This window comes from Lissotriton helveticus, chromosome 6 (assembly GCF_964261635.1).
Source record: "Lissotriton helveticus chromosome 6, aLisHel1.1, whole genome shotgun sequence".
Lineage (NCBI taxonomy): Eukaryota > Metazoa > Chordata > Amphibia > Caudata > Salamandridae > Lissotriton > Lissotriton helveticus.
The window spans coordinates 231,716,851-231,788,939 of NC_136067.1; positions in this window are offsets into that span (position 1 = coordinate 231,716,851).

Sequence of the window (72,089 nt, forward strand, 5' to 3'; positions counted from 1 at the left end):
GTTTCCTTCCCAGTATAAGAATTGGCTTGGTAGTTTGGTTTGCCCTGTTCCCATCATGCACTGGGACAGGAACAGACTAATTTGCATATAGCCAAGTTCTGAGCTGGGATGGTGCAGTGAGCTAAAAAACGGTGATGGATCAAGCCCTGATCTGTGGACTGGGTAAGAGTGGTCTGCTTAATTCAGGCACTCTGTTCATCACCACCCCCTTTTCTGAATCATTTTGTCCACCATAAGCGTGGAAGGGTATACTCAGATGTGAGTCCCTTGCTCATTGCACCATCAGGATTCAAGCAAGCCGGGCCGACGACGCCTGAAATGGCAGAAACCGGTCCCCGGAAGCTTGTTTCCTTCCCAGTATAAGAATTGGCTTGGTAGTTTGGTTTGCCCTGTTCCCATCATGCACTGGGACAGGAACAGACTAATTTGCATATAGCCAAGTTCTGAGCTGGGATGGTGCAGTGAGCTAAAAAACGGTGATGGATCAAGCCCTGATCTGTGGACTGGGTAAGAGTGGTCTGCTTAATTCAGGCACTCTGTTCATCACCACCCCCTTTTCTGAATCATTTTGTCCACCATAAGCGTGGAAGGGTATACTCAGATGTGAGTCCCTTGCTCATTGCACCATCAGGATTCAAGCAAGCCGGGCCGACGACGCCTGAAATGGCAGAAACCGGTCCCCGGAAGCTTGTTTCCTTCCCAGTATAAGAATTGGCTTGGTAGTTTGGTTTGCCCTGTTCCCATCATGCACTGGGACAGGAACAGACTAATTTGCATATAGCCAAGTTCTGAGCTGGGATGGTGCAGTGAGCTAAAAAACGGTGATGGATCAAGCCCTGATCTGTGGACTGGGTAAGAGTGGTCTGCTTAATTCAGGCACTCTGTTCATCACCACCCCCTTTTCTGAATCATTTTGTCCACCATAAGCGTGGAAGGGTATACTCAGATGTGAGTCCCTTGCTCATTGCACCATCAGGATTCAAGCAAGCCGGGCCGACGACGCCTGAAATGGCAGAAACCGGTCCCCGGAAGCTTGTTTCCTTCCCAGTATAAGAATTGGCTTGGTAGTTTGGTTTGCCCTGTTCCCATCATGCACTGGGACAGGAACAGACTAATTTGCATATAGCCAAGTTCTGAGCTGGGATGGTGCAGTGAGCTAAAAAACGGTGATGGATCAAGCCCTGATCTGTGGACTGGGTAAGAGTGGTCTGCTTAATTCAGGCACTCTGTTCATCACCACCCCCTTTTCTGAATCATTTTGTCCACCATAAGCGTGGAAGGGTATACTCAGATGTGAGTCCCTTGCTCATTGCACCATCAGGATTCAAGCAAGCCGGGCCAAAGACGCCTGAAATGGCAGAAAGCGGTCCCCGGAAGCTTGTTTCCTTCCCAGTATAAGAATTGGCTTGGTAGTTTGGTTTGCCCTGTTCCCATCATGCACTGGGACAGGAACAGACTAATTTGCATATAGCCAAGTTCTGAGCTGGGATGGTGCAGTGAGCTAAAAAACGGTGATGGATCAAGCTCTGATCTGTGGACTGGGTAAGAGTGGTCTGCTTAATTCAGGCACTCTGTTCATCACCACCCCCTTTTCTGAATCATTTTGTCCACCATAAGCGTGGAAGGGTATACTCAGATGTGAGTCCCTTGCTCATTGCACCATCAGGATTCAAGCAAGCCGGGCCGACGACGCCTGAAATGGCAGAAACCGGTCCCCGGAAGCTTGTTTCCTTCCCAGTATAAGAATTGGCTTGGTAGTTTGGTTTGCCCTGTTCCCATCATGCACTGGGACAGGAACAGACTAATTTGCATATAGCCAAGTTCTGAGCTGGGATGGTGCAGTGAGCTAAAAAACGGTGATGGATCAAGCCCTGATCTGTGGACTGGGTAAGAGTGGTCTGCTTAATTCAGGCACTCTGTTCATCACCACCCCCTTTTCTGAATCATTTTGTCCACCATAAGCGTGGAAGGGTATACTCAGATGTGAGTCCCTTGCTCATTGCACCATCAGGATTCAAGCAAGCCGGGCCGACGACGCCTGAAATGGCAGAAACCGGTCCCCGGAAGCTTGTTTCCTTCCCAGTATAAGAATTGGCTTGGTAGTTTGGTTTGCCCTGTTCCCATCATGCACTGGGACAGGAACAGACTAATTTGCATATAGCCAATTTCTGAGCTGGGATGGTGCAGTGAGCTAAAAAACGGTGATGGATCAAGCCCTGATCTGTGGACTGGGTAAGAGTGGTCTGCTTAATTCAGGCACTCTGTTCATCACCACCCCCTTTTCTGAATCATTTTGTCCACCATAAGCGTGGAAGGGTATACTCAGATGTGAGTCCCTTGCTCATTGCACCATCAGGATTCAAGCAAGCCGGGCCGACGACGCCTGAAATGGCAGAAACCGGTCCCCGGAAGCTTGTTTCCTTCCCAGTATAAGAATTGGCTTGGTAGTTTGGTTTGCCCTGTTCCCATCATGCACTGGGACAGGAACAGACTAATTTGCATATAGCCAAGTTCTGAGCTGGGATGGTGCAGTGAGCTAAAAAACGGTGATGGATCAAGCCCTGATCTGTGGACTGGGTAAGAGTGGTCTGCTTAATTCAGGCACTCTGTTCATCACCACCCCCTTTTCTGAATCATTTTGTCCACCATAAGCGTGGAAGGGTATACTCAGATGTGAGTCCCTTGCTCATTGCACCATCAGGATTCAAGCAAGCCGGGCCGACGACGCCTGAAATGGCAGAAACCGGTCCCCGGAAGCTTGTTTCCTTCCCAGTATAAGAATTGGCTTGGTAGTTTGGTTTGCCCTGTTCCCATCATGCACTGGGACAGGAACAGACTAATTTGCATATAGCCAAGTTCTGAGCTGGGATGGTGCAGTGAGCTAAAAAACGGTGATGGATCAAGCCCTGATCTGTGGACTGGGTAAGAGTGGTCTGCTTAATTCAGGCACTCTGTTCATCACCACCCCCTTTTCTGAATCATTTTGTCCACCATAAGCGTGGAAGGGTATACTCAGATGTGAGTCCCTTGCTCATTGCACCATCAGGATTCAAGCAAGCCGGGCCGACGACGCCTGAAATGGCAGAAACCGGTCCCCGGAAGCTTGTTTCCTTCCCAGTATAAGAATTGGCTTGGTAGTTTGGTTTGCCCTGTTCCCATCATGCACTGGGACAGGAACAGACTAATTTGCATATAGCCAAGTTCTGAGCTGGGATGGTGCAGTGAGCTAAAAAACGGTGATGGATCAAGCCCTGATCTGTGGACTGGGTAAGAGTGGTCTGCTTAATTCAGGCACTCTGTTCATCACCACCCCCTTTTCTGAATCATTTTGTCCACCATAAGCGTGGAAGGGTATACTCAGATGTGAGTCCCTTGCTCATTGCACCATCAGGATTCAAGCAAGCCGGGCCAAAGACGCCTGAAATGGCAGAAAGCGGTCCCCGGAAGCTTGTTTCCTTCCCAGTATAAGAATTGGCTTGGTAGTTTGGTTTGCCCTGTTCCCATCATGCACTGGGACAGGAACAGACTAATTTGCATATAGCCAAGTTCTGAGCTGGGATGGTGCAGTGAGCTAAAAAACGGTGATGGATCAAGCTCTGATCTGTGGACTGGGTAAGAGTGGTCTGCTTAATTCAGGCACTCTGTTCATCACCACCCCCTTTTCTGAATCATTTTGTCCACCATAAGCGTGGAAGGGTATACTCAGATGTGAGTCCCTTGCTCATTGCACCATCAGGATTCAAGCAAGCCGGGCCGACGACGCCTGAAATGGCAGAAACCGGTCCCCGGAAGCTTGTTTCCTTCCCAGTATAAGAATTGGCTTGGTAGTTTGGTTTGCCCTGTTCCCATCATGCACTGGGACAGGAACAGACTAATTTGCATATAGCCAAGTTCTGAGCTGGGATGGTGCAGTGAGCTAAAAAACGGTGATGGATCAAGCCCTGATCTGTGGACTGGGTAAGAGTGGTCTGCTTAATTCAGGCACTCTGTTCATCACCACCCCCTTTTCTGAATCATTTTGTCCACCATAAGCGTGGAAGGGTATACTCAGATGTGAGTCCCTTGCTCATTGCACCATCAGGATTCAAGCAAGCCGGGCCGACGACGCCTGAAATGGCAGAAACCGGTCCCCGGAAGCTTGTTTCCTTCCCAGTATAAGAATTGGCTTGGTAGTTTGGTTTGCCCTGTTCCCATCATGCACTGGGACAGGAACAGACTAATTTGCATATAGCCAATTTCTGAGCTGGGATGGTGCAGTGAGCTAAAAAACGGTGATGGATCAAGCCCTGATCTGTGGACTGGGTAAGAGTGGTCTGCTTAATTCAGGCACTCTGTTCATCACCACCCCCTTTTCTGAATCATTTTGTCCACCATAAGCGTGGAAGGGTATACTCAGATGTGAGTCCCTTGCTCATTGCACCATCAGGATTCAAGCAAGCCGGGCCGACGATGCCTGAAATGGCAGAAACCAGTCCCCGGAAGCTTGTTTCCTTCCCAGTATAAGAATTGGCTTGGTAGTTTGGTTTGCCCTGTTCCCATCATGCACTGGGACAGGAACAGACTAATTTGCATATAGCCAAGTTCTGAGCTGGGATGGTGCAGTGAGCTAAAAAACGGTGATGGATCAAGCCCTGATCTGTGGACTGGGTAAGAGTGGTCTGCTTAATTCAGGCACTCTGTTCATCACCACCCCCTTTTCTGAATCATTTTGTCCACCATAAGCGTGGAAGGGTATACTCAGATGTGAGTCCCTTGCTCATTGCACCATCAGGATTCAAGCAAGCCGGGCCGACGACGCCTGAAATGGCAGAAACCGGTCCCCGGAAGCTTGTTTCCTTCCCAGTATAAGAATTGGCTTGGGAGTTTGGTTTGCCCTGTTCCCATCATGCACTGGGACAGGAACAGACTAATTTGCATATAGCCAAGTTCTGAGCTGGGATGGTGCAGTGAGCTAAAAAACGGTGATGGATCAAGCCCTGATCTGTGGACTGGGTAAGAGTGGTCTGCTTAATTCAGGCACTCTGTTCATCACCACCCCCTTTTCTGAATCATTTTGTCCACCATAAGCGTGGAAGGGTATACTCAGATGTGAGTCCCTTGCTCATTGCACCATCAGGATTCAAGCAAGCCGGTCCGACGACGCCTGAAATGGCAGAAACCGGTCCCCGGAAGCTTGTTTCCTTCCCAGTATAAGAATTGGCTTGGTAGTTTGGTTTGCCCTGTTCCCATCATGCACTGGGACAGGAACAGACTAATTTGCATATAGCCAAGTTCTGAGCTGGGATGGTGCAGTGAGCTAAAAAACGGTGATGGATCAAGCCCTGATCTGTGGACTGGGTAAGAGTGGTCTGCTTAATTCAGGCACTCTGTTCATCACCACCCCCTTTTCTGAATCATTTTGTCCACAATAAGCGTGGAAGGGTATACTCAGATGTGAGTCCCTTGCTCATTGCACCATCAGGATTCAAGCAAGCCGGGCCGACGACGCCTGAAATGGCAGAAACCGGTCCCCGGAAGCTTGTTTCCTTCCCAGTATAAGAATTGGCTTGGTAGTTTGGTTTGCCCTGTTCCCATCATGCACTGGGACAGGAACAGACTAATTTGCATATAGCCAAGTTCTGAGCTGGGATGGTGCAGTGAGCTAAAAAACGGTGATGGATCAAGCCCTGATCTGTGGACTGGGTAAGAGTGGTCTGCTTAATTCAGGCACTCTGTTCATCACCACCCCCTTTTCTGAATCATTTTGTCCACCATAAGCGTGGAAGGGTATACTCAGATGTGAGTCCCTTGCTCATTGCACCATCAGGATTCAAGCAAGCCGGGCCGACGACGCCTGAAATGGCAGAAACCGGTCCCCGGAAGCTTGTTTCCTTCCCAGTATAAGAATTGGCTTGGTAGTTTGGTTTGCCCTGTTCCCATCATGCACTGGGACAGGAACAGACTAATTTGCATATAGCCAAGTTCTGAGCTGGGATGGTGCAGTGAGCTAAAAAACGGTGATGGATCAAGCCCTGATCTGTGGACTGGGTAAGAGTGGTCTACTTAATTCAGGCACTCTGTTCATCACCACCCCCTTTTCTGAATCATTTTGTCCACCATAAGCGTGGAAGGGTATACTCAGATGTGAGTCCCTTGCTCATTGCACCATCAGGATTCAAGCAAGCCGGGCCGACGACGCCTGAAATGGCAGAAACCGGTCCCCGGAAGCTTGTTTCCTTCCCAGTATAAGAATTGGCTTGGTAGTTTGGTTTGCCCTGTTCCCATCATGCACTGGGACAGGAACAGACTAATTTGCATATAGCCAAGTTCTGAGCTGGGATGGTGCAGTGAGCTAAAAAATGGTGATGGATCAAGCTCTGATCTTTGGACTGGGTAAGAGTGGTCTGCTTAATTCAGGCACTCTGTTCATCACCACCCCCTTTTCTGAATCATTTTGTCCACCATAAGCGTGGAAGGGTATACTTAGATGTGAGTCCCTTGCTCATTGCACCATCAGGATTCAAGCAAGCCGGGCCGACGACGCCTGAAATGGCAGAAACCGGTCCCCGGAAGCTTGTTTCCTTCCCAGTATAAGAATTGGCTTGGTAGTTTGGTTTGCCCTGTTCCCATCATGCACTGGGACAGGAACAGACTAATTTGCATATAGCCAAGTTCTGGGCTGGGATGGTGCAGTGAGCTAAAAAACGGTGATGGATCAAGCCCTGATATGTGGACTGGGTAAGAGTGGTCTGCTTAATTCAGGCACTCTGTTCATCACCACCCCCTTTTCTGAATCATTTTGTCCACCATAAGCGTGGAAGGGTATACTCAGATGTGAGTCCCTTGCTCATTGCACCATCAGGATTCAAGCAAGCCGGGCCGACGACGCCTGAAATGGCAGAAACCGGTCCCCGGAAGCTTGTTTCCTTCCCAGTATAAGAATTGGCTTGGTAGTTTGGTTTGCCCTGTTCCCATCATGCACTGGGACAGGAACAGACTAATTTGCATATAGCCAAGTTCTGAGCTGGGAGGGTGCAGTGAGCTAAAAAACGGTGATGGATCAAGCCCTGATCTGTGGACTGGGTAAGAGTGGTCTGCTTAATTCAGGCACTCTGTTCATCACCACCCCCTTTTCTGAATCATTTTGTCCACCATAAGCGTGGAAGGGTATACTGAGATTTGAGTCCCTTGCTCATTGCACCATCAGGATTCAAGCAAGCCGGGCCGACGACGCCTGAAATGGCAGAAACCGGTCCCCGGAAGCTTGTTTCCTTCCCAGTATAAGAATTGGCTTGGTAGTTTGGTTTGCCCTGTTCCCATCATGCACTGGGACAGGAACAGACTAATTTGCATATAGCCAAGTTCTGGGCTGGGATGGTGCAGTGAGCTAAAAAACGGTGATGGATCAAGCCCTGATATGTGGACTGGGTAAGAGTGGTCTGCTTAATTCAGGCACTCTGTTCATCACCACCCCCTTTTCTGAATCATTTTGTCCACCATAAGCGTGGAAGGGTATACTCAGATGTGAGTCCCTTGCTCATTGCACCATCAGGATTCAAGCAAGCCGGGCCGACGACGCCTGAAATGGCAGAAACCGGTCCCCGGAAGCTTGTTTCCTTCCCAGTATAAGAATTGGCTTGGTAGTTTGGTTTGCCCTGTTCCCATCATGCACTGGGACAGGAACAGACTAATTTGCATATAGCCAAGTTCTGAGCTGGGAGGGTGCAGTGAGCTAAAAAACGGTGATGGATCAAGCCCTGATCTGTGGACTGGGTAAGAGTGGTCTGCTTAATTCAGGCACTCTGTTCATCACCACCCCCTTTTCTGAATCATTTTGTCCACCATAAGCGTGGAAGGGTATACTGAGATTTGAGTCCCTTGCTCATTGCACCATCAGGATTCAAGCAAGCCGGGCCGACGACGCCTGAAATGGCAGAGACCGGTCCCCGGAAGCTTGTTTCCTTCCCAGTATAAGAATTGGCTTGGTAGTTTGGTTTGCCCTGTTCCCATCATGCACTGGGACAGGAACAGACTAATTTGCATATAGCCAAGTTCTGAGCTGGGATGGTTCAGTGAGCTAAAAAACGGTGATGGATCAAGCCCTGATCTGTGGACTGGGTAAGAGTGGTCTGCTTAATTCAGGCACTCTGTTCATCACCACCCCCTTTTCTGAATCATTTTGTCCACCATAAGCGTGGAAGGGTATACTCAGATGTGAGTCCCTTGCTCATTGCACCATCAGGATTCAAGCAAGCCGGGCCGACGACGCCTGAAATGGCAGAAACCGGTCCCCAGAAGCTTGTTTCCTTCCCAGTATAAGAATTGGCTTGGTAGTTTGGTTTGCCCTGTTCCCATCATGCACTGGGACAGGAACAGACTAATTTGCATATAGCCAAGTTCTGAGCTGGGATGGTGCAGTGAGCTAAAAAACGGTGATGGATCAAGCCCTGATCTGTGGACTGGGTAAGAGTGGTCTGCTTAATTCAGGCACTCTGTTCATCACCACCCCCTTTTCTGAATCATTTTGTCCACCATAAGCGTGGAAGGGTATACTCAGATGTGAGTCCCTTGCTCATTGCACCATCAGGATTCAAGCAAGCCGGGCCGACGACGCCTGAAATGGCAGAAACCGGTCCCCGGAAGCTTGTTTCCTTCCCAGTATAAGAATTGGCTTGGTAGTTTGGTTTGCCCTGTTCCCATCATGCACTGGGACAGGAACAGACTAATTTGCATATAGCCAAGTTCTGAGCTGGGATGGTGCAGTGAGCTAAAAAACGGTGATGGATCAAGCCCTGATCTGTGGACTGGGTAAGAGTGGTCTACTTAATTCAGGCACTCTGTTCATCACCACCGCCTTTTCTGAATCATTTTGTCCACCATAAGCGTGGAAGGTTATACTCAAATGTGAGTCCCTTGCTCATTGCACCATCAGGATTCAAGCAAGCCGGGCCGACGACGCCTGAAATGGCAGAAAGCGGTCCCCGGAAGCTTGTTTCCTTCCCAGTATAAGAATTGGCTTGGTAGTTTGGTTTGCCCAGTTCCCATCATGCACTGGGACAGGAACAGACTAATTTGCATATAGCCAAGTTCTGAGCTGGGATGGTGCAGTGAGCTAAAAAACGGTGATGGATCAAGCCCTGATCTGTGGACTGGGTAAGAGTGGTCTGCTTAATTCAGGCACTCTGTTCATCACCACCCCCTTTTCTGAATCATTTTGTCCACCATAAGCGTGGAAGGGTATACTCAGATGTGAGTCCCTTGCTCATTGCACCATCAGGATTCAAGCAAGCCGGGCCGACGACGCCTGAAATGGCAGAAACCGGTCCCCGGAAGCTTGTTTCCTTCCCAGTATAAGAATTGGCTTGGTAGTTTGGTTTGCCCTGTTCCCATCATGCACTGGGACAGGAACAGACTAATTTGCATATAGCCAAGTTCTGAGCTGGGATGGTGCAGTGAGCTAAAAAACGGTGATGGATCAAGCCCTGATCTGTGGACTGGGTAAGAGTGGTCTGCTTAATTCAGGCACTCTGTTCATCACCACCCCCTTTTCTGAATCATTTTGTCCACCATAAGCGTGGAAGGGTATACTCAGATGTGAGTCCCTTGCTCATTGCACCATCAGGATTCAAGCAAGCCGGGCCGACGACGCCTGAAATGGCAGAAACCGGTCCCCGGAAGCTTGTTTCCTTCCCAGTATAAGAATTGGCTTGGTAGTTTGGTTTGCCCTGTTCCCATCATGCACTGGGACAGGAACAGACTAATTTGCATATAGCCAAGTTCTGAGCTGGGATGGTGCAGTGAGCTAAAAAACGGTGATGGATCAAGCCCTGATATGTGGACTGGGTAAGAGTGGTCTGCTTAATTCAGGCACTCTGTTCATCACCACCCCCTTTTCTGAATCATTTTGTCCACCATAAGTGTGGAAGGGTATACTCAGATGTGAGTCCCTTGCTCATTGCACCATCAGGATTCAAGCAAGCCGGGCCGACGATGCCTGAAATGGCAGAAACCGGTCCCCGGAAGCTTGTTTCCTTCCCAGTATAAGAATTGGCTTGGAAGTTTGATTTGCCCTGTTCCCATCATGCACTGGGACAGGAACAGACTAATGTGCATATAGCCAAGTTCTGAGCTGGGATGGTGCAGTGAGCTAAAAAACGGTGATGGATCAAGCCCTGATCTGTGGACTGGGTAAGAGTGGTCTGCTTAATTCAGGCACTCTGTTAATCACCACCCCCTTTTCTGAATCATTTTGTCCACCATAAGCGTGGAAGGGTATACTCAGATGTGAGTCCCTTGCTCATTGCACCATCAGGATTCAAGCAAGCCGGGCCGACGACGCCTGAAATGGCAGAAACCGGTCCCCGGAAGCTTGTTTCCTTCCCAGTATAAGAATTGGCTTGGTAGTTTGGTTTGCCCTGTTCCCATCATGCACTGGGACAGGAACAGACTAATTTGCATATAGCCAAGTTCTGAGCTGGGATGGTGCAGTGAGCTAAAAAACGGTGATGGATCAAGCCCTGATCTGTGGACTGGGTAAGAGTGGTCTGCTTAATTCAGGCACTCTGTTCATCACCACCCCCTTTTCTGAATCATTTTGTCCACCATAAGCGTGGAAGGGTATACTCAGATGTGAGTCCCTTGCTCATTACACCATCAGGATTCAAGCAAGTCGGGCCGACGACGCCTGAAATGGCAGAAACCGGTCCCCGGAAGCTTGTTCCCTTCCCAGTATAAGAATTGGCTTGGTAGTTTGGTTTGCCCTGTTCCCATCATGCACTGGGACAGGAACAGACTAATTTGCATATAGCCAAGTTCTGAGCTGGGATGGTGCAGTGAGCTAAAAAACGGTGATGGATCAAGCCCTGATCTGTGGACTGGGTAAGAGTGGTCTGCCTAATTCAGGCACTCTGTTCATCACCACCCCCTTTTCTGAATCATTTTGTCCACCATAAGCGTGGAAGGGTATACTCAGATGTGAGTCCCTTGCTCATTGCACCATCAGGATTCAAGCAAGCCGGGCCGACGACGCCTGAAATGGCAGAAACTGGTCCCCGGAAGCTTGTTTCCTTCCCAGTATAAGAATTGGCTTGGTAGTTTGGTTTGCCCTGTTCCCATCATGCACTGGGACAGGAACAGACTAATTTGCATATAGCCAAGTTCTGAGCTGGGATGGTGCAGTGAGCTAAAAAACGGTGATGGATCAAGCCCTGATCTGTGTACTGGGTAAGAGTGGTCTGCTTAATTCAGGCACTCTGTTCATCACCACCCCCTTTTCTGAATCATTTTGTCCACCATAAGCGTGGAAGGGTATACTCAGATGTGAGTCCCTTGCTCATTGCACCATCAGGATTCAAGCAAGCCGGGCCGACGACGCCTGAAATGGCAGAAACCGGTCCCCGGAAGCTTGTTTCCTTCCCAGTATAAGAATTGGCTTGGTAGTTTGGTTTGCCCTGTTCCCATCATGCACTGGGACAGGAACAGACTAATTTGCATATAGCCAAGTTCTGAGCTGGGATGGTGCAGTGAGCTAAAAAACGGTGATGGATCAAGCCCTGATCTGTGGACTGGGTAAGAGTGGTCTACTTAATTCAGGCACTCTGTTCATCACCACCGCCTTTTCTGAATCATTTTGTCCACCATAAGCGTGGAAGGTTATACTCAGATGTGAGTCCCTTGCTCATTGCACCATCAGGATTCAAGCAAGCCGGGCCGACGACGCCTGAAATGGCAGAAAGCGGTCCCCGGAAGCTTGTTTCCTTCCCAGTATAAGAATTGGCTTGGTAGTTTGGTTTGCCCTGTTCCCATCATGCACTGGGACAGGAACAGACTAATTTGCATATAGCCAAGTTCTGAGCTGGGTTGGTGCAGTGAGCTAAAAAACGGTGATGGATCAAGCCCTGATATGTGGACTGGGTAAGAGTGGTCTGCTTAATTCAGGCACTCTGTTCATCACCACCCCCTTTTCTGAATCATTTTGTCCACCATAAGTGTGGAAGGGTATACTCAGATGTGAGTCCCTTGCTCATTGCACCATCAGGATTCAAGCAAGCCGGGCCGAGGATGCCTGAAATGGCAGAAACCGGTCCCCGGAAGCTTGTTTCCTTCCCAGTATAAGAATTGGCTTGGTAGTTTGGTTTGCCCTGTTCCCATCATGCACTGGGACAGGAACAGACTAATGTGCATATAGCCAAGTTCTGAGCTGGGATGGTGCAGTGAGCTAAAAAACGGTGATGGATCAAGCCCTGATCTGTGGACTGGGTAAGAGTGGTCTGCTTAATTCAGGCACTCTGTTAATCACCACCCCCTTTTCTGAATCATTTTGTCCACCATAAGCGTGGAAGGGTATACTCAGATGTGAGTCCCTTGCTCATTGCACCATCAGGATTCAAGCAAGCCGGGCCGACGACGCCTGAAATGGCAGAAACCGGTCCCCGGAAGCTTGTTTCCTTCCCAGTATAAGAATTGGCTTGGTAGTTTGGTTTGCCCTGTTCCCATCATGCACTGGGACAGGAACAGACTAATTTGCATATAGCCAAGTTCTGAGCTGGGATGGTGCAGTGAGCTAAAAAACGGTGATGGATCAAGCCCTGATCTGTGGACTGGGTAAGAGTGGTCTGCTTAATTCAGGCACTCTGTTCATCACCACCCCCTTTTCTGAATCATTTTGTCCACCATAAGCGTGGAAGGGTATACTCAGATGTGAGTCCCTTGCTCATTACACCATCAGGATTCAAGCAAGTCGGGCCGACGACGCCTGAAATGGCAGAAACCGGTCCCCGGAAGCTTGTTTCCTTCCCAGTATAAGAATTGGCTTGGTAGTTTGGTTTGCCCTGTTCCCATCATGCACTGGGACAGGAACAGACTAATTTGCATATAGCCAAGTTCTGAGCTGGGATGGTGCAGTGAGCTAAAAAACGGTAATGGATCAAGCCCTGATCTGTGGACTGGGTAAGAGTGGTCTGCTTAATTCAGGCACTCTGTTCATCACCACCCCCTTTTCTGAATCATTTTGTCCACCATAAGCGTGAAAGGGTATACTCAGATGTGAGTCCCTTGCTCATTGCACCATCAGGATTCAAGCAAGCCGGGCCGACGACGCCTGAAATGGCAGAAACCGGTCCCCGGAAGCTTGTTTCCTTCCCAGTATAAGAATTGGCTTGGTAGTTTGGTTTGCCCTGTTCCCATCATGCACTGGGACAGGAACAGACTAATTTGCATATAGCCAAGTTCTGAGCTGGGATGGTGCAGTGAGCTAAAAAACGGTGATGGATCAAGCCCTGATCTGTGGACTGGGTAAGAGTGGTCTGCTTAATTCAGGCACTCTGTTCATCACCACCCCCTTTTCTGAATCATTTTGTCCACCATAAGCGTGGAAGGGTATACTCAGATGTGAGTCCCTTGCTCATTGCACCATCAGGATTCAAGCAAGCCAGGCCGACGACGCCTGAAATGGCAGAAACTGGTCCCCGGAAGCTTGTTTCCTTCCCAGTATAAGAATTGGCTTGGTAGTTTGGTTTGCCCTGTTCCCATCATGCACTGGGACAGGAACAGACTAATTTGCATATAGCCAAGTTCTGAGCTGGGATGGTGCAGTGAGCTAAAAAACGGTGATGGATCAAGCCCTGATCTGTGGACTGGGTAAGAGTGGTCTGCTTAATTCAGGCACTCTGTTCATCACCACCCCCTTTTCTGAATCATTTTGTCCACCATAAGCGTGGAAGGGTATACTCAGATGTGAGTCCCTTGCTCATTGCACCATCAGGATTCAAGCAAGCCGGGCCGACGACGCCTGAAATGGCAGAAACCGGTCCCCGGAAGCTTGTTTCCTTCCCAGTATAAGAATTGGCTTGGTAGTTTGGTTTGCCCTGTTCCCATCATGCACTGGGACAGGAACAGACTAATTTGCATATAGCCAAGTTCTGAGCTGGGATGGTGCAGTGAGCTAAAAAACGGTGATGGATCAAGCCCTGATCTGTGGACTGGGTAAGAGTGGTCTACTTAATTCAGGCACTCTGTTCATCACCACCGCCTTTTCTGAATCATTTTGTCCACCATAAGCGTGGAAGGTTATACTCAGATGTGAGTCCCTTGCTCATTGCACCATCAGGATTCAAGCAAGCCGGGCCGACGACGCCTGAAATGGCAGAAAGCGGTCCCCGGAAGCTTGTTTCCTTCCCAGTATAAGAATTGGCTTGGTAGTTTGGTTTGCCCTGTTCCCATCATGCACTGGGACAGGAACAGACTAATTTGCATATAGCCAAGTTCTGAGCTGGGATGGTGCAGTGAGCTAAAAAACGGTGATGGATCAAGCCCTGATCTGTGGACTGGGTAAGAGTGGTCTGCTTAATTCAGGCACTCTGTTCATCACCACCCCCTTTTCTGAATCATTTTGTCCACCATAAGCGTCGAAGGGTATACTCAGATGTGGGTCCCTTGCTCATTGCACCATCAGGATTCAAGCAAGCCGGGCCGACGACGCCTGAAATGGCAGAAACCGGTCCCCGGAAGCTTGTTTCCTTCCCAGTATAAGAATTGGCTCGGTAGTTTGGTTTGCCCTGTTCCCATCATGCACTGGGACAGGAACAGACTAATTTGCATATAGCCAAGTTCTGAGCTGGGATGGTGCAGTGAGCTAAAAAACAGTGATGGATCAAGCCCTGATCTGTGGACTGGGTAAGAGTGGTCTGCTTAATTCAGGCACTCTGTTCATCACCACCCCCTTTTCTGAATCATTTTGTCCACCATAAGCGTGGAAGGGTATACTCAGATGTGAGTCCCTTGCTCATTGCACCATCAGGATTCAAGCAAGCCGGGCCGACGACGCCTGAAATGGCAGAAACTGGTCCCCGGAAGCTTGTTTCCTTCCCAGTATAAGAATTGGCTTGGTAGTTTGGTTTGCCCTGTTCCCATCATGCACTGGGACAGGAACAGACTAATTTGCATATAGCCAAGTTCTGAGCTGGGAGGGTGCAGTGAGCTAAAAAACGGTGATGGATCAAGCCCTGATCTGTGGACTGGGTAAGAGTGGTCTGCTTAATTCAGGCACTCTGTTCATCACCACCCCCTTTTCTGAATCATTTTGTCCACCATAAGCGTGGAAGGGTATACTCAGATGTGAGTCCCTTGCTCATTGCACCATCAGGATTCAAGCAAGCCGGGCCGACGACGCCTGAAATGGCAGAAACCGGTCCCCGGAAGCTTGTTTCCTTCCCAGTATAAGAATTGGCTTGGTAGTTTGGTTTGCCCTGTTCCCATCATGCACTGGGACAGGAACAGACTAATTTGCATATAGCCAAGTTCTGAGCTGGGATGGTGCAGTGAGCTAAAAAACGGTGATGGATCAAGCCCTGATCTGTGGACTGGGTAAGAGTGGTCTGCTTAATTCAGGCACTCTGTTCATCACCACCCCCTTTTCTGAATCACGTATTTTAATAGGCAGGGACATTGCAGGATATACACCGCAAATTCAGTCTTGCAGGTTAATACCTGCGTGATGGGATGTTGGAAGTAAGTAAACCCATCCCTGTAGGTCTTAGTGTTTTCTCCATGGAGGCAGGCCTTACAGGTTTTACACCGATAAAACCCTTATGCTGTTGCCACCAAGCAGATTTGACATAGGGTTCTGGATTGGTTTCCACCAGATGATCTCGTAAAGAGGGTGCCCTGCTATAAGTTAAAGACACTCTTTTGGGAAGGGTGGTACCCATAATGGCATCATTGGTTACCAAGGACCAATGTTTGTTCATGATCCTATAAATCTGCTGATGTTGTCTGCTATATCCAGTGATTATGCGGAAGTTAGATTTATCCTTTTTCTTCCTACCTCCCGTCTCTACTATGGCTACTGCCTGTTGATCAATTTTCTTGGTCACTAGGTCCTCCCTAGATAGTAGCATAGATTTCTCTTTGGCTTTATGGATCAACTGGCTTGAATATCCTCTTTCCAGGAAACGTATCCTGCTTTCCTGTTTCCTCCTGTGCCCTCTCTAGGTCAGTTGGGTTGCTGCACACTCGCCGTAGTCGTCGTAGCATCTCCCCATAGGGGATGCTAGATACCAAGTGTGCAGGGTGTGCTCTTGCAGCATGCAGTATGCTGTTTCCAGCAGTGGATTTTCGGAAAATTCTAGACTCTAGGTGCCCATCACATATGTATAATTCAGTATCCAAAAACGTAACTGTGTCCTGACTTAGGGTAGCAGTGAATCTCAAGTTTAATTCATTATCATTAATGTCATCAATGAATTTTAATGCTTCCTCTTTGCTTCCCCTCCAAATAACCAGCAAATCGTCAATGAAAGGATACCAAGCAACTAAATTGTTGCGGATATTATATTGGTATTCCTGGCCCAGGACCAGCTCCTCCCAAGCCCCCATGTGCAAACATGCGAAGCTAGGGGAGAAGCTGGCCCCCATTGCCACTCCCTGTAATTGGCGATAAAGTTGTTGGTTAAATAAAAACACATTATTGTCGAGACAAAATTGCAACATATTTAGAAGCATCACATTATGATCATTGAATTCTGGATCCCTTCTTGATAAATAATGTTCGACTGCTCTGATGCCGTCACTGTGTGTAATGCTTGTATACAGGGATGACACATCCAAAGCTATAAGCCAATCTCCTTCGACCCATTCCACGTCTCTTATTTTTGTTAAAAAATCCCCAGTGTCTCGTATGTATGATCCTAACTTGTGCACATACCCCTGTAAAAAATAATCAATATAGACAGAAGTGTGTTCAAGAAGGCTGCCTCTGGCAGAAATGATGGGCCTGCCCGGTGGGTGTAAAGGATCTTTATGCGCTTTAGGGATGAAATATAATATGGGCGTGATGGGATTATCAATTTTCAAATATTTGAATTCCACCTCACTGATCAGCTTAGATGATCTCCACTTGGATAGTTTCCGATGGTATTCAGTTTTAATTGATGTCAGTACATGAGCCTGTATATGTTCATAGCAAGTTCGGTCATTTAGCTGAATATATGCTTCTTTGTCGTACTCTGCCTTAGTCATCAGGACTACATTTCCGCCCTTGTCACTGCTCCTCTCTATTATGTCTTTATCCTTGGATAGTCTGGTAGTAAGGGCTGTGTACTGTTGTGATCGTCCATCATATTTTCTTTTTCCTGTATTTTTTTGGAGTTTTTTCAAATCCCCAACCACATTCTCATGAAACATATCAATGTTGTCTTGTGGCAAAACAGGGTAAAAGGTTGAGGGTGGCCTGAATTGGGTGTTCGATGAAACTCTATTGCCCCATTGGTCAATCTCATTGAATTCATGTATTACCATGTTCGACTCCTCATAGCCTACCCCTTCAGTTTCCCAAAGTTCTGTGATAGTTTGTGTGCCCTGAGATGCAATAATTGTATCGCTGTTAGCATCAGTTAAGTGTGGTGGAGTATTTTTTGATTTTTCCTTTAGTGCATAGAATTTTCGAAGTTTTAACTTCCTCACTGCTTTATAGACATCGCATTGCGTTGCAGGATAGTTAAAATCACAGGGTGCGGCAAAAGTGAGTCCCAATTTTAAAATTTCTTCTTCCTTTATCGTTAATTCAAGTGGTGTTAAATTCACAATTGTGCGATTACTAGCTCCTTTTATTCCTGTGGGGTGACAGGTCCCTGTCCCCTTCCACCTCTTCTTTTCTTTTGATATCCTCCTCTTGGCCGCCCTGTACCTCGGGCGCCGCCGGTAATTTGCCCGCTGTTTCCTTGTCCAGACTGTGTGCGGGGCCTCAGGGTTTTCAATCTCTCCTGGCATAAAAAAGTGATCTCTTGGCCTGGGGAGGGTTTGGGGATTCCTTCCGCCTGTTCCTGCCTACGGCGGTCAGAATCCGATTTTGCTTCTAGGTCAGGGCCAAGAGTGGAGTTAGAGGAGTCAGTTTGCACATTTTGCCCCTGTTTCTGCCGAACATTTTTCACTTTGGGTTGAGGTTTTACTGCGCCTCTGCGAAGGGCATCTTATTTGCGTGAGAACGTAAAAATTTGTCCCAGTTCATAATCGCTACGGTCCCTTTGAAATTTATATACTTTTCTTCCAACAATTTTTGCTTCCTCTTTCTTGAGGCGCTCACTCATCGCTTTGGCTAATTTCGTTCTTTCCTCTTCCTCCCCCAAAGTTTCCAGTTCTTCTTGGATGGCTGCTATTTCACCCAGCAGTTTAGCTCTATCAATATCTGCATATTTTATTAAAATTTGTACTTGTCGACGTGATGCCTCGAGGTTACACTCCGCCCACTCCCTCATGAGGTCAGGGTTTGGGTCCTCGTATATGGGGGGGCTGTAAGAATTCGCAGTCCTCGTGGTATGCGGTTTACTTCAATATACCGCTGCAAGGATTTAGATTCCCTCCACTTTGCTTGTTCTTGGCGGGACTTTTTCTCTAGAGTTTTGAATAGGTCCCTAATTGCTGACGAGCTGCCACAACTAGCGTCATTGTTAGACCGCCCACAGATGTCAGCGGGGAGGGGGGTACTGTCAGAAAACATTGTGGCTGCTAATGTTTCCCGGTCCCGAACATTGTCACCAGACATCCCTGCAATACTAGAGTTAATCCGCCAGGTGTCTTTGATATCCCCGATAAATATCTGGTATCAAAAGTCTGCCAGTTCACTAAACTTCTCACCCACCGAGTTGTTTTCAGAGCTTACTTGGTCAGGCGTCTGCTACACCGGTCCTACGATCACCCGGTCCGCTACACGAGCGGCGCTAGCTCTGACCAGTCTTTCCGCTCTTCGTAAGTCCTTCTGGTTGGTGGGGGTCAGGCGCCCTACTCCTTCCGGAGTCACAAAATCCCAAGACCAAGTCCAAGGAGGCAATCCGATTGGGGCGTCGTCCGTTGCTGAGAAGGGTCCCGTGTATAAGCCGGTTCGGAAACAACACGGCTATATATCAAACGCTCCGCCACTTCTCTCACGCTCTGGAGTCACACCAGCCAGGATACGAAGTACACGGACACGGATCAGTTAAGTGCTTGCGTTTTTTATTTCCTAGTGCAGGGTAGTCTCATGACGTTTCGGCTCACAGGGGCCTTCTTCACATGACAATGTTCTAGTGCATGGTTCGCCCTTTTAAAGTGCCAGTGATAGGTTCATTAACGTCACATGTGAGGGCTGTGTATGGACATAGAAAACACACTGAGCTTATATAACAGTTATGTTTCTAAAAACATTATTTAGTTGCTTTATACAAATCACTGTAGAATACCAGATTAGCAACAAGTAACCGTCTAGCAATAAACTAGATTGTTGACATTTATAACATCGTGGGTAAAACGAGAATTTTCAGTGAATTTCAAAGGTTTTTAAAATGCTAATTCCTAACTATAACAATTGTGAAACCTATGGTTTTTTCAGTAAATATATGTATATATATATCCATCCAAGATACAGTAAAAACACCAAAGCTACTTGTCCTGGCGGGCCGCAGTTGGGTCGCCAGCGCCAATCAATTCCACGTCAACACCATTGTCTTCAACATCAAAAAAGACAACACGCTATGCCCATCTTCGCTTCAGAAGTGAGATTTATTAAATGGAAAATCACCCAACGTGTTTCGAAGCTAGCAGCTTCTTGATCACGGGTAAAGATAGCGGGTTGTCTTTTTGATGTTGGAGATGACGGTGTTGACGTAGAACATATATATATATATATATATATATATATATATATATATATATATATATATATTACCTACTGGCGGTCGCCAGTAGGTAGTTATAGTTAGGACCTAGTTTCCATAGGAAATCCGCGACATTCTATTGGGAATAACTTTGGCGCCGGTAGACGAATCTTTGCGAATTTCTCAAAGAAGATGGCCCGCTCCGCTCTGCTCCTTCCCTGAAAGTGTGGGGGGGATTCGTCAAGCGGGGGCCGAGATAAAAGGGGGGTCCCAAAATGTGTTTTCCCCATGTTAATTTCCATAGGGCGGTTGGACTCACTTTTAGCCCGAACGGCTGAATGGATTTCCACCAAACTTGGCAAAATTGTAGGGACTGGTAGCCCGATGTGCCTTTGCTATGTCTCAAGATATGTGCTCCAGTGGATTTTGAGTAATTTAGGTTAAAAAAAAAATATCTATAAGCGCGCCTCGGTACACGCACCGGGGCGCGTACCAGCGCGCAACGCGAGTTCGCGAGCGGAAAGCTGATTGGCTCTCGGGTGTCTGTCAACATTCTAAACAGTCCGGAGCAGCCGCCATCTTGTGTCTCGGTAGGATCGAGACACAAGAGTTGGCAAAAACAAAGGGGGAAATGAACAAAAGGGGGCAGGGTAGACCCCCCCTGGCCCCCTAGGTTTGATGTGGGGGCCATAAAAGTGCCCCGCGGGGCAAAAAAAAAAACAAAACATCGATTTACGAGGGGGGAGCGCCCGGTACGTGCACCGGTGAGCGTACCGGTACGCGTACCCTGGAGAAAAAAGAATGACAGAGTTTTAAAAAAATGTAGCATTTTTTTATAAATTGGAGGTAGTTCTAAAAAACTTTTTTTATTCTTTTCGTTGTTTTATATTTTTTTGAACATTTTTTACTTTTTTTGGCTTTTATGAACAATTTTATATTTTTTTGTAATTTTTATCGGGACCAACAAAAAACAGGGAATTGTAAACGGCTCAACTGGAGCAAAAAAAAAAACAGGAAAAAATTAAGGTTGCTTTGGGCACTTGTGGTTGTCACAAGCATGGTTGATGAGTTTAATACTTTGCTCACCATAGGTAATTGTTTTTCCACAAAATATACAAACGATTTTGTATCCACCAAACTTGGTTTGGATGTTTGGGACCATCTCCCTTGCCTCTGCCCGATGGAGTAGGTTGTTTGCTTGTTGAGGTTCTGGAAGAAGATTGGGGAAGGTTTCTGGACAGTTCTCTCACCTCTGTCGCAGAATAGTTGTTGGGATGCCTGCGTTGCATGTGGCGAATCATGGTGTAATTACCAAAAGAATACTTTTTTGTAGGGTTTCCCCTGGAAAGTTCACTGCCACAGAACAGACAAGTCACTTTTGCCGCATTGACTTTCCTTTGGCCTCTTGGGAATTTAAAAAACTCCCACACAATGTGCTCTCTTGGTTTATAAGGGGGATTGTCTTCAGGTAGGAAGTGCCTTCTCTCCTCCTCCTCTTCCTCCTCCTCCTCTTCTTCTTCACCACCAATGTGGTGTTGTGGTGGTCCTTGTGGTGGTGGTGGTGGTGGTGCAGATGCTCCAGCTGCTGCTGCTACTGTAGCCATTTTTCAATGAATGGAAACAGGTCTTCCTCACTCAAAGAACAAAGTGAGAATGAAGAAAAAAGGTGGGGGCTTTCATCATTTGGAAAACAAAACTGTTCTGAACCAATAAAAAGTGTTATTTTCAGGTCACATGACCCGACGTGCTTACGTTACGCGCCCCGGGGCGCGCCCGGGGGTGCTTACGTTGAGCGATCGTATGCGCTCGGGCGCTTCTGGGTGCGCTTACGCCGTGCGTCATAAGACGCATCACGCGACTACGCGATATGGCACGATGATGTTTTCGTTCGCGGCAATAGCGCTAACAAGACGCTCATCGGTACGCGCACCGGCGCGCGCCGTAACACTGCGCTTACCAGTGCGCTCACCGGTACGCGCACCGGGAGCGCACCAAGGCAAAAATACATAAAAAAAATAGTTTTACATAAATATACAATATAAAATTCATTATAAAAAATATTATATTTCATACCTATAGAGATTTGCTATTAAAAAACTTTTGAAATTCTCTGAAAAAAACCTAGGTTTGAGGCCCTATATATAGTTAGGAATTAGCATTTACAAAACATATGAAATTCACTGAAAAAACCAAAGGTTTCACACCAGTTATAGTTAGGAATTAGCATTTAAAAAACCTATGAAATTCACTGAAAAAACCATAAGTTTCACACCAGTTATAGTTAGGAATTAGCGTTTAAAAAACCTATTAAATTCATTGAAAAACCATAGGTTTCACACCAGTTATAGTTAGCTGGAAATTTTACTCGCATAAAACCATTGAAATTCCCACGTTATAGTTAGTTGGACTCACTATAACTTGTGGGTGCAATGCACTACTGATGACGTCATATATTACATCACTCATGACATGGTCAGTGACATCACTCATGACATCACTGATGACACCATCCTTGTGACAGAGTGCCAGACCTCCTTTCACTGTAATGTAACCCTTGAAACACATATTCAAAAATAGAAATAAAACTTTCAAAAAAATGGAGATAACCATACCAGTTACAACAACCAATTCAATAATTCCACCATTTATATACACATGCACTCATTCACCAACAGTTCTATATAGTCACTCATACATATACTCACTCATTATATGTAGTGATACACCTATACATCCTGTTACACACCGACAGTCATCCAAAAGTTACTCTCACACATGCAAGTAAACTATTGAGCATCCATTTATTTGCATATACAGCTATACACACACTACCACCTTACTTCTAATGAAACTTACACATACTTACTCTCTTAAACAATCACTTATAGAAACACATACTTATTTAAACAGGAACTCTTACAATCTCTTACTCTCACATATACTCACTTATATACATCAATATTCACATATACTAGATTAAAACATATGTAGTTACTGATAAAGACACTAGTGAGACAGTCATTCACTCACTAAGACACACATATACACACTCATCCACCCATACAGTCCTGCACATATGCTGTCTTCAAAACACATACAAAGAGAGAGTCAGTCATTCATGCATCTATGTGCTAAGTAATACCCCCACCAAACCATACAAAAACTCATACTGATACTAAGAAAAACATCTAATAACCCATATACATACACATGTAGCTACTCACCAACCCATGCAGCCACTTATACACAAATTGAAACACTAATACATATATTTAAATATTTAAACATTACTCACTAATATATGTATTCAGCAATTTTAATGTTCTCGCTTGCTGAAAGTGGAGCGTTTGGTATGGCTTACCTGGAGCAGTAAAGCTCCTGCCAAGCAATAGCAAACAACTATGTCCTGGGTGTTGGGACCCCAGGACATAGCAGTAGTGGGGGGTGGCAGTCCCATGGGCCATCTATTTGTCCTGCAGGGGGGCCAAACGGCCACCCTTCTTTCTTATTGTAGGGCCTGTCCTGGGGAGGTGATGGTCCCTGGGTCTGACAACAGCCCAGGAGTCGGCAGCAACGCCCCCTCCATTTAAAAAAATTTACTTAGCCTAGATGATGTTTGTTGGTGTATGGCCCTGCGGAGGTGGTGGTCCCCCAGGGCCCGGGGGTAATCCAAGAAGCCCCCCATTTATCAATAAACAAGCCCCTGGGAGGAGGCTTGTCTCCAGGGCATAATAAGCTCCAGGGGGCCTGTGTGCCCCCCTCCTTATTTTTAAAATGTCTCCAGAACCTGGCCTACCCAGCAACAGGTACTTAAGTGCAGAAGCCTTTGCTTCATTTTTTTAAATTATAATCCTCAATTTAGAAAAACATTTTTTTGCACCTATGGGGTCCCTGTGGGACCACCTTCAAGAGTCCAAGGTGGTCATTGTGTTTCTACCCTGCCCCCTTTTTTTTGTAATGTTTTTTCTGGGACTCGGTTCAAGCCAAAATCCTAGGATGGCTACCAACACTTCCTGATCAGCCAATCAGACATCAGCACAAGATCAGAAGGGGTCATGGATGCTCCACGTCCCTATATATACAATTAGAAATTTCCTTAAATTACTCCACAACTACTGAACGGATTTAAAACCTATTTCTAAAAAGGTCACTTTTTGGACCAACAGCTACCTTTCTGATAAATTTGGTGTAATTCCATTCAGCAGCTCGGGCTGTAGCTGTGTTTAAAGCTCCTAAGGAAATTAACATGGGGAAAACGTGTTTGGAGACCCCCCTGCTTGATGGATCATCCCAAAATGTTCAAGTCAGCAGCTGAAGTGAGCATTAAACTTATTTAAAAAAATCATGAGGATTTGTCAAATGACGCCAAAGTTATTGCCAAAAATTAAAATGCTCTTCCTAGGGAAACTACATCCTACCTATAACTACCTACTGGTGGGCGCCAGTAAGTAATATATTGGCTGACCACATCCTGAGAGAAATGTTGCACCCGTCATTTTATGCATCGGAACATGGCCCTTGGGACTACAAAAAAGCATGAAAAACAGATGTAGGGGTTAGGGTAGAGGTGCCCTGACCCTATGGATGTCTTATAAATTAGGTGAAAGCATCTTTAATGGGCATTAAAATGTCCTAAAAACATTTTTGGGGTCGCTTGAAAAATCCGCTGAGCAGGTACGGAGGTTAGCGTGGTCCTGTGTAAATCTGTGAACTGTGCCGCAAAGTTGCATGGGGTTGCTGTGCCAAGCAGCAATGTCATTCTGTGGATTCACTGAAAAACCCAAACAAATTAGGCTTCTTTGCAGGAACAATGTAAAAGGTTAAAGAAATGCTGACCATTTAGAAGTAGTATAAAAAAATAAAGATGAAAGGAAGCCTGTGATTTGTTAACTAGAACATCATAAGTAAGAACACATGGTGAGGGGTAGCCATTTTACCTGTTTTTCTACTAAGAGTGGGGATGGATTGTATGAGTTCTGACTGGAGATTTGGAAGAAAAACTCAAGACATTGAAATAAAATTGGGAGAACCGCAAAGAGCTTTTATAGGTATGTTAATTAGGTTGTAGTATATAAAAGTATATTTTGACAAAGCATTGAAAGAAAATGTGTACCTTTTAGACACTATACAAGAAGGGAACATAGAAGGGACTTTAAATGAGAACATATACTAAAAATACATTGAGCAGGAAAGAATAAAGAAAAAATTGGTATAGTGAAAGTATAGTCATTTTATTAAGCCAGTATGAATGAATGTGTTCAAAATTAGATTTGGGAGTTTGCTTATAGTAGGAAATGTAATAGTATGTAATTCGAAAAATGCTCACACAGTCAGGCAGGCACTCACATATCCAGTTACACACCCACATAAGCACTTAAGTACCCACCACTCATATAGCCAGACAATGACTGCAACACTCAGTCACACACCCATAAAACCATTTACACACTTATTTACTCACCATACGTGTAGGTTTGAGTACTAGTTCGCCAGTAGAGCATGGGAGAACATTTGCACCACAAGAAGAGTTTCAAGAGGACTACTACAGCATCCTTGAAAAGGGAGTACTCTGCAGTTGATCTCAGATTCAGGGCCCCAAAGGGTAATGGGTTTCAGAAGGAGGGAGAGGAGTGGAGAAATTAGTGGGTAACCCCACCAGAGGTAGACTTTCCTATTGGATACAGTGCAGGATGTTCTATGTCCTCTCAAAGCCGGTCCCCTGAGTAACTCATGGACAGACAGGCTGAGTGAGACCTTAGGTCACAGCTGGCCCAGCTGGGTGCAGAGGAGAGAAAAGATAAGGTTAAGGGAGCCTTGGAGGACAAAAAGGGTCTTGCCGGCTGGAGTGTTAAGGAGGTGCACTTGAAGGACAAAAAGCTTTTAAAGTCTAGCAAAGAAGGTGTGAGCACAACTAGTGTGTCCAGTGCAGAAGGAAGAGTTCATATATTCTGAGACTTGTTTCCTGACTTTAGGAAGCAGTTTGATATAAAGAGGTTATTTCTGTTACAAAATGTAGTTGTAGTGGAACAGAGGATCTCTTAGGAGGACTGTAGAGCTGCCTTTGGAGTCATATTCATGGTAATGTAAGATTATTCAATGGGACATCCTTCACAAGCCAGTAGGAAGACTCACTATCATATTTAAGGAATCCATCAAATGCACAACAACCACAGAGAATGCCACCCCGTTCATGGAATATCTGCACTTCAAGCTGCAAATCTCCAAAAACGTCACCGTGAACGGAACTCTTGACTGCGAAATTCCTGAACCGCGAGCCACCTTTACCAACCTCATCACCGACTTTATTGTCCCGCTCACCATCAAATCCTGAGCCTACACTCTTTTCAGTGACCTCAACTTTCACCTGCTAAACCGAGATAACCAGTGCTCCACAGCAATCCTTCGAAAGCTTTAGCAACGTCGGCCTCACCCAGCTCATCTCACAACCAACATACTCAACAGGACACATACTGGACCCCATCTTTACCACAAGCTAGAGCATCAGATACAACTCCATCACACCGCTCACATGGACCAACCACTCCATCAAGAACTTACAAATCAATACACCTCAAGTAAACACCCCTACCAGGTTCAGAATTCAAAGCTACAGATGGGGCAAAATAACAGAAGCAGACTGGCTCAGTGCCCTCAGCATGGATCAACCTAGCCCCACAGACAACCTGGACAAGGACATCAACAAGTTCAACAACTGGATCAAAAAGTGCATGGACTCCCTCACAGTCACAATCCACCAAGATGTAACTGTTTAAGTATTTTTAACTCCAGTTTCAAAAATAGTATTTTATAATATTGGTTCTTAACCATAATTTTAAATCATAGGTTTGACCAAAAGGTAAAAACATGACTTTAATTTATCTGGTTTAACACACGAAGACTAATAGGGAATTCTTGGGAAGACCTTCATTGAATGTCACCCCCATCCTAGCAAAGGTTGGTATATTGCTGTGTTTACTATCCCAATGGCATGGGAACTGATCTCCCAGACAACAGAGGACAGATTAACAGAGGACTGTAAGATGTTTTGTCAATAAACAGAGTCACCTCTGATCTTAGAATTGGGGGACAGTAGAATATGTGTCTTTGGCTGCCCAAAACCACATCTTGTTAGAAAGGAGTATTGGTAAGCTTAAGGAATGTTTAGGATTGGTACCAGAAGCTTGGAAAATTGACCAGTTGCCATTTAGTTTTCTTTAATGAAAATCCAGCCTCGACCTGTATCCCTGCCGATGGTTTGAATCAAGATGGGAATTCGTAGGTCATTTGATCCAGATCCTGAGAAGACAATCCCCCTCTTATGCCAGAGCCCCTTTTGGACTGAGCTACCCAACCAAAATTGAGTATGACCGCCAGCTGTTTGGGCCTACCTGCCTGTTGGAGCCTCAGGTACCATGTAAAGTGACAGACTTTGGGGTTTAAATCTTGTTCAAAGTTTAAAAGGCAAGCTGCGTGCTGTTCCCATTGCGTTTTGGAGTACATAATACAAAAACACTTAACAGAAGTCTCTGAAAGAAGCCCAAAGGTAAGGTATAAAGTTTGCTGACCTTTCTGTAAGTCCTGGCTAACTGGTCTCTTCCACTTGTGTCTGACTGTTTCTGAAAGGTCGTGACCTGACCGGCCTAAACATTCGCAAACAGGTAGAAATGCAAATTTAGAAAGATTAAAAAAGTGCTGCTACATTTCCCTTTGTTATCCCTTACAGGCCATTCAGCCACATTGCTATTGCTTGCTGTGAGTGAAAGCCCCCTTTCCCCCTTTCGTCTGCTTCAAGCTGTCTGCAGAGCTGCAAAGCCAGTATGTGCAGCACCATCACATGTCCCATCGCAATGACTGCTTGTGCAGCTCCGATTACATCTGCATGAGCCGCCCCAGTGATGGTACAGCTGCACTCACTATTCTGTCACATTCATTACCAGTGCAGTTACCAACTCTGTCCACTAGCTGGCATGAGAGCAGTGAAATGAAAAGGAGAGTGCTAATAAGTATTAAAGGCCGTTACAGTGAGGACACCTGTACAATGATTTGGTTTATAGCTCTAAACTACTGCTGAACCAAATGCTCCAGTTGGAAGCCAGTTGGAAGCCAGTTGGTACTTTTATTGTCCATACATTCCTTTTGCAGCATCTTGGTAGGTGAAATGGCAGGATACACTCCCATGCACTCTAACACTCATTTAAATGGTTAAGTCCAAATTTTCAAACCACAAAATAATAATTCCCCTTTCTGAGCATATTTAAATGCCGACACACATTGCTTTGCTCCAGGCATTTTATAGGCTTCCTCGTTTGCATATCTTTGTTAGGTAGTGTTTTTAAAAGAAACACTAGCACTAATACTCATGACACTTCTGTTAAAGATACATCCGGGCAGGACATCCCTAATCTAGTTGATCTGGATGATTCAAATAACATCACAGTTCACCATTCACGTACCCCAGTCCCTAGAGTGGTAAGAGCATGTCGAAAAGTACAAGCTAAGCGGGGAGGATCTCGCCCTGCAAGAAAAAGAGCTGCCACTCCCCCTATTATCCTAGATAAGGAGGATAATAGCCAGGTTAAAGACGACATTGTTACGATGGATGCAGATTTAATCAAGAATTTAGTGGGTATCATTGACTCTAAGATCAAGGGCATTGTTAAACCCCTTTTGACCAAAATTGAACAGCTTACTGCTGAAGTAAACAGGCTGGGTGGACTACTTAAAAAATCAATGGAAGCAGAGGGTAGTAAAATGATAATACCATCAAGTGACCCAGATAATCAGGATGTCACCTTGCAGAGAGATGAGGGTGTTAATAATAACGTTACACGTAATCCATCGGCTTCATTGCCTCCTGACGGTAATAATCAGGCCATAACAAGGGGCGACAGGAGCAAAGATTGGACCGAAGTAAGACATAGGCGAGCTGCTACTAACCTCCCCCCTGATTGTGCCCCGTATGTGGTAGTGTTAACAAATGTTCCCCCAGCTGAGAATGGCAAATATCAGGAAACCCATGATACTTTAAAAAAAATAACGGTGTCTTGGTTGACTAGATACTGTGGTTTCCCTACAGCATTCTCAGATCATGTTTTAACCACCAGAAGGGTGAACTGGATTGGGAGCTCCAGGAAATGTTTCAGGGGGGATTGTGTTATAATAAATTTCAAGTACCCACAACATGCAGCTACTGTATTACTGAGAGCTGCATCCCTACCGACCACCGATGGAAACGTGTGTGCCCGCTCACTTGGTTTTTTCTATAGTTTACCTAGTATTCCCTCCCGTGAAGGTAGGAGAGGCAACCCTGGGCCGGCTAGCTTGAGGCCGCAACCTGATCTTGTGATACAAAACCTACACCAGCCCCTAAATTCTTTGGATGCTAACGATTGACCCGACTCGATGGAGATTCTTCAATCTCAGGAGTCTATAAATTCTTCTGTGATTATTGACGAGGGAGTTGATGTGTCCTTTGATACTGGTACGAGCACAAATACTGACCATGGGTTGTGTGCAAGTGCCCTGCCTGAATGTGAGGACCTTAATAAAACGACTCAGATTGAGAATAGGGGGAGTAATAATAATCTGAGGTCCGATAGTGTTATTGTTAGGGATAAAGGTGCAATAGTCGTCTGCTGGAACGTGGCAGGTTTGAGATCAAAGGAGAAAGACCCGGGCTGGATAAAGTTTATTAGTGCCCATGATATATTATGTTTCCAGGAAACATAGAGTATGAGTGAAGTTAATTATGATGGATTTGTTTCCTATAACTTATTAGCGACGGGTGGGGGCCCAGGTAGACCTAAAGGGGGTCTTCTTACACTTGTTACTATTTCACGTCCTATTGTGGTTAATAGGTATATACCTGTAGGTGAACTTGTTCAGATCCTCTGGTTAGTAGAGGGTAAAGAGCACAACATTTTATTGATTAATTATTACAACAACATTTTCGATGGGACTAGGGTTAAATTAGTTATAGATCTGTCTGATGCTATTGACAATTTGTGTCAGAAAGCGAATGTTGTTTTTGATTTTATATGGGTGGGGGATTTTAACATTGCATTGTGTGAAATGTCAGCACAGAAGGTATGTGGGGTCACTAACAATGAGAGGTGTGATATTTTGCATTTTGGACACAGTGGGTATGGCGAAGCACTGCATAAGCTCATGTGTTGTTATGATTTGGAAATTTTGGAGTGTGGCAAAGACTCTGATGGATTGCCCATCCCTACTTTTAAAAATCATCATGCCACTTCTATAATCGACCATGTGATAGTTTCGTCGAACATTATTCCCCACTGTGTCCCCCCTAGAATTGAAGTTACTACATTAAGTGATCATAATCAAATTATTTTAAATACCAACCTTTGGGCTGGTTGCTTGACTGATGTAGGTAACAATTACAAATGTGGAACCTCACAGGACCAATGGTATAAGGCAAAGATGGACAGGAGAAAAGGCTAATTAATTATCCACCTCTATAATTAAGGAGAGCCTGCTAGACATAATTTCCATTTTAGAAAATAAATCTGATTATGGGAAAGTTTTATCATCTTTTAATGTAATTAATAAAGCGGTGGATGCCAAATTTACGGGACGTAACAATGGGCAGCGCAGGAGTGGTTCTGGTTGGTTTAACCACCACTGCACTACCGCACTAACTAAACTCAAAAAGGCATTAGTCGTTAAGCCCAGGGACAAAAATCTAATAATTAATTTGAGGGTGGAGTATAAACGTGTGCTAAAACAGAGGAAGTGCGAACTGCAGCAACTAGCTTGGGATTCTCTCAACCAAGCTGCAGAACTTTCAAATTGCACCCTATTTTGGGCCACTGTTAATTCCCCCTTCCTAAGAGATGAAAATATACCAGAGTTAACATCAAATGTATCTAGTGAAGGGTGGATTGCCCACTTCTCTTATATTTTCGACTCGAATAGAGTTTTAGAGACCTGTCCAAATCAATGGGCTGTTTTGCCGCTTGATATCTATGTTGAGGAGGTTGAAAGCTTTATACGTAATAGTAAAGGAGGGAAAGCCCAGGGCCCTGACGGGGTACCTATAGATGTTTACAGGGCAGCCCCAGAGGTATGGGGACCGCTCCTTACATCTGTCTTTAATGCGGCTGTATGTACTGAGCCCCCTGCAACCTGGTGTGAGTCAATCATAGTACCTATTTATAAAAAGGGTAGCAGGTCTGATGCAAAAAATTACCGCCCGATCTCCCTTCTCGACTCATCAGTAAAGGTGATGAGTAGAATTATGCTTGTGAGATTACAGGACTGGGCCGAGCAGAATGGTATTTTGGCTGATAGCCAGTTTGGCTTTAGAAAAGGTCGGGGTACGCTTGATCAATGCGTCAATCTTGACCTGTTGATTGGGAAGTATACTGAGGCTAAACCCGGCTCCATGTACCTCTGCTTCGCAGACCTGAGTAGTGATTTTGACATGGTCGATCATGCACTCCTGTGGTCGACTCTGCTGAAGCAAGGCGCACCAGAAGGTATAATCCTTTTTCTCGCTAGATTATATGAGAAATTGAAAACTAGTGTGCGCTTTGGAACCAGAGGAGAATGTACCCCCAAATTTAGTGTTAAGAGAGGAATCAGACAGGGCTGTGTTTTGGCTCCCCTTTTATTTATTTTATTTATTAATGAAATTGATGGCATTTTAAAAAAAGTGAAAGCTGATGCTCCTCAGATAAACGGTGTACCAGTGCCGGTATTATTATATGCCGATGACGCTGTTTTACTTTCTAGGACCCCGATGGGTTTACAGCGGCTAATGGATAGTTTTTGCTCTTTCATTAAAGACAGAAAACTGGTAATTAACAAAGGGAAAATTTACACCATGACTTGTGGAGCCAAAGCTAGAGTTTTAAATAACTTTTTTATAGATAGAGAGAAGGTGCAACAGGTAGGAAAATTCTGTTACCTAGGTATTACTTTTTCAAATGATAGGAAATGGAAAAATGAATTTATCAATATCCGGAATAAAATGGCTAAAAATGCCCATGGTATTTATAGATTTGCTGCTAAAATAGGGGATCGTCGACAAGGGGACATGTTAAAAATTTATCAGGCTAGATGTGCTACTATAGCTCTGTATGGGGCAGGAGTATGGGGTCACAGCTGTGTCTCTGAAATACAGCTGGAGGAAATTTTATTTTTGAAAAGACTCCTCTTTTTACCTAGGTCTGTCTCAAATGAGTTAATTCATCGAGAGTTAGCTGTTAATCACCTAGCTGATCTATTATGCCTCAGGCCATTAATGACTTGGCGGTCTATTTGGCTAGAGGTATATTTTGATATTTATCCAGGCGTAGACAATCCTCAGCAATAGATCTATTAAACTGCTTGTCTTCCTCTAGTGTGTGTGGTAACCACCAGGGGATGGCACCTGGCAAAGGTGTTTGATTTGTGAACTAAGACTTGGGGGATATTCACAAGGACTTATCTCCGATTTATCCCCACCTTAATGCATCAAAAGTGGAGATAGATTTAACACCCCATTCACAAGCTGGTACAAACTGCAGACATCGCCTGTATTCCCGCGATAACTGCCCTAAAATGTATCTCCCCGGTAGAAACCACCAACTAACTCTAATAAGATGCAGAGTAGGCGTTCCCGTGCAAAAACACATGAAAAAACCACACACCACTTTCACAACGAAATGCCACATCTGCGATGCGAAACAAAAACAGGCGATAAGCTGTGGTAGCAGCAGGGAATTAACACCTGTCTTTTGCTGGTGCTAAGTGGTACAAAAGGGGGTGGTGATGGACGGAGCATCTGAACCAATCAAACACTCACACCCAGTCAACAGATCTGGGTTTAATCTATCACCATTCTTTAGCCCACTCTGCCACCCCAGTTCAGACATGGCCATATGCAAATCAGTCTGACCCTGTGCCTCATGGGAACAGTCCAGCCCGAACTGCCAAGCCATGCCTTCCCTGGACCAGAAACAAGCTTCCGAGGACCGGTTTCTGGCATTTCAGCCGTCTTCAGCCCGGCATGCTTGAATCCAGTTGCAAAGCAGGATGACTATCTGCAGCATAAAAGGGATCCCAGCCAAGAGCCACACCTGAAGACCCACAGGTGCCATGGAGACAATGATCATGCAACTCCGATACCCATGAGGGCCATGAACATCATTGGTCATCAAACAGGACATGGCAGTCTATGTCACAGTACAAGGTGAGTGCCACAGAGTGTATCGTGGGTCAGTGGAAGGTCATGGGCCATATGCGGCACCAAGCAGAAACAGGACAGGTGGCGGAAATGAATACTAGTGACTCCTTCTGACAACAAACCCATCCATGTCCTCGTCCTCGGATGTGTGCTCTGTCCCACCTGTGAGTGTGCCACTGACACATCAGGGTACGGAGGAGGATTGTCAGCCTCACTGAATTGCAGTGACACATCAGGTGCCCGAGTGGATACGCCTGCCGCACTGTGAGACACTGACACACCAGGGGGCAGAGATGTGGACGGTGTGGGGGCAGCAGCATTCATCAGCGCCACACCTTGTGGCAGCAATGCCATGATGAGGATCCGCAGGCCATGGTAGTTCCCAGCTCACCGGCGTAGCTAGGGGGGAGGAGGGGGGCGGTCCGCCCCAGGCGGCACCTTTTCAGAGGCGGCCGCGCGGGCCGGCACTGACTTACTGGACTGCAGGGAGGCCGAGCCGAGGCAACAGCCTCTGTGACTGTAGGGCGTTTTGTTAATAAACCCGGCCGTTACCCAGCCATCAAGTTAGCACAGACACTAGTCCTCCAGGGCCGCTAATCAGTGGTAGCGAGCGCGGCGCGCGTGAGCGCCACCAATGACGGCCCTGGAGGACATTTTTGGCCAGCCCTCGCTGCACCGCAGCAGTGTGATGCGTTACGTGCTCACTGCCCCCTACGCTCACTCGCCGCCCCTCGCCGTGTCGAGGAGTCGGAGTGCGCGTGGAGACCACCATTCTGACTTACCTGCAGCTTACTGATAAAATAATTCAAGGTGAGACAGACTGAGAGGAAGAATAAAGAACCGCACCCAGACTTGTTTTGCACTCTGCCGCGGCCCGTTAGATTTGTATGTCAGTGTCTGGAGGTGTTTTGTTGCTCTTACTATCGCCCCTGGCAGAGCATCTTCAAGAGCCTGCATACCTATATATTACTCTGGCGCTGTGTACACAAGCTCTCCCTTTGATGTTTAGATTAAAAGGCGGCTAATTAGAAATTGGGTATTAGTATGGGTAAATGATCCTGGAATCCCTGCTTTGAAAAGCACATGTGGTGCTGTAAGTAGCTTTGCTTTTCATTGAGTAATCTTTATTCAGGTAACACCGAACAACATCTGCTACTTTACAACTCTCTGATTTCATTGTGCTGGCGAAGGTGCTATAGTAATCAATGAGGAAGTCAACGGGAACGACTATTCTTTGTACATCCTTTTATAATGTAAATTCAGAACCTGGACTCACATAAGGGAAAATAATCACACCTAACAAACCCAAATGATATGCTCAATTAATCTCCACTGCGGAAAACTGACTTTTAAATGTGCCTAAACTTTCTAAAAATGAAAAAAATCTACTTTGCAACACGGGTACTTTGGGAATAAGAAGAAAACACCTGGTCTTTGTTTAATGAATTTGCAATCATGAAAAGAAGTGCTTTTTAATGCTGTTGTGTGCCTTGTTCTTTTTGCATTTTGTGCGCTTAATTTATTTTTTGTAGTTTTTCTCTTATTTGCTTTTCTTCTTGCACTAACTGACAAAAACAATCTTTTCAGACGAGAGTTATTTATCATACTTAAAAGATTTATTTTTTTATACTTGCGGTGAAATCATACATTACATTTTCAAAGAAGTGATGGAGGTGAACCTTTTTATTTTTTCCCCAGTTCCAGCTAATAAGTTAAAGAACTGTGCTGTTTTAAGTTACTGCTCTTTTCTTCTAAAACTATTTGTTATCTCATGTATATATTGGTAGTGTCGTAAATAAAGTGCTCCTGTCATAAGAGGCAAATTTCTTGTGCCAAGTCAAATGCAAGGTGCCCATGTTGGAAAGCTGGAGATTTAAAGATCTAGGGTTGATCAGTGGGAAAAAAAATCCCCTTTTCTAAGGTCTGTCTCCTAGGTAATAATATGGTGACAGGCACTTAGAGACAAATTCTTTGAAGTATGCATCCCATAAACACACATGCTTTCTAAAGTGAGCTGATGCTGCTTTGTACTTCACAAGTCCGTTTTCACTATTCTCTTCCTGTTACTCACCTCTCTATACCACAAGTAGTTTATTTTAATGAATAAGCTACTATGTCTAACCTTGAAAACACAACTGCAAGTTTATTTGCCTCTCATTATAAGTTATTTGCATTTTATGCGTGGTGTAAAATTCCCTTTAAAAAAAATATAATTGATTTAAGTGCATGTCTCTGTTTGGACTTTAGACAAATTATTTGTAAGACCTTAATGGATCTGGATCCACCAGTGGGCATTATCTGAAAATATGTTGTGTTGTATGTCCTTTACAAGATACTATGCTTGTTTTCAGAATGATATTCTTTTATTGTAGAGACGAAAGTCCAAGATCACCCTTTGCTGTGCACTTAGACGCAGATACTCTCGATTATTTTGCCCAAGCTTGTATCTTGTGAGGTTGGCCCCCTTGAACTCTTCACAGGCCTGAAAAAATGGTAACACTGATAGGTTTTTTGGGGGGTGAGTAGTAGCAGTATCAAGGAATGATGACCTCTGGCATCCACATATAAAATAAATTCCATACCTCACGGCAGATGGGACCTATTGACAGACCTATTATTTCCACTAAATAACATTTACTTAGAGAGCCTTTGGGCCAGTCCCCTGTTCATCTTTGATTGGCTATGCTGTCTATCTCAGTTATTAATGGCTTGTCACTCTATGTTTGTGTTTATTCTGCTCAGGAACATTTCACTCTCACAGTATTCTGATGGTATGTGGTGTACCCTTTCACTGCTAACCTGAGGTAACTCTATTGTTACCAATTCAAAAGGGACTATTTTACACCTGAAGGGTACACTCAATCAAGCCTTTATCACATAAATCCACTTTGTAAGCAAAGCCATCCTTTGTTCTTTTTTTCCTGTAGAAGACATTTTCTTCACTGTGTTATCATTGCTTGAGTGGAAACCTGAACTTAAGATGGACACGCTATTAGTCTGTCTAGTTTCAGATTGTCACAATCTGAAGTGGGCACTGTAATCTAGCGAGACTTTGGATCCAATGGATGTTTACCTATGTCTATTTTATTATGTCTTTATATTTTTTCCATAGAACTTGTCTTTCTCCTGTTTTCATGGCCCAATGGGTTTGTGCATTTCTCTAGTTTTCTGCTGAACTCCAACCCTTAAAAATCATTGATTATGATGTGCATAACATACTATTGTTCATTTAAAGGGTGCTTAATGTACACAAACCCATACAAATCAGTGTATGTGTGCACTTCCAGCTATTAGCAGCAATACTACATGTCTCTCGGAGACTAAGACATTTTTCAAGTGCTCACTGTCCTTTTTCCCCAGCACCCCTCCCCACAACCCCCCAAGGGGCCGCAAACTGAGGGATAGCCCCAGGCGCCACAAGCTCTAGCTACACCACAGTTCCCTGATGTGCAGCGGTGGCTGCCTTCCTTTCTGCCTCCATCCACACCATGTACTCCATGAGCTTCTGCATGTGTGCCAGCTCAAGGCTGGAATCGCTGGAGCCAGTCTGAGCGGACTGGTGTTCTTCTCTCCCCGTCATGACTCCAGCGATGTCAGTCAGGGCTCGTTGGAGACCATGGAGCTGGCTGTGGGTGTCCGTTAGGGACTGGAGCTGGTCCCTGATGGACCCCATGGATGGCGTCCAGCTTGGTAGCCATGAGGCCAAACCCCTCCGCACCTGCTCAGGTCATGGTTTGTTCCTGGGGGTCTTGGGAGACTGCCAGGGCTGTGGGTGCCTCGTGCTGGGTGATTTGGGTAGTAGGTGGGGTCTCCTTGTTGCAGCTGGGCTGCCCTGAACCTGGAGGTGAGTTGCGGATGATGTTCATAATGTGTTGGAGGGCTTCGGTGTCGATGCTGGGGGGGTCCTCCTCATCATCAGTGAAGAGTGGCTGGAACTGCTGTGCAGGAGGTACTCACAGTGCCTTTGCAATGTGACGGGAGATGGTGTATTACAATGTGTCCACATGTATGTAGCCGCATGGTACATGTTGACATACAGACAGCATAGCATTGTACATTGTGACAGTGTGTGGATCAGGAGTCATTGTGGGTGTGCACTGTGCTCTGCTAGACTGTGCATGTGTGCCATTGTGGCCATCTCCACCCGTCCCCCAGTACCTGGTGGTCACTCACCCTGTTGCGGCTGTGTTGTGTCCTGTCGAGCAGTGTCCGGTCCCCCGACTCCAGCCATATCTCCACACTGATGACTGTTGACACCAGCTTCTCCATGTCATCCAGCATGAGCTGTGGCGCTGGGCTCCCACCTCCAGTCTGCATTACTGCCTTCTGGTTGGCTGCGAGTTTCTCCTTGGTCTTCCGCTTGATGTCAATCCATCGTATCTTGGCCTCGTACATTGACCTCTTGTGCTCCCCGATGGCATTCACCTTGTCCACGATGTCCCGCCATATCCCATTTTTGGTTCCTAATGACACGTTGGAGGTGATGAACAGTTGTTGATGGTGTTCCATCACCTCCGTAGTCAGGATCCTGTTTTCCTGCGGACTGAACTTCGTCTTCCTCTTCTTCTTGTCCTTGCCCTTCCCTGTCCCTGAGGTCCCAGGCTGGTCGTCCAGGGTGCTTCTTGGGTTGCGCCTGCTCCGGCTGCTTCCATGTTGCTTGGGTGTTGGTCAGTTTGTGTGTGTGAGTTTTTTCTACTTTTATAGTGATTTTTCCCACCTGCCATGTGTGTTTTGTAGGCCTGGTGCTGCTTATCGCTGATTTCCTCATTGCGCTTTGGCCCATCGCATGTTTTTTCGCGTTGAGGTTTGCGTTTTTATCTCCGTTGAGGTGGTTGTATCGCAGACATTGGCCGTGTTTTCGTTAGACTACCGCATGGTACTGCCATGTTGTGAATTCCACGTTAACACAGGGTTGATTTCCCGCGATATTCTGCGATGTGAAAAGATGCGTTAGCATTTTATAGTGATGTTTAGCACACGTTCTTGTGAATATACGCCTTGGGGAGGCAAATAGTTCTGCTGCGTTTGTTCCAAAATAGCTGAGCGGCAAAAGCTAATGATATGGTATTTGAGCCTTTTGTATTATACATGGTGTACGACTGACATCATGGGTGCTGCTCGAGGTCTGGCAAAAACTAAATACATTTAAAAGGATTGTCACTTCCCAGTTGCTTCAATCGCACACGCACACAACTCAAATGGAAAATAAGGAAGTCACATCTGGTCCCTTGGAAAGAAGGCATCTCATTCAGAGGCCACCCCACTTGACCATGCATGGAACTCAAAAGCAAAATAGTATAGCATATGTTGGGTCTTGCCCTTTTTATAGGGTCACCCCAAAACATTTGCCTTCTGTCGCTAAACCTGGTTTTGTTGGAGCTAGGACTCTACACTTTACCACTGCTTGCCAGTGCTAAAGTGCTTGTGCTCTTTCCTTCAAACAAGTTAAAATTGGACTATACCTAATTGGCACATTTAATTTACCTGCAAGTTCCTAGTAAATACTACCTATAACTAGGGCTTGTAAATTGATTGCTTGTCATTGTGCCACCCACTAAAGTAGCCTTTTAAAACATGTTTGAGGCATGCCACTGCAGCACGTAGGGCAGCTTTAAACTGCCATAACAACCTGCAAAATAAACCTTACTTTTTAATAATTATTGGTCACCCCTGAGGTAGGTCTAAAGACTTGTAGGGCCGGGTGTACTATATTTAAAAAGTAGGATATGAGAACATATGTTTTACATGTCCTGGCAGTGAAAAACTCCTAAGGCTGGATTACAAGTTGAGGGGTTATTTATTGGCCCTGATAAGTATGTCAAAATACGCTTTATTCGGTATGCAGTGCACAACCATATGAGCAGTTACAAATACACATATTAAAAACACCGCAAGTACATAAATCTTGATAAAATTGTCGGAATATTAAAAGCAGATGGGCTAAGCAGCCAAGGGCAGCTTTTTCGTTCTGCAAAGTCCAAAACAGTTCCAGAAAATAGCTAACGTTCTTCTCAGAAGGCCTCAAGTGCAAAATAGCTCACATAAAGTGCATAGTTCATTCTGAAAAGTCCAAAACAGTTCCAGAATCAGACAAATTAAGAAAATAACAAGCATTCAGCTCAGAAAGCCTCAGGTGAAAAATAGTTCAGATAAAGTGCATAATTCATTCTGGGCTCATCAAAATGCACTTATGTGGCTATGGAAGGTATAAAACAGTTCTAAATTGAAGCAGGTTAGGGAAATAGTAAGCATTCAAATCAAAGGTACTCTTGTGCAAATTGGGCAGATAAAGTGCTTAGTTCAATCTGGGGTCTTCCAAATACTTTTAGATGATTATAAAAGATAAGCGTTCACCAGAATTTCGCCGTAGGGAGCCCTACATGATCTGAGTTCAATACTGTGCAAATATTGCCATAGTAAACCACTTAAAAAACAAAAATAGGATAAAATACATTACAATACAAATTTCCCAATACATCATGTTTTCAGAAAGAATATATACAATTTAAACTAACTTCCTAAAATACATTCTTGCAGCACATAATCTAAAGGCTTCATGGATATATTAGCAACATCATTTGGCAGTGCTTTAAGGATAAGATTTATCTCCAGCTAAAGGTTGGTTCGGTGCCTGACACAAAATTTTAAAAACCTTGCCACATTTATAACAATAAAATCTAATTCCAGCCTTTGAAGAGCCAGCAGAGCAGGGCGGCAAAGTCGAAAACCCATCATTTTAAGCATTGGGGTCAGCCAGCGTTTCCTAGGTTCAGCATAAAATTTACAAAATAACGTTACATGAAGGAGGGACTGCGTTGAAATACCATTGCAAGGACACTTAATTAACTGCTTTGACCAATCGTTTGTAGCCGGGAAAGTTAATAGGCGATAAAAGATATTTAGTCTGAAGCTAGTCAATAAGAATATATCAAAGGTAGTCAGCTTCATAGTTAGGTAAGGCTGGATCGAGTCTATCGTTTGGATTAGCAAAGAATGCTGCACAGAAAGTTTGTTTATTTCAAAAGACAATCGGAGATCAGCTAGATGGTTTGAGCATACATTCCTTAGCGCTTTTCTTGAGATCCTAGCCATTTCTATGGGATTATAATAATAATTCTCAAGTCCCAAGTCGCAAAGAAACATCTTAACATACTGTAACCATGAGATCTTATGGACGTGGGCTAACTTTAGCAATCTGACACAATTGCCTGGGTAAACGTTAGTTTATCAGATGTCCAAATACGGTGCCACAGCTGGACTGGTTGCATCCGAATGATATCCGAAATATAAGGAATGCCCAGCTCTATGTGGCAACTGTATGTTGAGGTACCTTGCGGTACAGCGAGTAGAAAAGCTATTTTCAACCTTTTGGATAGTTTCAGACTGTAAGTGCCCCCAAACCCCGGACCCGTAAATGGCAGTGTTGACGCATTTAGCGCGATAGATTTGGAGCATCTCTTTAGAGGATCTTTTTCCAAGCCTCTGTATAAACCCAACTAAGGCCGTTGTAGCTTTTAAAAACTGGAGTTTTCTGACCTCTATTGCCCTTTTCCAGGTGCCCTTTTCATTTATGACCATTCCCAAATAGGGGTAGGTTGGAGTGTGGTCAATCCTGCAATTAGTTAAATATATGTTGGTATTTGGTGCGAGCACTCCCCCTGGCTATCTAATATACCATTTGGATAGGCCTGTGGGGCGGGGAGGCGGTATGGCCATTCTATATAGAGACACGTTTGTCTGTAGAACCCAGGATGGGGGGGTTCGTGACTGTGAGAGCTGTCAATTTTCATTACGGATGCCTTCCACGACCTCAGTATCAGGTCTTCTGGTGTATCGCCCACCGGGGTGTGTGGGCAATTTTGTCAGCTCGCTCATGGAAACTGTTACGCTTTTGGCATCGTCCACAGCCAATTTTGTGGCACTTGGAGATTTTAATCTCCATTTTGATGATCCAACAGACACATCGGCTGTTGACCTGCAGTGTGATCTAAAAGCTTTCGAGATGAGGCTAATTAACTCAGGGGCCACGCACAGTAAGGGCCATTTACTTGACCCAGTCTTTTCTAATATTGACCGTCTTAAAGCCCTGCCCTCCTTGGCTTTGCCTTGGTCAGACCATTTTCTGGTTCCTCTCACTTGGCAGTGTGAACTAATGGACGCAGCCACCCCTAGGATTCATACTGTCGAAAGGGCCTGGTCTAGGCTGCCAGTAGAGAGCTGGACCGCTAACCTTGAAGCTACGTGCCCCTGCCCAGTGTTGGATCCAATAATCGCAGATGTGAACCTGGAAAATTGGCTGACCAGCTCCCTGGACGCCATTCTCCCTAAAAAGAGAATGCTGAAGAGGGAGAAGAGAGTGGGCTCAGCCCCTTGGTACACCCAGGAATTGAGAACTCTTAGGAAAGGCTGCAAGAGGTTGGAGCGGATTTGGAGAAAGGATTGGGGGGAGTTCAGCCAGAAAGAGTATCGCGCGGCAATTAGAGGATATAAAGCCGCTCTTTGGGACGCCAAAGCGAAGTTCTTGGAGGAGAGAATTGGCAACTCTCCTAACTCCTCTAGAGAGTCCTTTAAAGTTTTCAGAGATCTCCTGAAAATCCCCGAACCTCCGGTTAACCATGATAGTCCCCGAGAGAAATGTAAGGAACTGGCCAACTATTTCCACATGAAAGTAGAAAATATCTTAAGCTCGCTACCTCGACAGGGCCAGGAATTAGATATAGTTAACCAGCTGGGTGCTGTGGAAATTATGGGGCCGATTATGATGGAGGATTTTCCGCCTCCTCCGGGCCGGCGGAAGCCACCTCCGGCCCGGAGGAGGCGGAAAATCCTCTGCGGAGTCACCAAAGACCCACCGCCGCATTACGATGGCTGGTGGGTCTTGGTTTCTGTCCGCTGCTTTTCCGCCGCGGTCGGATTACAAACGCGGCGGAAAAGCTCTCATTTGGCTGGCAGTGTCTATCAGACACCGCCAGCCAAATTAGGAAGCATTTGTAAACATGCTTTTCCGCGGCGTTTTTTCCGCCGTGGAAAAGCATGTGTACTTTTGAATTTGGGGGCCCGTTGCGGGCCCCCAGGGTGTTGGCGGGTGGGGGGTGCACATGGGGGGTACCTATGGTACCCCCCAGTATTTACATGCACAAAGCGGCAGGCACCGCGCGGTGCCTGCCGCTTTGTGCATGTAAATGTTTAACATGCACTTTTAACATTGTGGCGGGTGCTGCTTGAAGCAGCATCCGCCGCAATGTTAAATATCCAGGATGTGACCGCCAGGGTGGCAGTCACATCCTAATCGCACTTGAGGGAACGCCGCAGCCCATGCGGACGTTCCCTCATCCTCTGGGGTCGCGGACGGACGCAAGTCCGTCCGCGATCCTAATCAGCCCCTAAGCTTGAAGCCTTTGGACCAGTGACCACCGACGAAGTTCTTAAGGTGCTAGGGGTCATGAAGAGTGGCTCGCCTAGGGATCCTGTTCCGATGTGATTTTTGAAACAGGTAGCAACTACCATCGCCGCCCCAGTAACTGATCTCATCAATTCATCTTTTATGCAGGGGGTGGTGCCACCCAGTTGGAAAAAAGCAGTAGCAAAGGCCCTCCTGAAAAAGCCTGGTCTGGAACCATCTGACCTAGCAAATTTCAGGCCGATTTCCTTGCTTCCCGGGCTCGGTAAGACCGCGGAGAGACTGGTGAACCGTCGACTGTCATATTTCCTGGAATCTAATGGCTTGTTGCGGGACTCCCAAACGGGATTCAGGCCAGGCCAGGGCACTGACACCGCCCTTCTGGCAGTCATGGAAGAAGCCAGGAGCATTTTGGATTCGGGAGGATCGGTGGCAGTGATCCTCCTGGACCTCAGCGCAGCTTTTGACACCGTGAACCATCAGGTGCTGCTCCAGCGGCTGTCAGATGTAGGCATTACAGGGATGGCCCTGAAGTGGCTCGCGTCTTTCCTGAGCGACCGGACGTATCAAGTCTGGGAAGGTAGTAAACAGTCAGCATCGATCCCCCTCCAGTGTGGTGTGCCTCAGGGCTCCTCCTTGAGCCCTACATTGTTTAATGTCTATATGGCCCCGCTGGAGGGTGTGGTGGCATCATTCAGTATTAAAACTATCAGTTATGCTGACGACACCCAGCTGGTGGTGGCTCTTTCCCAGCTGGTGAATCAACCTGACCTACTTCACTCATGCTTGTCCAAGGTGCACACATGGATGTGCACCTCAGCATTAAAACTGAATGGCTCCAAAACAGAGATGATGCTGTTGGGCCATTCGGTGCTCTCCTTGCCGCCAAGCAGCTGGCCTAGTTGTCTTGGCGAGCCCCCAAGCCCCAAAAAGGAGATCAAGAGCTTGGGGGTGTGGCTGGAACAGGACTTATCTTTTAAGACCCATGCCAAAAAAAAACGCAGGAGTCTGTTTCGGCATTCTCCGGTCAGCCCGTAAGGTCCTGCCTCTTCTTCCACCGGTTTCCAGGAAATTACTCATCCAGGGACTAATTGTATCGAGGCTGTATTATAGTAATGCGATTTTTTTGGGCACTCCGGAAGCAACGCTCAATAAACTCCAGCAGGTGCACAACGCAGCAGCAAGGCTGCTGATGAACATCCCTAGGAGGCAGTCAGCTAAACCAGCATTAAGAGCACTGCACTGGCTTCCGGTGGCGGAGAGGGTAAAATTTAAATCCCTCTGTCCGGCTCACAAAATCCTTCAGGGGAAGGGACCTCCCATTTTGGGGAGTATGGTGCTCCCCTATAAGGCTACCAGAGCCTTGCGCTCGGATCATAAATATCTGTTGCAAACTGTCAGAGTGAAAAGAGCCCGGACGGGTGGCAGAAGATTCTCAGTGAACGCGGCCAATTTGTGGAATGCGCTTCCTTTGAATCTACGCTCTGAGACCTGTACTATGCGGTTCCGGAAACTACTCAAGACCCACCTGGTCCCCGCTTAATGTTTTTTTCTTTCTATTATCAGCCTCCGGAGCCTTGGACAAGCGCTGGGATGCCCGAGGGTAACCGCGCGCTATATAAAACTCCAAATAATAATAATAATAATAATAAATATGTCGTTTCCCTTTCGTAGCTTCTTGCCAGACATCATTATAAAGGTCTTTTTTATGTTAATTTTTAAATCTAGTTGTGATATGAATAGGTTATGGAGTGGTGTGGCTCACTGGTTAGAGGCAGCAGACCCGGGAGCAGAAGTCAGCCCGGGACCAGGGTTCAATTCCCGACGCGGCAGGGTCGTGGACCAGGGTCAGCGGACACGACAATTCTCGCCTCGGTGCCTACTCTAACCTGGGGTCCCACTCGGCAACTCTGGGCATTAGCTTGCCTAATCTCCACAACGGCCCCATCAATGCAGGGGATGCCTGGCTCCACCTTGGGGATTCCCAGTAGGGACCATCCCACAGGGAAAGACAGGACGGGTTCCCCAGCGGTATACAGCGCCGGGACGCCCCTTTGCTGGGGCAGCTGTGCGCTTTACAAGTATACAACATTTAACATTTAACATTTATAATGATTTAGGGAACGTTGCAGTTCACGGGGAGGGAGGGCGATAATAACCGCGTCATTCGCGTATAAAAGTGGGGGATGCAGCGGTTCTGGACTATTGGGAGGTCCTGGCTCCCTTCCAACATGGCTGTTTCCAAACCATTTGTGTATAGTGTAAAGAGGAAGGTAGCCAAGACGCAGCCCTGCCTTACCCCACGCTCCACTTTGAATGATGAAGATAGCTGACCCCCTTCACCATACCTGACCTTAGCAGTTGCATTGGAATACATTGTACGCAGATAATTGATCAAAAGTTTATCAACCCCCATATCTATGAGAATATCCCAAAGTTTCACATGGCCCACGCAGTCAAATACTGCGGTCAGATCTACATATGCCATGTGGAATCTGCCACCCTTTGCATCTACATATTTAGCTCTTATCAGGGTAAGGTTAAGAACCTGTTCAATCGTGCCAAGACCTTCCCTGAAGCCGTACTGGAGGTCAGATATCATGTTGTTATCTTCCGTTCAGCACTGCAACCGTTCTAATAGGATTCGGCCCACCACCTTTCCCAGTGAATCAAGTAGAGAAATGGGGCGATAACACGTTGGACTGTTACGATTTCCCTTTTTAAAAACTGGGACCAAAATGGACTCCGACCAAGAGTCCACAAGTCCAACCTTTCCTGTGGCTTCGAGGTCTTTCAATAATAAGGGGCCCATAGGTCCATTTTAAATTTGTATAAATCCACAGGGACCCCGTCCGGGCCCAGGGCATTCCCTCCTCTGCTTGACAACAAAACAAAACTGTGGAACAAAACATTTGGGAAAAGTAAGCTATTTATTCGGTTTCAGTAATTGTAACTTCTATTTTGTTTTTCTCTCTTGATCCCGAGAGGAATGGAGAATTGATAACCTCCCAGAATGCCGTGGAGTCGTTGGTTTTACAGCTATTGTGTAGGGCGACCCAGTGTTCCTCTTTAAGGTATTTCTTTCTCTGCCGGAGTGTTTTGTTGTATACTTTTCTTAATTGTGTAACCTCGGCCCTGTCTCTAGGGGATTTTTTTAAGGCTACCTTAAGGGCAGAGTAGGCTTTAGAGCAGGTTGAATTATACCAGGTGGTCTTAGGTCTGATAAGTAACAATGTCACGGGGTATGCTATTTATTGGGTAGGATAAATAACACCTATTACTGGGGCAAACATGTGGATTTTAGTGCTTTATGTACCTAAATCTGCATGTTTTAGCAAACACTATGTTTTCCATGGCTAAATATTGGGAAATTTTGATGTGCTGCAATTTAGCAAAGGTTGAGTTATATATAGCCGATAAATATCGGATGCGTTAAATACCTTCAAGTTTGTAATTCTGACCCATGAGTAAACAGGGGTTAACTCATGGGTTGGAATATTAGGAGCAATTCCTAAGTAAGCCCCTAAATTCATTTTTCACTGTTGAAAATCCTATCTCTCCCATTGACTAACACTGGGTTACCTTAGTACATTCAATAAGTGCTAACGTTAGTTTGGTGATACAAAAGGGGATGATGGATGCAGCGTTTGAACAAATTAAACACTCACCCCCAGTCAACTGATCTGGGTTTAATCCATCACCATTCTTTAGTTCACTCAGCCACCCCAGTTCAGACATGGCTATATGCAAATCAGTCTGACCCTGTGCCTTATGGGAACAGTCCAGCCCGAACTGCCAAGCCATGTCTTCCCTGGACCGGAAACAAGCATCCTGGGACCGGTTTCGGATTCATAATCCTCATCAGCCAGGCTATCTTGAATCCAGTGGCCAAGTGAACAAGGGACTCACGTCTGAGTATACCCTGCCACACTTAGGGCGAACAAAGCGATACAAAAGGGGATGATGGACGGAGCGTTTGAACAAATCAAACACTCACCCCCAGTCAACTGATCTGGGTTTAATCCATCACCATTCTTTAGTTCACTCAGCCACCCCAGTTCAGACATGGCTATATGCAAATCAGTCTGACCCTTTGCCACTGGAGTCAAGCTATCCTGGCTGATGAAGGCTGATAGCCAGAAACCGGTCCTTGGATGCTTGATTCCGGTCTGGGAAAGACATGGCTTGGTAGTTCGGACTGGACTGTTCCCATGAGGCACAGGGTCAGAGCTGATTTGCATATAGCCAGTGTCTAACCCAGGGTGGTGTGGAGTGTAAAAAACGACGGATTTAGGCCCAGATCCTTGTACTGGGGTGAATGTATGACATTGTTCTACATTCTGTCCATCAACTGTGTTTTTTGCAACGTTAGTTTGGTAGCAGATAAAGATATGCTGTTTACACTAAAATGAATTGTAATTTAAAATCCTCTTTAATCGTGAAGTTAGAATTTAAGTTAGAATTTTAAATGCAACTTTTAGAAAGTGGTTATATTCTTGTCCAAACCAACTGCGCTTTCTGCCAGTATCCTGGGTCACAAATGTGAATGATCTGCTGTTGGGCAATGTGTATTGCTTCCAGACAATGAGACAAAAGGGGCTTAAGTGTGAACATGGTGTCCATACTGGCAGGATGGCTGGGAGAGGAGCTGTACCCAGCCTCCGTTACACTGCAAAGGGCTTTGTCTGCAGCACACACAAAGAACTTGACACCAGGCCTTCCCTGACTTTTGTCACCCCAGACAGTTTGGAGCCTTGGGCAGGGGAAGAACTTTCCAGAACCAGTTGTGGGAGTGGAACAGGGTCTGACACCAGGTATAATTATTAGACCTCCAGAGCCAATCATGATCACACTCCTCTACCTGTAGATGATTCAGAAGAAAGACTGCTTTGCTGTCTGAAGAACGAAGACTAGACCTGCTTGCCTTGCTCCCAGGCTACCCAGAGTGACTCAAATGGTCAGTTGGCTGCTATCCTGTGTGAGCTACAGGAACACAGTAAGCCTCCCTGCAATGGCAAAGCTGACCAGCTGCAACTGGACCTACCTGATCCTGCCTAAACACTGTCGCTGCCTCCGCTGGAGTTCGGAACCCTAAGAGGTGTCCACCAGGCCCTAGCTTCCTGGTTGATATCAAATGGAAGCTTCTTCCAGGAGAAAAGGTGAATATCCTAAAGTTTGGCCCCCTCATGACCATAGATGGGCCTGTTCGCTCTGGAACTCTGCCTCCTGTGACGACTACCAACACAGAACAACAGTGAGACCTGCTCTTCTAATCAACAGCAACCGTCCACGACGACTAACAAAGCGATACCTGCTCTATGCTTCAGCAATGACAGCCCATAACGACTGCCAATTCAAAGCTCGAGCGATGACCAGATCTTTTCACTACATCAACGACCATCTGTGACGATCAACCTGCTTTTATCACAGAAAGCCTCCTCCGTGCAGCCTCCTGCCTCCTTCACCTTGAATGGAACTCTTCACACTGAACTCGAGAAAGTAATTTTTCAGCGGAACTAACCTGGTTAGCCTGAACATGTGACTATCCCCTCGGTTAGTGTGACCAGATGACTGTGAGTTGCCCTTAGTACATTTAGGCACTATTTTCATTTAAAAATTAAAAATGTAATATCTCCTGTTCTACTGATTGGATTGTTGTCATTATGGTACCATTTTATGTATTCAAATGTATTCTATTTGTCTAAATTGGTTTGGGATTTTTCTTGTGTTATGTTTTCACTTTATTACTCTTTGTCCCCTGCATAAATATTCTAAACATTGGCTCTAGGTTAAGCCTGACTGATTTGTGCCAAGCTACCAGAGGGTTATTCACATGTTAATTTAGTGACTATTTGTGATTCACCCTGACAAAGATTGTGGTTGTTGCCTGACCGGGGCTTATACCCCTTCAATCAATAACCCAATTTCTTACAGTATAGCATAGTATAATCCTGTCCGGTTCTGCAAACTATCATCATCTAACCTCCTGAAACAACATTCACATAAAACTTGCAAAGCGCTCCCATTGACTACTAGCTAAAGAGACAAAACCCTGTGCACAACAGCCTTGAGAAGTGGGAAAAGGGAAATAAACTGAGAACTAAGAGCCTGCAACCAAACCAACAGAATCAAGGATATGCAGACAAGATTAGCTGCGACAATAATACTATGCAGCAAAAAGAAAAAAATAATGATGCTTTCTGTGCGAGGATCATTCATGCCACTAAAGAAAAGAATGCCAATGAATTTTGATGCATTAAGAACCAAGTTACCGAGAACCCCACAGTATCAAACAACTCAAACATCAGTGAAAATGAATGGTTTGACTACCTCAATAACTTGCAATACGCAAAGTGGTTAGAACATGAGGTCAACACTTTAGTAAGAAGATTCCCTAAAGTTCCCTAAGTGACTCAGATGTACAAAATCCCGGGACACTGGCTCTTTAACTGGTGTCACAGTTTGCATGGAGTAGCAGGTAGAAAAATCCTAAACAAAAGCCATACACATGGCACCCAGGCCCACGTTACCTTTCTCAAGCACTGTTTGAAATGAACCCAAAGTTCTGGTCAAAAAAATTAATGGCTATATTAAATCATCTGCTAACAACCAAACAAGTGTCGGATTCATGGCGTGGGGCTATCATCCAGCACATTTTTGAAGGTGGAGATCACTCCAATCCAGTAAATCATAGGTCAAATCTCATTGCTCGACAATTAATCTAAATACTTTGGTGGTCTTATACCTAAAGATCTGGATGCTTGAACCACTGGGAAAAAATTGTCCAAGTGACCCAAACAGAATAAAGGAAAGCTATGCGCACAACTTCCAACCTAATGAACCTCTCCACTTTAATTGAAAAAACCATAGTCGATCGCAGATTATATTTATGCTTTTCGATTTTAAGCCCACCTGAGAGTTGGTACCTAGAGACACCCCATGGGCCAAAATATCGAGACTGGGTATTCACCCAACTTTATTAAGAGGAATCATCTTGCTGTACTCTGAGATAGCTAAGAGTAAAATTTGGAGACAGAAGCATAGTCTCATGAAAGATCTAGTCTTCTAAAAGGCTGAAACAAAGATGTTTCTTGCACCATTATTGTTTAATATCTATCTTGCAGACCTCTTTATGACACTTAATAGGTTGGTAAGTCTAAAGGAGAAAGATATATACATATTGGCTAATTTGTTGTCACTGAATCCAGGGTTTCCAATGTATCTTTCCTTGTCCCCTCTAACACACTTCACCCTGCAGAACAAAGCTCATCCAAGAATTGACAGCTGATTTCTCTATGAGCTCCTTTCACCACTCTCTATGTTGGCTCACCTCAGTGTTTTACCCATTAAATGGACATATGACTGTGTACAAACAAACTGCATTTAATATGTTGAGACGTATAGTCCACCAAATGCTAAGCGGGGATGGCCATGGATGCCTTTTTCTGTATTGATTGTGCAATACTTTTTGTGTAATATGGTCTGAACAAATGTATTTTGCAAGAGCTTGAGTCTGTCAAACACTTGGAGCGCCGAATGTTCAGATTGCAATGTATCAAACAGCAGCATTTCTGGCTGAGAATGTGTCACTAAGGGCTTGATGTCCTGAGCTGTAAGGTGGTCGCGAAGTCTGCGACTCTCAAAATCACAGGGTTTGTGACTGCAAAATGGCTTTTTATTTAGTACCAAACTAATTTTTCAAATTCAGTAACACATTACCAAATTGAAAAATTAGTTTAGAAACATATAACTAATCGCAATTTGGAAGAGGATATGTAGGGCATCCCTTTCGAATAGCGATTCATTAAGGTATGTATCAAAGTTTTTCGACTGAAATTCAGTCAAATATCATAGTAATTAAATTGTTTCCCTAACAGTGGTGTAAATCTAGTTGCAAATTGGAGTAAATCCCCTAGATACCCCTTTTTCTCATGTAAATGGCCCCAAAAAAATGTGGGAGAATTCAGTAGCCAACTGGACCCCTACCAACTCTCAAAGAACCAAAACACCCCTTTTCTTTTTAAATGGGGCCCATTTCCTGCATTAAATGTAAAAAAAAGTGACTTCATTTAAAAAGTGATCAAAGGCATGGTGGCCCATGAATATTGATGAAGTAGGTCGCATTACAACCAACAACAATTCAGAATGTTGTGAACGGTCCTATTAGTGCATAGGTCAGTTTACGAAATGCCCTTCCATTCACAAAAAGTCAGTGTGCATTTTGCTACCACATTTTTTCCAAATGAAAATTTTGTCCCCCAGGCCCTAAGTTGTGAATTAATTTATTTATTTTGATCTTGTAAAGGAGAAGAGACCACCTTTGTGCAATCAACTACACTAACCATTTATGTAGTCCTCGTTTTAAAGATACTCTATCGGGGTTATGTTATTAAGGTAAAATGAATCGGATTAGCAATGCATTTTGTTTAAAAAGGCCTTTTAGTACAGCTGTATAGTTTACAAATTTTAAACTCCAAAATACATTTTAATCTGAAATGTTTTTGTAGTGTGAATGCACTTATCATCAACTAAAGCTGCATCTGTAATGTGGGGGATTTCCTATAAATCAAACATCCCCCAGTGTTCTGTTTGTACACCAGTAACCCATTTTGTTCAAGAATACTGAATATGGCACATTGGGTCTCGAGAGATGTGTAGGTTTGTGGGCATGGAGGCTCGTGTTGGATCAGTATAGGTCAACAAAAGTCAGTGATCTTCATCTCAATGAGTGCATCAGTGCAGTAAATGTAATAAACTGGAAGAAAGAAAACCAGCATAATAAAAGGCTCATGTGTTGTGCTTATCAGCCATTATTTGATGTTATTCTTCCTTCCTCTTCTAAGAAGAGGGAAATTTGAAAGGCAAATTGTAGACACAGTGTACAAGTGCGCTTTGTATTGTGTAAGCACAGTTCCTCAAATATGATCTGTTGACATTCTACCTATGCGGAAGTGAAAGTTTTTTTGGACGATGCTGAATAGATCCTTGAGCTCTGCAGTGGGGAAGAGGTGTTTATATAATGAGAAGAAATTATAATAGTCCACGCTTCCAGGTATTATCCACACACATAAGAGACACCACCACATTTAGTTGGCCATTGGCTGTCTTATTCAAACAGCCATAAACTTGGCAAATATGAGAGTCAGTCCATTGTGAACCTGATCTTGAGCACAAGGAATGAATGAATGAATATATTTGATAACGCGCACAAATCATCCCCTTAGGGGTATCTCGGTGCACAGTCAGTACAACAGGCTAAAAATGAATTAAAACAGTTTCTAGTGCATTCCTAAATTTATTATATTTAGGACTGGTTCTGACATGAATGGCACTTTGTTCCAAAGGGTAGGAAAAGGATCTTCCACCCCATCTAGATAGTCGGATACAGGGGACTGACAGTAGTTCCTTCTCATTGGAACACAAGTTCCTAGCAGAGTGACATCGTTTGAGCCTTTGACAAAGATACTCAGGAACCTTGCCCTGCCTGGCTTTATAGACTAGGCAGCACATTTTGAATGTTATCCTGTCCTTTGCTGTCAGCCAGTGAAGGGATTTTAGGAGGAGAGCAGAAGCTGATCTAGGTGGCTGATTACAAATTAACCGCGCTGCTGTGTTCTGCATCACCTGTCGTTTCAATAAAAGACTCATTGGCAATAAACTGTGGGGCATAACATGTTTATGTTTGCTGGATAAATACACACAATAGAGATAAAGACAACACTATGTGCAGTTTGAGGCAACTTCATCTCACAACTTCGTAGCCCAGGTATCAACATGTGTAATAACAGCTGTCAAGTTTGCTACAGTATGACAACTGAAGTACATACCATACTACAGAACAGTCAAATGATACACTTCTTTGACAGGGTGCCTAAAGATAATATCTGGTACAAATTTCAAGGCGGGGTCCTCTGTGATCAAACCTAATCACAGCCCTTCCCGAAAACACCATAATGAGAGAAGCCCCATGATAGAGCTATACAGTAAAGCCCATCCTTCACCTCAGGGCAGCCCCAAACCCATATGCAAATCAACTTAGAGTACTTTTAAATGCACCACAGGTGCCAAACGTTTGCCAATCATGTTTGTTTTATCACGTTTCCGTCCACAGTGCATGTAGGTTAACGTTGTGCACACACTCGCACACACCTAATGCATCACAACAACCAAGCATCGCTTTTCCAGTGAGAACCTGCATTGTATTAGTAGGGCAGCATAACAAAGAGTGAAATGAACGAGCCAAACGCTCACCAGGTAGATGCTCTTTTTTCTGTGCATCAAGAAAATGACCTCTCCAAATGGTGGAAAAAGACCCGGTCCTCCCAGTGGACCTAGTGGTAGCTCACAATCAACACTGCCCCCTCCATCTCTTGTGTGCAATGCACACCTGACTTCAATTGAAGCAAAACCTATTTTATCATGAGGTAATGCTGTTAGAACGCGGGTTGGCCATGGACCTTTCTATGAGTCCCACCACACAACCTTGGTCTTCACTGGCTTTAATAGCTTGGCAAAGTTGCCTTAAAATAGACCAAAGATGTCTTTGACTTCTGACTTCCTTGCTACAAGATATGTAGGTCTATCAGGCCATTTCCCTGCCATTTGTGGAGGAGATTATTGTTGGTAACTTAGTTTGGTGCTTTGAGAGCTTTACCTCCATCTCAGTCCTGCACAAGTGCAAGATGAAACAGGAAAACTCCAATTCAATTTCATTACTTCCAGCAGTCATTGAAAACCCATACCAACAATTAAGTGTAAGTAAGTATGTAGGCAATATAACTGTCTTCTTAAGACAATACTTACCAAGGGCCCTCACATCTGCTCTGAACCCTACAGATCTTTTGCCTCCAGCAGCTATGAAGACTTGACCAAATTGTCTTATTTTAGGACAAAGATGTACCTGACCCTTGACGTCGCAATTCTTGGACCTAAAGGGTATATCAAACAAGACCTCCATTTTTGTGGAGGATATTACCAAGATGACTCAAGTCGACCCTCTGAGAGTACTGTGCCATGTGTGACCGGCACTCGTAAAGAGGTCGGGGTTTCCCCAATCCTGTTCCAGTACTTTTGCCAAAGTCATTTCTGAGTGATTTATACTCTTCTTGCATTTGCCCTCCTTAATGATTACCTGTTGAGACATTGTTCTTAACCGGTAATCATTGTCGGCCCAACATACAAACTCTGCGTGTTCTGCTTCTTATAGCCAAAATGTACTAACATTTTATATTTTAAGCATCTTCACCTTTCATTTCATCTTTTCACCTTGCGGAGATCTTTATTGTCAACAAAATCATAAGACTAGAAAAAGTCATATCAAGTCAAGCAAAAAGATTCCCATTTTCTTTCAAATTTAGCCAGAGAGCGTCCTCCCCTTGTATTTGCTAAAGCAAGTTCCATAGAATATATTTCCGTAACTAATGCCCACCATTCCCAGACAGTGGGTGGATCCGTGGCAATCCAAGCTCTTGCAATAGTTAGTTTAGCACAAGAAATTAATATAGTTGCCAGGGGAGATTGAGGGGTTAAAGAAGTATTACAATCTAACAAGATTAAATGGGCAGAGAGTGTGGGCAGCCCGAACTTCTTGAATCTGCATGTATCTTGGACCTTATCCCAAAAAGACTTCAACTTGGGGCAGGAGAATAACATGTGTACTAGGTTGGCCGCTACTTCAGAGCATTTAGGGCATTTTGTGCGATCTGTAAAGTCAGGGTTAGAGGACCACCTGGAAATTCTTGCCGGAGTGTAATATAGCATACAAGTTGTTCTAAATTGCTGTAGCCTAAGGCTAGAAGATCTGACTAAATTATTAATGTTAGACAGCGAGTTCTCTATTTGCTTCATGGTGACATTTAAGCCAAGTTGAGCCCCCCATTTTTCCGTTATTTTAGACAGATCGTTTGTTTTATATTTTACAAGTAGCTTATATGCCCCACTAATAACTGATTTGGTTTTTTTAGAGTATAAACTAGTCCATATGTCGCATTCTGTAATATTTCGAATCTTATTTTTATTAATTAAAAAGTCATGAATCTGTAAGTATTTATATCTGCAATGTTCTGGTAGATCATATATTGTTTTAAGTATGCTGAAGTCAACAAACCCCTGTGGGCCATATAAATCAGACAGAGTATTAATTCCCTTCTCGGACCAAATATTATTAGCAATATCAGAAAATAAACTTGGGAAACCTGGGTTGCCCCAAAGCGGTAGCTTTGGATGAAAAAATGAAGTCCTGCAATAAGTCAAAATATTTTTCCATATCTTGACTATATCCCTGGCAGTCTTGAACCTAACCCTCTTGAAATAGTTTGGGTCATTTATTCTAAGCAAAAACAAGTTTGACTCTTGTTTCAACATAAATTGGTGAAAGAAATTACTTTCCCCTTTAAGAAGTAGAGAACGTAATCGTAAGACAAATGAAGACCAAAAGTACAACTTAAAATCAGGAAAATTAAGCCCTCCCTCATTCGTGGTGTTTTTCAAGTGTTTCAGTGATCTTCTTGCTTTTTTATAGCCCCAAATAAAGCTATTAAAAATACCATCTAATTGTTGAAAGAAACGATTATTCAATGCTATCGGGATCGATCTAAATAAATATAAGAATTTAGGTAATACCTTCATCTTAATAAGATTAATTCTACCTATAATATTCAGAGGTAGCCTATGCCATTTCTTTAAAATTAAAGCCGTAGATTTGGTTAATTCATTATAGTTAATGTGAGGTATTTCTTGTATTTTGGCTGTAATCTTAACGCCAAGATAGGTAGCTACCTTACAAATCCCTAGGATAGCCGTAGGTGGTGAGTAATTGGTAATTACTTGAGTCTTTTGTATATTAAGCCTGTAACCAGACACTTCCCCAAATTTAGTTGCTTCTATTTTTATTCCTCTTAAAGCCTGAATTATATCCTGTGTATAAACAGCAATATCGTCGGCATAGGCCGTCAATTTAAGCTCCTTTGAGCCAGAGCTAAGCGGAACAATCAGGTTTTGCGAATTGAGGGCCGTTAAAAAAGGTTCTAAAGAAAGAGCAAATAAGAGAGGTGAGAGAGGGCAGCCTTGACGGGTGCCACGCAGAATTGGAAAATCTAAAGAAGTTAAACCATTATAGCTTGTACAGGCCATGGGGTTATTATATAGAGCCTGTATCCCCCTCAGAAACCTCCCTCTTAGCCCTATTTTTGACAGCGCACACCAGAGATAGTTCCACCCCACTCGATCAAATGCTTTTTCTGCATCTAATAAGATCATACCTAGTGGGGTGGACTCTATCTCCGCAACGTCGAATGCCGTGATAGCCATGTTTATATGTGAAGTAGTATCTCTCCCGAAAATAAATCCATGCTGTTGTGTGTTAACTAATTGGGGCATAACAATTGCCAGTCTGTGTGCAAGAATTTTGGCGAAAAGCTTAGCATCAGTGTTAATCAATGAGATTGGTCGGTATGACCCCATCTCTTCTTTCGGTTTGTCTTTTTTAAAAAAATATATTATTTTCGCCTTATTCCATGATTTAGGTACATTTCCGGTCGTTCCTACTGATTGCATAACTTCTAATAATAGTAGATCTAGTTCTGGCAGACAAGCCTTGTATAGCTCTAGCGGGATGGTGTCTTCCCCAGCTGCTTTACCCCCGGGCAAAGAGTTGATAGCCTGGTGTAGCTCTGTCATTGTTAAGTCGTCCGACAAAGAACTTAGATCTGGCCTGTCATCATATCTCGTTGTATTTTTATCTATATAGTCCCTTATAAGATCTAAATCCGGTTGGTTTTCTGGGGTGTATAGAATCTTATAAAAGCTAGCAAATTGCTCTAACACTTCATGTGATTTATTATATATGTTGTTATCTGACCCCCGAATGTTAGAGATTAGAGAGCCTACTCTAGTTTCCGCCACTTTGTAGGCCAGAATACGGCCAATTTTATCTCCTCCCTCATATTGGGCTATTTTATATTTATGAATATTAGTGCTGTATTTCCGGTAGAGATCTTTCTTCGCGTCATTTTTTAATTTACTAAGTTTAAGATTAATATCCATACAAGTAGGCAAATTGTGTCGTAATGCTAGAGCTAATTGCTCTTCCTGGTTAATTATTTGCGATGTTACCCGCGCTTGGCTTTGTTTAAGTTCAGCATTTTGCCTGATCACATAGGCCTGAGTGAAGCCCCTAATACTAGCTTTGCAGGTATCCCATACTATATGACATGAGGCCGAGTTCTTGTTAATATTAATAAATTCAGCAAGATGGGCTTTCAGCTGCATAATATAAGATTGATCTGAAATAAGGTATCTGGGAAAAGAGAACATTCTGAGGGGGGCTACAGTATGTGGTGTGGAGAATGATATAATTATTGCATTGTGGTCAGATGAGATACGAGGGCAGAGGGTCATAGAGCAAGTTTTTAATATGTTATCACTCACCAAGGCCATGTCCAATCTGGAGCATAATTTATGGGGTGCCGAGTAGTATGTATATCCAGGTCGTTTATCGTAGAGGTACCGCCAGGCATCTTTAATATTATGTAAATAGCAGATATCTAGTATTGCTGTCCTCGTTCTATGCATCCGTTGATGGCTGTTTGGTCTAGTTGTATCCAGTTTATAATCCATGATACAATTAAAGTCGCCCATAATTATAAGTTCTCCAGCCCAATCCAACAGTTTGATGTTCAATTGATCAAAAACCCTTGGCTCATCTGTATTTGATCCATATACCACACCTAGTACAAATGTGTTATTCTCATATTTAAACTGAGCTATTGCCCATCTTCCGTCTTTATCATGAGCAGTCTGCATCACTTCTAACCTAACTCGCCGGTCTTTAAGTATGGCTACCCCTCTTATTGATGTACCAGCTGAAGAGCAGACCATTATTTCGTATCCTAGTTGATTAAGTAGTTTCCTGTCTTTCCATTTGATTCATTACGAATTATACTAGTTACCTTCCTCCTGGTGTTTTATGAATTTGTGTGTAAATGTGGTGTTTTATTAATGTTATCAATGTTAATCCTTACATTTTCTTTTTTTTACTTCTTATATATTCGATATGTATATCGTGACAATTCCCTTTTTATTTTTTATTTTTTCTCTCTCTTTCCGGATATTTATATGTATTGGAATCTTTTGTCAGCCTGTTTACAATAAAAAAAAAAAAAAAAAAAAAAAGTCAACAAAATCGAAAAATGTTTGAGTATATATGTAATATGTCCCAGTATGCCCTCTCTTTGTTGTTTCTTGCTCTGTGTTGTGTCTGTTGCCTTTCAGACTTTTTGTATTTCTATCTTTCTTGTAACATGGTGTGCAGGATGCACAACTATAGTGAGCCTGTAGCATATATCTCCTTAATTGATGTATGTGCTGCATACAGAACTGGCATTGTTGAGACCAGACGCCTTAAAACAACATTCACAGTCACGATTTAAGCTGCATGGAAATGAATATTTGCTGACAAATACAGTGTCAATAGAAGGTGGGAAACAGGTATTGAATTTTGCAAAGCGATACATTTGCATACCCAGCACAGTACTTGGATAGAAGATGACGTCAGTGTACTATTTAAAGCTGTCCATTGCATCTCCATTATTATGCACCAAAAGGCATTATCTATTTAAAAAGAGATGAGATCCATGACTTAAATGAGCTTGTGAATGCCTGTGCTGGCTGAAGTATTACTAAAAGGTAGGACACTGTGAGGTATGAAAGATCCAATATTAGCAGCCTGCTTTGCAAGCATTCCAGTGTAATATATGTATTATATATGTATGTTTGTAACCTAGTTGCATAGTAAAGGAGCTCTGTGCAAGAATAGGGTTTATAGTAAGTTTACAAGAAAACCAAATGAAGTGGTGTGACATACTCGGGAAAGGGAGGGAGGGTAGCTGTAAAATAGTGAGGTAGATGGTACATGCAGGTGAATTCCGGGAGGAAGGATGGGGTTCCTGGTTATAAAGAGGGGGCGGTGAGCATTCCAATTTGGAGATAAGTGTGAGGCTTATGGTGGCTATCAAACAGACAGGGGATGAAGCAGGAGAAATGTAGTAGGAGACAAGAGCATGGAAAAGGTGGGAAGCGGTAAGGCTATGGAAAAAGTTCGGAAAAGACCTGGTATATTTTTTCACCTGGGTCTGGCAGAAGGTGGTAATTATAGGAAATTGGGTTACTCGGTGAGGGGGTGACACTCTAATCAAGCAGCAACCACAGTTCTTGTAAGGGCGAAATCCAAGTAAATCCCAAATTAACCTGTGCGTAACCCTCTGGTAATTTGGCAATAAAGAAGTAAGGTTTGACTTAAAGGCAATGTGAAAAGTATTTATGTAGCATTTCAAGCAGTAATAAAGTGAAAACACAACACAAGAATAATCCCGCACAAACTTAGAAAAATAGAGTAAGGTTTTATACATTATTTGACACACAAACAACAGAAATCCAGAAAGTAGAACCAGAGATGTGAAATTTAAGTAAAAACAATCCTTAGAAGCGCAAAGTGCCAACTGTGGTTGACTGGTTGTGCTAAAGTCACAAATACAGGCTGACCATGATGGAACGTGGGCCAAATACAGGGACCAAGTTAGGATTGCTGACCAAAATGCCTTAAATACTGGTTGTGGAGCATTGCAAAGATCCAGCATCAAGGATGCATCATGCAGTGGTGCTTCCGAGAAGCTGCGGGCAGTCATGCAAGGTCCTGTGAAGTCATGCATCAATGATGTGTTAAGCGGGGGGCGTGGCTAACCGCCGAAGGGAATGGCCGCTCTGTAGTTTTACTCCAGAGCGCCACTCCCGAATAATCCTGATTGATACCGCTTCTACCGACCCAATTCCTGTCCTGGTGCCTTTGGAGTGAAGCTGTTGTGCTGTGCTATCACCAGTATAATTTTTGTGGCCATTGATGAAGGTGCTCCGCGGGTGCTCCGGAGTGCGGGGCCTCGTGTATGTCCCTGCCTGCGGAGGTGCATTGTTGTGCCGATCCAGTCTCGCGCGAGGCCGTGGCTGCAGCCTATACTGATGGAGCCCCCGGAGCTGGCTTGTAAGATGCCCAGGCTGGAACCAGCACTACCAGAGTCCCTGTGGAGGTCACGTGAAGCACCCCGACAGTCTGGTGAGTGGCGGGGGCCCAGTGGAGGGTGCGGCGGCCCCCGCTGCGAGCGCAGGTGTGTGACATCGTGGCAGAGTGCGTCTGTGCCCGGGGCGGCCCTAAGATTTGTATGCGGCCACGGAAGGAGTGTGAGGACTGCGATACCAATGAGAGGGTGCGCTGAGAGCCCCCTGAGCCACCAATAAATCCTGTAGTGAGGCCCGTGACTGGAGGCGACCTACATTGTACCGGCACATAGACATGGGGAACAATTAACACAGCACAATATTCCAAGTAAAACATTTATTCAAGCAATGCTTGCCATGTAACACGTTTTAAAAGACAATCGGCCTTCAGCACACAAAGAGCCCCATACACCATTGGCTATTTATGCTGTGACATTTTGTGCAAAACATATATTTATATATGTATATCACTGCAAGTGAGTTGGCCTGTGTACTGCTGTGTAGTTTCCTGCGATCTTGCCGATAGAAGCTTCTCAATAAATCTTTATATAGGCCCAGACTGGAGTCACTTTTCATTCCAGTGCTTTATGTTACCCCATTGTCCAAACGCCTGCTCTGAAGGCTGGTTGCAGGGACCTGGTGAAGTGGATGGAGGCATACTGATGGCTGCCAGAATTCTGAGGTCTCGTGTCCATAACTATCGGGACCTTGAACATCGAGACCAGTCTTGACCTTGGCTAGACACACCATCTCGGCGTGAAAAAGGTTCTGGTGCCCTGGTGCACCCGCTGGGCTTAGTACAGGCTCCCCTCCCCCCGGGGACCCCTGGGCCTTCCATCCATCTGCAGGACCTGCAGGCCTGGCAGTACAGGTAGGAAGCTCTGCACCAAAAAGCGATTTCCACGACCGAAGGAATTGAGTCCTGATCATTGACCGGCCGCCCACAACTGGGACGCTAGTGAGTGTTGACCTGTCTATTGCAGACATTACTGGCCGACCCTGATTAGACACTCCTGTGTGTGGGGTGCCTCCTGCGAAATCCAACAGGCTGGGTGAAGGATTTCACCGCAGGCGGCGGGAAGCAGCGGCAGCGCCCTGATCAGTGGTGGTGTCCCCACGCTACAAACAATGGCGTCCGGCCTCTCTAATCGTACGGCGACTCAGACCAAGCTAGAGAAGTTTGCCTGGCAGAAACAGCAAACTGAAGACCAAGCTGCGGCGGTCCCACCGGGAGAGGTCGCGGAACAGTCAAATAAGTATCTGCTTGAAGCAATAACGGCAATAAGGACGTCCCTTGAGGTGCGGATTGACACAGTGGCCACAGATGTGGCACTGACACGAGAGAACATGAAGAAGATTGCAGAATGCATAGGAACTGTAGAGAACATTGCCTAGGAATTGGTTACTGACACTGCCCTGCTCAAGAAACAAATTACAGACCTTCACTCTTCCCAAGAGGCAATGGCCCTACAGCTGAACGACTATGAAGGTCGAATGCAATAAAACAATATTCGCATCATTGGCGTGCCGGAACACGAGGAGGGGCAGGCGGCTGACCTCTTTGTGGAGGAACTAGTCCTTAAGCATCTACAACCCAGAGGACTTTCCAAATGCTCTACGATTGAACGAGCTCACAGAGTGCCTGGGGGTCGCCTGATGCCCCGAGCCCCTCCTAGGCCACTGCTGGCATGGGTTTTACATTTTCGAGACCACAATGTTATTCTGCAGATGGCGTGAGCGGCCCCGCCACTTACCCTGGAGAACAGAAAGATCATGTTCTTTCCAGACTTCACAGTGCGAGTACAGAAACAGCGAGGAAGTTTCCTGGAGGTAAAGCGAGCCCTACATGACCAAGAAGTCAAGTATGCAATGATGTTCCCCGCCATGCTTCGTGTGGAAGCAAATGGTACATTTTGTTTTTTCACTCGACCTGAAGAGGCCTGGGATTGGCTTAAGGGATGGTGCACAGCCAAAAAGAAATGTAAAAAGACATTCTCTGCAGCGGATGACAACACTGACTGGCGCCAGCAGAGGAGATCCCCTTCCCATTCTACTCTGTCTCCCAGGGACACACGGGAGGGCGCCGATTCGGTGGTTGGTAAGATGGTATGAGAATTGCAATGTCTTTCTGCTTCTACTTGGCCTCAGTGCCATGTCCTCCCGATCATGACTTTGTACAAAGTTAGTGATGGTTGGGGAAGCTGGGGGAGATGTCTGCTACTTGTGTCGTTTGGGTTGCCTGGTCTCAGGGGATTGCCCCAGTACTTGATTACAATATCTTTAGGGCTGTTTGGTGAGTTCTTTCAACATGTTGGACAGTTCAAGAAAAGGAGAAAACCGTCATTACACTATTATTAAAAATGTGGGCGCCAAGCAACATTGTGCAAGATTCGGGCTGAGCCTCTGTGTGATATACTGCTCTGGGGTGGGGTTGGGCCGGGGAGCGAAGATATGTCTGTATAAAGATATGAAAATTGGGAGTGGGGTTACTCGCGTTCCCTGGAATTGTTCATGGGTGGGCGACAGGCACTCTTCATGTTGGGGGTGGCGGGCGGTTCTAGTCCCGTTAAGCAGGGAGGCAGGGAGGGGGGTGAGTTTGTTGTCCTGAGAGTACTCTGGAGGTTAATTTGTTGGGGGGGAGTTATTGGGGGGGGCACTCTGCAGCAAGACAAAGTAATTGCCTACATATGAACAGCTTAGTTGGTTTTAATGTACAGATGACAGCAAGAGATTTCCATTATTAGGAGATTATCACTGCAAGCCTGGGCATCGCCCAATTGACAGCTGGGGAGGTCCCAGAAGGCCGTCTATCCTTCATGAACATGATTCTTCCTATATTTGTGACACTATGGCGAAGGGTCAAGGACTTAAGATTGGAATGTCAACGGGTTAGGAGACAAAATCAAAAGAGGTATTGTATTGCAATATGTCCACCGGCGTGGGCTTGACCTAGTATTGCTACAAGAAACACACCTAATTGGTAACTCTGGTAGGGCTCTGAATAGGAAAGGGTACCGAATGGTGGTTCACTCCGGTTTCACCTCAGGATCCAGGGGGGCAGACGTTCTCCTTCGCAAAGGTTGTCCATATGTAATGCAGACCACCTGGATGGACCCTCAGGGTAGATACGCAGCTTGCACTGGGATGTGGGAGGGCAGAGTTTTAAATGTTGTTTCTGTGTATGCTCCACCGGGTTTGCAGTGGCTGACACTGTTAGATGTTGGGACACTCTTACTCATTCTGCCTCTGGGCACACTAATATTTGGGGGTGACTTTAACCTGACAATTGACAACCGACTGGACAGATCGCTACCCAGACGGGGCCCAGCACACTTCTCCCAACTACGGGAATTCATCGAAGCCCTGGGGATGGTGGATATCTGGAGGTGGTCACACCCTCATGACACACATTTTACTTTTCAGTCGGCCGTACATGGAAGCCAATCACGTATTGACTACTTGTTCACGCATGCACAACACATACAGGACTTCTCTAATTCTGGGTGTGTGGCGCGAGGGGTATCAGACCATTCCCCAGTGCTGACAATCCTGGGTGTACAATGCCCACTGCAACCAGGCCCCATACGAATCCACCCTTGGGCACTTAAAATCCTGAGTATCAGAGACACCTTATGGAAAGATATCGAGCATTTTTTTGGAGGAAAATGTAGGCTTGGTACAATTTACACTTTGGGGTGCGTATGGTCAGTGATCAAAGGCAGGGCACTATCGTTGATGGCTGGACATAGAGCTGAGCGCCACCGTAGAGTATTGGAGTTAGAAGCTGAGATTCTACTTCTTGAGGCTGATATATCTCGGGCTCCAGACGCTGACACTCAGCACCTACTTAATATGAAAAGGCAGGATTATAAACAACTGCTCCTAGAAGATGCCAATATGCTCACAGCATCGTATATATTAGCAAGGGGAACGCACTGGCAAGTTGCTGGCATGGCTAGAACGAAAAGAACAGTCAGCAAGATAGGTACGCGCGATTCAGAGTTCGGATGCTGTTCTCATGACAGATCCGACGGTGCACGCCACCCCGCAAGACTCGCAGGCTTCAAGAGCGACGGAACTCCTCGCCACTATAAGGCGATTCTAGACATTAAAGCGGGTAAATCAATGGGCCCCAACGGGCTCCTGATTGAAATGCTCAAGCCTATGGCTATCAAACTGGCACCCCACTTACTAAACCTATATAACGAACGTTATGAGAAAGCCCTCCTACCGAATGATATCTGTGAAGCCACTATTGTGGTCATCCACAAACCTGTTAAACCGATAGATGAATGCGCCTCGTATAGGCCTATCTCTTTAATAATGGTAGAGGATAAAATTCTATCCAAACTCTTGGCGACTCGCCTACTGCCCTATCTCACCGACTTGATCCATCCAGATCAGTTGGACTTCATGCCGGGATGGAACGCCGCTTGCAACATGTGTCGTCTGCATTGGGCCGAGTAGGAGGAGGCGACCTTCCTGGCACTCGATGTCAAAATGCGTTCGACAACATAGCGTGGGAATACCGGTTTGCAGTCCTTGACCGTATCGGGTTCGGACCTAAATTTATAGGGTGGGTCAAACTGTTACATACACAACCTATGGCTCATGTCTCAGTGAACAAGCATTGCTCCACTCATTTACCTCTATGTTGCGGCACCAGGCAGGGATGCCCGTTGTCGACGCTTCTTTTCGCTTTGGTTTTGGAAACACTAACGGTGTGGATAAGGGGAGACCCTGGCATTAGAGGCATTAAGTGGACTTGTGAGCACGAAGACCGCATATCATTATATGCGGATTATATCTTGCTTTATCTTGCCTCGCCGACGCAATCGCTTCACCGTGTGCTCCACATCTTTCACATTTTCGGGGTACACTCCGGGTATCAAATAAAGTGGTCTAAATCCCAGATGTACCCCCTATGGGGGAAGCCACCTCGGAGTCCTCGAGGTTGCGAAATACTGGTAGCCTTCCAGGGTTTTCGTTACCTAGGAATCTTTATTACAATCAACGCCACGTTATTTTTTTAGCAGAAACTTCTAGGGCCATTGCAGAGATTACGTGCAGATATCACTCACTGGAAGACACTCCCTCTTACCTTGTTAGGACGGGCGTCATTATTTAAAATGCTAGCGCTGCCACGCTTTCTATACACGCTGCAAAATACGCCCTTTCGGGTGCCCAAATCTTATTTCTTGCAGATGGATGCTGCGGTGCAAGACTTATTATGGGACAACAGGCCACCCCGCATAGCCATGGGCAAACTTACTATGGGGTGGAACGATGGGGATATCAGACTGCCAGATCTACGCCTCTACTATCAGGCCTCACATTTGACGGCTATCGACCAATGGGTGTTCGGCGACATGACGATCCCAGCTTTCGCACTGATCACTGGCTGCTAGGGAAGGGGGGCTACAACAGAGCACTGTATACAAACCACAGGAAATTGTGCTTGACTTGCCCTACTGCACGAATGGTGGAAGTGTAGCACGGAGCACAAAGGCGAATGGGCTGGCAGGGGCCTCTCACGAGGGCTACCCTGCTTTGGGAACCAGACATGTTAGGGCGGCTCAGTGCCTGTGCTGGATTTGACAAATGGGACATGATAGGGATCTCTGCTGTGGGCGATTTATGGGTCAAGGGCAAGTTGGCATCGTTCCCAGACTCCAAGCTAAGTACCAACTAGCTGCAATGGAGAGTTTTTGCTATCTTCAAATCCACCATGTCATTGACTTCGCCCTCTGTTGGGATGCCACCCTCCCGCACTTCTCCCCCCTGAAGTACCAGTTATTGCTGGACCCTATGGCTCGGAAGACAGTCTCTCTCACGTATAAGAAGTTGATTAATAACCGCGCCGATCCAATGCAAAAGTTAAGAGCGGCATGGGAGGCTGACATGGGTGAACTCCCCGATGAAGACTGGCTGGAGGCATTGTCCTCGCCCAAGAGTTGGCCATCCCAATGCGGCTTCGCCTAGTACAGCTGAAAATTCTTCATTGTGTATATTTTGATGCCACACTGCTGCATCGACTGGGTAGGCGACCCAACGCTCTCTGCCTCAGACACTGCAACCAGACAAGAACATTCCTACACAACCTATGGGACTGCCCCCACATACGTCAATACTGGACAGACGTAACCCGACAGCTCACTAGGACATGTTACAAGCCCATTCTCCTGACCCCCACGCTGTGTCTTCTCAACATTTGGGATGCAACAGACCTCACACAAGCTGAACAATCATGGGTAACAATGGGGTGGAGCATAGCGAAGCGGAACATAGCTCAAAAGTGGGGTGTAGATACCCTACCGCTGCTGAGAGACTGGGCGAAAGATATGGATCACACCCTGATCGCCGAAAGAAACAGTTTATAAAGATAGGGGGTGTCCACGCAAGGGACCACAAGCGAGGGAGCTGGAATAAATATAGGGGGAAAATATGTATCTCACCGACAGTTGAATTAAGAAGGGAAAGACTCCTGGTGTTGCAAGAAGACGTAGGTGATAGCACAGCACATAGAGTGGGCGATCAGAATTAAGTGGACATGGGTGAAGTCTCCTGACCCGAGAACATAAACTTGACCATCCCTGGATAGTCCTGCGATTGTTAGTATGTGCTGTCCCGGATCTCTGCTGATTAATATTGTGAAGATAGTGTTGTAATCTCTTGAACATCTTAACCCAAGCTGTCGATGTAATGTCTTTATTGCTGCTCTGGTATTCTAATAAAAATTGTTTAAAAAAAAAGATGTGTTACGCAGCCATTGAGAATTCCTTCAATGAAAGCTTGCGTGCAATGTCCTGCATCGGTGCTTGTTCGCGTAGCACAGTTCCAAGAACCTGTCGGCTGCGATACAAGGGCCTGCACCAGGGATGGGTTGCTGCAAGGGTATGAGTCACGCTGCATTGGTTCTGCTCATAGTCTTGAAGAGCACCTTCATGCCCACTTCCAAAGGTCCAAGACTACGGTGGCTCCACTTGAGGGCCAAGATTCACAGCAGGCAGAGCCAGGTTCTGTGTTCAAAGTGGTTGGAGCCATTTCTGTCCCTGAGGCTCTGATCAGGAGGCCAGCCAACTAGCCCTTTGAGTCTCTTTGTTGTCCTGGGTTCAAGATGCAAGCCTAGTCTTTCTCATTCAGACTACAGGACAGCAGGGCAGCAGAGTAGATGTCCATCTGTCATAGCAACACAGCAGTCCTTCTGAGTCTTCCACATGTCCAGAGGTTTAATGAAGAGTTGGGTCTGAGGGTGCATTATTTATAATTTGGCCCAGCATTGAAGTAGAAGAATGTTCTGGAGGTTTCCCAATCCAGAAGTGTTTGGGATTTCCCGACTCCTTGCCCTATTACCAGCTTGTCTGGGGACGGAGTAGACTGATGTGGAACCCTTTGCAAGTATGATTAAGCAGATCCTTTGTGATGCCAAGTGTGGTAGGTTTCAGCTTTTCCCCTCTATCAAGTAAGAGTTGGCCCATCCTTGCACCACCTATTCCCCCTTTGTCTCACTATCTGGGAGCTTTTGAAGAGAATTCAAGTTAAGCAACTATGGCCCACGGAAACACTTCACTGGTGAATTGAGAAAAAGTAAGAAAGTGTACAGACAAGAGCAAATTGAAGGTAAAGTCCGAATCCTTGATGAGAAGCAACAAGGTGAGACATGAACAGTTCAATCTCTTTACACATGAGACTTGGCTATGCAAATACATCAGACGGCACAGGTACTTTAGAAGCTCTGACATACCCTCTGATAATGCAAACCTGATTCACTTCAGGTCTGATTTTCCAGCTCTAAACACAATAGCCGAAGGATCACATAAGGTGTAAACACGCACACACCTAAAACCAACACATATAAAAAATAAACAGAGACTACACATGTGCCAATTAATAGCCGCTGTGCACACGTGCTCCACTCAGCATGCCATCTATACACTAACAGCACATTAAAAAACACCACCCACTAGAACGAAACAGATTACAAGGGGGGTTTGAAGCAGTAATGGGGTCGGGGGAGGGGATGATTTGTGGATGTGGCAAGCACAGGGAGGTGCGTGAGAGCAAGCAGAGATAGGAGAGAGGAGGTGGGGAAATGAAAAGCAGCAACAAAGGGAAAAGAAGTGACGGGGGGGTCTGTGTACGGGGCATGAGGGCGGGGGGAGGAGAAATAGCTCATAATAGCATGAGCACTGTGTACAGTGCTGAAAAAGGAAGGAAAAAGTAGGCCCTAAATTGGTCATAAAACAGGAGCAGTGGATGGGTGGATGGCTAAACACAAGAAAAGGCATGATCATGCATGCCAGGGACGAATTGGTGACAAAGAATATGATGCAGATGATGGAGAGAGCAAATGGGAAGCCTGTGGATGGGATGAAGCCCAAAGATTACACACAACATGTAATTTTGAGACAGTGAATGCGCAGTCTGGCCGAGACCTAAAAAGGAAGGTTTAGGCCGGCAAGAGTTTACCTTGCCAGGTCAAAATGGCAGTTTACAACTGCACAGACAGGTTACAATGGCAACCCTGAGCCATGTTTAAAGGGCTAGTTAAGTGGGTGGCTCAATATGTTCTGCAGGGCCACTGGTAGCATTTCAGTTATAGGCTTTGTAAATGTGTAGTACCATTTTACTAGAGACTTCCAAGTAAATTAAATGTGCTACCTGGGTGTAAGTCAATGTTAACATGTTTTAGGGAGTGAGCAAACATACTTTAGTACAATTGATAGCAGTGGTAAAGTGGACAGAGCTCTAAGGCCAATACAAATGAGATCAGCAAAAGTGGATGAGTGAGGCAAAACGTTTGGTGGATGACAACCCCAAAGCTGACCGGTCTAACAGGAATTCTATGAGGAGGCATTGTTTGAAGCAAGGGGTCTACTGTGTTTTAAATATTGAAACATGAGCTGGTGAGTTCTCTATTGGGATACAATTCAGCATCCTTGTAGCATAGGAGGACAACGTTTGGTGTCTCATCTTCTCTTTACTAAATTTCCCGATTTGCAGTTTGGTGGTGTTGCTGCTGTGCAATTTGCATGTTCAGCCTCTGATCTTGATCTTGGTGACCAGGTAAAGTAAGGAGTTGGCATTTACTACCTTGTAGAGAATGATGGAGGCCCTAAATTTGATGAGGCTGGCATGGAAAGACAGTGGAGGTCTTTGAGAATCAATGTGATACTGTGATACTGTCAAAGACATTTAATGAGAATCACTGCTGCACAAAGGGTTCTCTTCAACAGTGTCTGGCGGGTCTTGGGGAATCTAGCCATTACACAGTTACCCCAAGAGGATGAAGCCTGTTTTTTTTTTATGGCAAACTCGACTCTGTGGAACATATGTAGCTCATATGTGTGATATAGGCATCTGAGTGGAAGGTCAAGTCTTGATGCTATCAATGAACAAGATTGTGAAGCTGTCCAGGTTAATCATTTAGAGTCAATCCATTAATTGGTATTTGTATAGCGCAGCACTGTCACCCTTTAGTGTATCTGGGCGCTGTGAATGTGACGTCTCCGTCGAAGAGCAAGGTCTTGAATTTCTTCCTGAAGTCCGCCAGGGAGGGTGTTGTTCGAAGATGGAGCAGTAGGTCATTTCAGGTCTTGCAGTTAATGTAGGAGAAGGCGCAGCCCCTGCTGTGGCTGTGACGTATACAAGGGATGTGCACTTGGGCTAGTGAGGAGGAGCGCATGTGTTGTGTGGGCAGGTGGAAGTGCAGTCATTGGTTGATGTAGGCTAGTCCTTGATCGTGCAGAGTTTTGCAGTTGTGTATGAGGATCTTGAACTGGCATCTCTTCTGGATGGGAAGCCAGTTTCTGAGGTGGGGAGTGATGTGGGTCCATATGGGGAGGTCCAGGATGAGTCTGGCTGCAGCATTCTGTATGGTATGGAGTCTTTTGAGGAGCTGCTGGCTTAGGGAGAGTTCCCATAGTCGAGGCGGCTGGTGAAGAGGTCCTGAGTGATGGTCGTTCTGGTGTGGATGACTGGGATCCATTTGATGATTCTGCAGGGCATTTGAAGTGTATGGAAGCAGGAGGAGCAACTCATTGACTTGTCGTTTTATGGTCAGTTCACTGTCCAGGATGATGCCTAGGTTGTGTGCCTGGTCTGTAGGTGTGGATGTTTGTCCAAGTTCTACGGCCACCAGCTGTGATCCCAGACAGTTGTGTTCTTCCTAAATATCAGTACTTCTGTCTTGTCAGATTTGAGTTTTAGGCAGTTGTCTCTCATCCAGTTGGCTACATTGGTAATGGCGCCACAGAAGTTGATTCTGGTGGTGGAGGGGTCTATGATGAGCGAGAGAATTTGAGTGTAGTCTGCGTAGAAAATACTTTTGAGGCCGTGGGAACTGACGATGCATGTGAGGGGGTTCACATAGGCATTGAACAAGTTGGGGCTGATCCTTGGGGTATGCTGCATAAGATGTCCTTTGGTTCAGAGGTGAATGAAGGCAGCTGGATGCTCTGTGTGCATCCTGTGAGGAAAGTGGCGATCCACTTGAAAGTGTTTTCTAAATGCTGATGTTGTAGAGTCTGTTGGTGAGGGTGTGGTGGGAAACGGTTTTGAAATCAGCAGAGAGGTCAAGGAGAATAAGGGTCACAGTCGCTCCATGGTCGGGGAGGTTTCTGATGTCATCTGTGGCAGAGATCATGGTTCTCTAAGTACAGTGGTTGTGACAGAATCCTGATTGGGAGGCGCCAACTAGGAGGTTTTGTTTAGGATATTCAGTAAGTTGTTTATTTTGAGTTCGCTGCGGTCAGCGAACGGTTTCTTTAGGAGGGGTCTGACCTCTATGTACTTCCATCTGTCCGGGAAGGCTTCCGTAGTGATGGAGGTGTTGATGATGGTGGTGAGTTCTGTGCTGATAAGGACTGTTCTGAGTTTGAAAAGGTGGTGGGTGCAGGGGTCGGTGGTTGGCCTGGAGTACATGAGGACATGCTTGCCGTGGTTAGCGGAGATCAAGTGGTGATCATTTGGCTGCTTTGTACTCATTGATTGAGGCTGTTGAGGTCGAGAGGAGCAATGGGTTGGGGGTCAAGGTTGTTGTTGATAGTGGTCATCTTGCTGTGAAAGTAGTCCAAGAGGGTGTTGAAGAGTTCCTGAAAGGGTTTGATTGGGCTCTCTGTGACTTCTGGGTTGGAGAATTCCTTGACAATTTTTGAAGTGTTTGTTCGTGTGGTAGGACGCTGTATAAATGCGGGCTAGGATGGCTGTTCTCTTGGCTTCCTTGTTTCACTGTTAGTTGCCATGTGAGCGGCTCTGTCGGAGGGGTTCCTTGAGGCGATCCACTGTTTCTCGAGTCTGTAACAGTTGGGATTGATGGTTCTGAGCTCTGGGGTGTACCAGCTGGTTTGTTTTCAAATTTTGAAGGTTTTTGCTGGTTTCATCAGGGTGACTATTTTGCCGCATTTGATGATCCATGCGGAGAAGTTCTGTACGGGCTGGTCTAGGTCTGATGAAGCTTCGAGTTGGGGGCGCAAAGGGCCTGTGTCCACTGTGTCTCAGTTACCTTGCCCCACCTGCAGTGGGAGAAGCTGTGATGCTAGAACATGGGTACTCACAAACTTTCTCTCGGGGGCCAAATTTACAGTGTGGTTTGTGGCCAAGGGCCGCACTGGTGGGGGCTGGGTCAGTGGGGGGCGGGGCTAGAGGGGAAAAGTCACTACCGTTTCATAACATTACTAGACAATGCTGTACTTCCAAAGCAGATGTAACTGATAGAGCGCTCAGGTCACCCGACTATAATTTTACCATATGCACACTTGGGCCCATAAATTCAATTCACCATATTTATTAATCAGGCAACCTACACACTACTACCAGTAACCCTATTCCTTCCTATTTATTACCAATGTACCCGACTTACCAATCCTTGTCACGGGTACCTATGATCACCATGGATCAGGGAGCTAGCTGTAAAAGATTAGCAGTCACAAAATACAATAACATTTATAATATTTGCACTCTTTATAATAATTCAGACTCAGGTAGATTTGAAAACCTTTATCTAATCTTCATCAAACGTGGAAAGCATGGAATTTACAGTGAGCAAGCTATCAATAACCAAGATCATGAAAATAGTGTAACCATACAAGAACCAGATTAGGCCAACCATCTAGAACTGTAAAGGGAAGGTAAGAACAGGGAACATGCTAATAAGATTCTCAGAAATTTTAGACTTAGTGGGGCGTGTCTAAAGGACGGGAAAGATAAGGAACATGCTAGAATGTAACTTTCATCAGTCTATAGAAAATTCGAAGATATCATGTAGCTATAGGGAATGAGGAAAAATAGAACACGCTAATAATTCATTATAACCATTTAAATCGTCTAAAGGAAAGGAACATCTATATTTCATGAACTGTATGTAAGAATGTACTTATAGGATGGGGAAAAATGGAACATGCTAGTATAACAACTAAAATGTAGGACTTTATCATTGGTCAGCACAGGGAGGGTAAGAAAAAGAACAATGTGCAAGTACGATTTTATTAAAAGCAAGGATGATAGAGAATGCGAAATGGGTTCCCTCAGATTTATATTTACCTAGAACGGTGTGGAGACCAACCCTGGCCACGGGTCAGTTAGGGACAGTAGGAACCCCAAAGTAGGACAGTCGCCAGTAGGCCCGCAGGTGCAGAATGGAAACCCAAGACAGAAAAAACAGATTAGGATCAGGACAGGACCACCAAGGTAAGACCAGCACCCGCAGTTCAGTTGCAACGCCTGCACTACACCCTCTCTGCAGCTATCAGTCAAAACCCCGATTGGGTTCTCGAATTCCCCAGCAAAGTGCTCCGCCAGCACTTAAGGTTCTCAAAACCCCGATTGGGTCTGTGAGACAGTCGGACAG